Below are 72,089 nucleotides of genomic sequence, written 5' to 3'. Positions count from 1 at the left end.
TACAGTAATGTCATGACTGTTTTATTCCATAGCTTGTAACTGATGTAATATCAACAACAGACATGAAAACTGAATATATTAGTACATGAGAAATGACTTTGTTCATGATCATGGATAGATGATGTGGTTTTATCCTAACCAATGACCAATGCTGGAGTGGTGAGTTTTGTTTCAAACAAACTTAACCTTGACAGATACATGGAGGGCATGGATTGGATTACTGTCTTATACCATCTTATGGTTATGGATTTCCTATAACTGGACAGAACTTCACTGCCAACGTCACTATTCAGCATCACTTCCAACATTGACATCAATGATCATCACCTTCATCATTTTCTCTATTAATATCATTATTATCACCATCATCATCATCATCATCATCATCACCACCATCATCATCATCACTATCATTATCATCATCATCATCAAAATCATCACCATCATCATATTCATATTCATCATACACACATTTTTTTTTTTCCCCTGCATACCTGAGCACTGGTTAACTGCATTCTTCACATCATTATTGGTGATGTCAGTCACAGAAGCAATCTTGACAAATGTTTTCACTGCCACAGATTCTTCATATACCTCGTCCTGTTTAGAGAGAAGAAAAATAAAATGTCAGCCACTTTCAAATATACTGATCTTGATATATTAGGTGAAAATAGGTTTAGATATTAGGCAGACATTGCACAGCCAAGACCTGCCAAACATAAATGTATAAAAACAATGCATTTTGGAATGCAAGTATGGATACATGTAGCTCAACCACAGCTAAGTGAAAAGGCAACTTCATAATACTGGTATGCATTTTTGGTTTTAATTGTTCGAGGGAACTTTGCCAGAAATAAAGAGCATCTGTCACAATATTAGTGGATTTGACTGGAGATTTTTATCATTCGAGAATCGGCAGCTCATCTCACTTGGACGTGTTGTTTTGTCAAAAGAAATGACGCAGGAAAATCTTAAATTTCTCATCTTATGCACAATATGAACAAGTTTCCATCATTCTATTTGTTAGGTTTTACTGTGTCTATTCATGCTAATTCAAACATGGTGTTTCTTGGCACTTTTAACCATTTTGAAATGCTTTTGACGGTGACAGTTTTGTTTTGCATTGCATACTTACACCAAGCTCCCTCAGTATCTTGTCGGCTGGATTTGTCCCCATGGCCAGTAGCTTTGATGAGGTTGGAAATGTCAGGAAATCACCAGCAGTGACTGCAACCTTTTTTTTTGGGGGGGGGGGGGGAGGGGGTAATGGAGGCATAAAAAGGGAATATCATGTCATATTTGCCAGTACTGGCCACATTTGGAAATAAAAGATTTGATCTGATGATTAAGTTATCAGTTTAAGAAAGACAGTTCAGACAAGGCTTTAGTTTTTCACTGCATGAATATTTTTGAAATTATGATTTCTAGTAATCTGTGCATGCAGACATTCACTGAGTAGAGTTTGTTGTTTGTAGAGCACAAATATATTGATTCCTCATACTCGGTACAGACTAAACACAGAAAGGACATTTCATACAATTGTACTTCCAAAGGGGAAAAATGTAGATTGCATATATGATACATATGAGCATGGTCTTTGGAGTATTGTGAGCATGATTTTTGTAGTAACCCTGCCACTGCCCTTCAAATAGAGAAATTACATGCAATCCTCAGTGTTTCTTGGGCTTTATATATGTAAAATGACCACTGCTTCTGGTAGTGCCTCAAAATCTGCCTACTATAGGGGGCATAGTGTAGCAAAAAAAAACAACAACAAAAAACTGCTGTATGTATAGGGGGCACACACACAATTGACTGTCCATCTTTTCACAGCAATAAAAATGATGTGTGAATTGCCTAATATTACCCTTTGTTAATAGCAGAATAATAATAATGATGATGATAATAGCATAGTACTACTGCTGCTACTACTTATATTACATGTACTACTGTACTACTACAATTTCTGATGATATAATAATGAGGCTAAAAACAATGTTTATCTTCATCATTATTATCATTATCACCATCATCATGATCATCATTATATTTACTGCTTCAGGATTACTAATATTATCACCAATGTCATCATCATCATCATCATCATCATCCAATTCATTAATGTTTTTACATCAGGGCACATATGATACTGTAATGGTAGTGTATGTACATTGTATGTCCATACATCCTAGCCTTCTGAGAGGTGTACAACACACAACGTCTCTCACTACGAACTTCCTCTCCTGCTCTGTAAAAGTTCTTTCAGTGAGTACTTGTACCTGGTATTGATACCAAAACATTGCCAAGCAACCCTGGTGAACTGATTCTTTTCATATAAAAAAAAAATCATAATACAAAAAATTAAAAATAAAATTATTATACAAAAAAAAAAATTCAAAATGTCGACACAGCATCTCTACCATTACTGTATAGCAGTATTTGTTGAACATATCAACAGGTCTGTAATATCTCTACTTTTGTTTGTCTGCTTGCTTATTTTTGGTTATTTTGTTTTGTGTGTGTGTCTTTATGTCTGTGTGTCTGTCTGTCTGTCTGTCTGTCTGTCTTCCCCAATGAATTCTTTCTTCATTGTTTGCATGTTCCATGATAAAGAACATGAATACATCAGATGACATGGGGTTATCAAAGGTGATTGTTACCATGAAAACAGACTTAACAACAGTTGCACAAGGACTACATTCTGTAGTACTAAACACTTGTGTAGGAGAAAGAGAAGTATATAACAGTGCACTGGGCGACTGGGTAAAAAGATGAAAACTCAGCACAGGAAAACCTCACTTTAATGAGCTGCTTGGGACCACTGAAATTTCCTCTTTATATTGGGTACCTTGTTATATCAGGGATAAAAACAAAAGAATATTAGGGGAATGGGACCTGCAAAAATGACCTCATATTGTGTACATCTCACTAGCTGACCTCATCACGGTGAGGTTCGACTGTACATTCTCTTTTTGGCTACTGCAATAGCATGCAGAAGGCAAGACAATATTCACACAAGAGTATGAGAAACAGGATTTTATTATAAAACAGAATGATATTCATATGAATCAAGCCTCTACAGACAGGCAATAGGCAGAGTACAATGTATACAGTGTATCTACATTAATTTAGCGGTCACACAATTTTGCCATGAGAAGTCCCTGAAATCAGTTTACAGACAAATTATACCAGTTTTTGCTTTGTCGCTTGAGCTAAAAGCGCAAGATGCCCGCAGAATAAGTCATACTTTGGTACAAGAGGTAGCAGGAAAATATCAACATGCAGGTTGACACTATCATACGTATCCCTTGTCTTGTGTTGAATGTTTATCAAAGCACAATGCATCTTGAAACAGTCTGCAAAAGTAGGCTATATAACATTATACAACGTCCAAGTAGATCCTTGTAATTTGATTGGAGGATTGTTGGTGACGTGATATTAAATAAGTGCTCCATTCAACGCGCCGTGCAATTTTGGTTCTATTTTTGCGTGCAACTTGGTTCGATTTTTTCGTTCTATTCCATGGTTCGAGAAATTGTACGGTACTGCGTGTACTGTGTGTTGCATATTGAGGATCGCATAGCAGCTAGCGCAGGTACGTGTGCGGTGCGGTACATGCATGCGCGTACGTAGGCCTACGTAGTGCTAGTGTACGTGTATGAGCGTAGTATAGCTGTGACCTACCTGTATCTACACTGATTGCACAAGCCAGAAAGAGAATCGCAGTGGATCCACATGTAAGTATAGCTATATTTTTCATACATATAGACTTCTAGGCCTACTTAGACCAAAAAGATCTACTTGGACGTTGTATAAATCAAATAGTGTATGGTCTTTACTCGTGCAATGGAACGAGATTTCGCACTCGGTGAAAGATGAGGCGCACTATTCAACTCGGCTTCGCCTCGTTGAATAGAGCGCCTCTATCTTTCACCTCGTGCGAAATCTCGTACCATTGCACTCGTGACCATTCACTATTTGTATAATATCACACAGCATGAGGGCTAAAAATGTAGTTTTCACAGTCAACTGGATCAAATTCAAAGGGGCACCTGAGAAATCCTTTTGGGGTGGGGGTCAAATGAGGTCATTTCTTCTGTTTCACTTCTGACTAATTCTTGATGCATCGCTTAGCACAGATACGATTTCCCTTCCGAGTCAATAATGAACAATCTCATGTGTAGATTCATTGCTGAACGCTGTAACTACATCTTATGTGATTTGACAATGCGAAAGCAGAAAGTGACTGTAGGATACTACCAAATCAAAACACTCGATGACAAGACATCACATGCATGCTGCTGCAAGTGCAAGTGTATTGGGATAAAGATTCATATGTTGTATGTTTATCTGCAACTCCATGGCAGGATGAGATCTTAGCTAAGCTTCTGCACTGCACTAACAAAAGCATGCTCGAGAGAGAGGCCTGCATCTTGATGTGGCAAATTGGCAATAGTTCTCTATACGTCTCAACCAAGCAAGCAGACAGGGACAATTGTGACGTACAACTGTACATGTGTAACACATTACACACCACTAATAACCTGCTTGCCTGCTCGTCATCTATTGGTGAAAGCAAAGAGGTATGGGATCCCCTTTACCACACAGAGTCACTGTCTCATATCAGTTCTTCTGTCAACTCCCCCCCCCCCCCTCCCCATCATCCCAATTAAGTAGTGACAACTAACTAATAAACACACTACTCTGATAGGCTTTGTCATCTTGTCTGGAAATGCCAGCTATCAAATTTTTAGTCCATCAGAAATTTTTAGAAAAATGGAATGTAAGAAGTCTACTAAACATGACATATCATTATCAGATCTTTTAACATCCATCAGATTTTCAGGGTGAAAATTTTCAGAAATAATGACATGGCCTTTACAAAAACCACTTGAATCTACAACATTTCACAACTACTTGATTGCATCAGCATTATTTACAATGTTAAAGCAATACCAATGGTATTCTATCTTCTCGCGTGTTTGCACATTTTTCACGCAATATCCTGAAAGATGAGATATTCTAAAAAATATTTTTTATCACTTCATATTTCTTTCTTGATGAAGTCGTATCATCATCAGCATCATAATTTTGTTCAACAGTGCATAGCAAACACAACAATGAACTGAAAAATTTGATTGTAAATAATTTAAATATCATGAAAGCTTTCACACTAGAAGAGTACTTTTATCAAGCTTATTTACCATAACAACACATCCTGTCTGCTTCAAAGTAGTACCTGCTACAAAAATATTTCATTTATTGTATACATACAGAGTATAAGAAGACAAGCCTATATTCATCAAATCCACTACAAAATTCAAGCGGTAAATGCAGAAAATTCAGAAAGCCAGAAAAATGTCATTATTAAAAAAGTTTCTACAGCTCACTACTCATTATTCCAAGACAGTGGGTAGCAGTTTTAGCTTAAATTTGATAGGTACCCGTCACAGTGACACAAGGTGCTTTTGACTCAAATTCTACCCTGGCCTGCTAGGGTAATGGCCCTGACATATAACACAACATTACCACGACAACATCCTGACAACCCTGAACTGTTAAGATGCTCTCGCAGTAACATTCCGCTGAAACATTCACCACACATTTGCAACATCTGCATACGTATATAACTTGCCCTACAACAATGTACATTGAGGTTTACATGTAGTTCCTCTTGGCAATCTATGTGGGCTCTATCTTATCATATTCTCTGGTATTATGCACAACTTACATAGAAAGAAATGATTTTGATTTTTGAGAAAACACGAAAAAGGCTCGACCATGACTAGACAGGGAAGATTTTCATTCAGGCACAAAAGTTTTAGAATCATATGATGCTAGTCCTTTACATACATGTAGGGCAATAGAAGGTACAAACGACTGAGTTGAAGCCTTCAATCTGACGAAAAGAGCTAGACTAATTCCATGAATGAGAAGAATGCTCATTGGCACATTTCGAGTTTTATTTTCTTATCTTTTAAGGAAGTGAAATCTAACACAAAAGCACTAAAGCATTTTTATGTTACACTTGCACTCAGCAGTGAAGGGAAACACTTGTGTACATACAGGCGTATCTCAATGGTTACTATACAGTGTATGATTTTTAAATTGTTGAGATGACTACTAAATGCTCAATATTCAATATCAATCTCTTACAAGTTTGTTTGTTTCTCTTTCTTCATTATTCTTTGAAATTCATATCAGGCATCTTGTTTGCTTCATAGCATTCCACATAAAACCCCTGTTTTACTGCAATGCTCTTTTGCACGAATGTCTAAAAGAAGGCTATATTACACCTATCAGATTAAATGCTGCGGGGGAACTGAAAGAGCTGCATAGATTTTGAACGAACAAGGTGCTCTCAAGGGATGATCTGCCAATATTGCCTCCTTTCCCGATTTGCCACAGGGGGTGGGGGCTGGGAGTAATTTCCTGAGGTCCTAACAGTAGGGTGTGGGGCAGCGTTAGCTCACAGCTTCATTTTGTCCATGACTGATGCAAGATCTTCTCCAGCTTCAATATTCTGGATTTTAGCGAGAAATTGACACAAAAAAAGAAAGCCAAAAGAGAACTTGAGTTACTTCCAGACCTTTTTGTTTTGTTTTCTGGCACACAATGGTGAATGAAAGTAAAGTGGGCATTATTAATTTTAAACAGAATGGAAAGAGGAAGATTTGCATTTATTTGACTGAGAAAAATTAAAATGGCTGAAGACAAAATGATGTGTGAGCTATGGAATTATTAGAGAAAGGGAAAAGCCTTATTTTGTACACCTTATATATTCCTTTGATTTAATTTGCTATTTGAAAACGGTAAACTGAAATATACAATTTATCTTGAAATCATTTCAACAGTATGCAGTAGTTTGCAAATGAAGAGGGAAATTGTTATATGGATTAACAATTCTTTTTTCTTTCTTTTTTCTTTAACCCGTTGAGGACAGACTGATTTTGCTACAACACACATTTCCCATAGACACGTGCCCAAGTATACCTGGGACTCGTCCTGAACGGGTTAAGCTGCCTCTGAAAGCCAGGCAAAGTTTACTCCATGCTGCACATTAGGTATAGCCTTAGTATGACCTTTTCTGTTTCTCTTTTCTAATGAAATGTAACAAGCTAAGAAGCAGTCCCTTGGGTCACAACAAACCACATGAAACAGCAAAAATATTCCAAGACAAAAGGTACCTCCAATCCCAGTTATTGCTATGGATAATATGTGAGGGCAAAACTTAGGTAATGGAAACGCTGAATGGTATGACATCTCACACTATCTCCTTTAACACAGTATAGATCACATTATCACTATCTATCTCACTTATTCTCCAATGAGAAGCAAACAAATAAACAAACAAGTCACACAAAGTCAAGACGTCTTACCCCCCCCCCCCCCCCCCATTATACTGAGAATGCAGATTAGAGAGAAATTCACATGAGTGAGAGGAGGACACACAGGAATGCCTGGTCTAAACTCCAGAGAGGTCCACAAAGAAGGGATCTACAGTCAAAGCATTTAATGCTACCATGTCAAACACACACACACACACACACACACACACACACACACACACACACACACACACACAAACAGTCAACTATACAGGGCTCGACATCAGTGGTGGTCTGGTGGCTCGGGACCACTAAAAATTTATGTCGAGCCAAGAAATTTCCAAAAGGCCATCTTTCGGTGGGCCGATCAGGCATTTGCGACTGAAAATGCATTGCTTCCTTTTATTCTATCATACTTACATGTTAACATTAACCCTAAAAAGACTGGGGGGGGGGCCTAAAAGGCCCCCCCCTCAACATTTCGCGCAATTACTCTGCAACACGCAATGCTCTCGCCGCGATGCTCTATGACTTTTTTCTTTCGAGTTTCCCGCACATTTTGACACCAAATTTGTGACGCCCGGGGGTACGGTTCTGAAGTTACATAACTTTTTGTACATGCACGTGAGGCCGAAAATGGCTCAAAAATGTGATTTTGTGTACAAAGTCAATGCAAATTGAGTTTTTTCACATGGCTCATATAAATATGCTTATTTTTACTCTCAATGGCTAAAATTAATTTGTTTTAGGAGTATTATGCTTCAAAAAGTGTCTGCCACAAATTTTGTTAAAAAAAAACAACAAAAACAAAAGGTCGAAAAAACAAAGAAATACATAAGAAATTCATAAAACAATAGAATAGATAAGAAATTAATTTTGATACCGAATTTTTTTTCAAGTACATTTGCTAAGAATGCCACTAAGAATAATTAGACCAAAAATGAGCACTTTTGGAGCTTTATTTACTGATTTAGATCAAAGAGTCTGATTTCTCGCATAAATTAGCATATTTAATCAAAATAAAATAAAAGAAGACTATTTTATAAAATTTGAATATACGATCTTGTAGATTACATCGCACACTACCATTATGCAAATTTTCGCGGCGATCGCGCGATCCACGGCCGAGATCTTAAGGGGGGGCCCTTTAGGCCCCCCCCCCCCAGTCTTTCGAGCTACCAAAATAGCCCAGTCTTTTTAGGGTTAAGGGATTGTTGCAAAGATGTATCATGCACCAATCAGATGTTAAAACAGGGCTGCGCACTAACCCACTTTTTTCGACTGGTCCAACTTGTCTGTTGGACCAGAAGCTACCCAGTTTTTCCATGTTTTACCGGTTAATTCCTGAAAAAGTTGCTGGTCTGACAGTGATTTTTACTGGTCAGGGACCGTCGGACCAGTGCCAGCGTGCCGCCTTGGTTACACCTGTGAGATGAAGAAGGATAAGTGAAAAGAAATATAGATGACTTACTGCAGGTGCTGTGGGCTGCTTTGGCGAGATGGCGGTACCTCTGACCTGGAGATTTGGATCCTTGACTTCCGTCCCTTCCTCCGCATCCTCAACCTCCTCCTCCTCCTCCTCATCCTCATCATCATCGTCACTTTCGTCATCATCCGATCCCTCATCATCACTTTTAAGGAAGGCAAACATTGGGAAGAGGTTTGAATATCATAGGATAGAAGTGATGTACTTGAGACCACAGAAATGTTTAAAATTGCCTCATGTTTGATGGGATAATTGAAATTTCTATGGGGACAAAAATACAAATATATTTTGTGTCAACATCATTATCAATGCTCATTCGTGGTCTTCAAATTTTTTGGGGGGGATAATTTGTCAGGCTAGTAAGGAAACATCAACGTACACTATACCAGTTAGGTCAAATCCTGGTCACCTCATGAGATAAACATGATCGTGCTATATACTTTTGGAGGTGACCATTTGCTTTAAACATTTTACTCAGGGGCGGAACATTGTGGGATCTAATCCCATGAGAGAACATTTTCATGCCACAAAAGGCAACAATGCAAACCAACATAATGATGACATTTTCAGCACAATGGCTAAAATATAGGGTTTTTTTTTTAAAGAATAACAACAATTGGGTGACATGTATGTGCATGGAAATATGCTTTGCAACAATGCACGCACACCAAATTACGTGGTCTGCCCCACATGCACTGCATTAAAAAAAAAAAGAAAAAAAAAAGACTTACAATGGCCATCATTCTTTACAGGTGACTAGGGATAGTCAGCAAACAGGTCCAACCCTGAGCATTGTGGCTTATAAGAAGATAAAAAGTCCTTTTTACAGGAAAGGGTCCTTCTTACTGGTTACATCTGTGATACGTGAGTTGGGAATAGCTCACTATGGCAATATTGGCGTTACTCTAACATTGCAATGGTTGTGTATTGTACACTCACAAATGATTCAAATCTAAAAGTAATCCCACTCATTCACTAGAAACACAAACCCGCCAAGTCTCACCTCAGCGATCCCAGAGCATCGATGTGATTATTTGATTCCATGATGCTTTGGATGAGTTCGATTCCTTCCTCTCCAAAGCTATTCCCTGGAAGAAAAACATTGGTATTCATCAAACTCAGATATACATGAATGGGACCAAGAATGAACTTAGAATACATCTAGTTGATGCATTCAATCTGAATTAACTAATACCGTGGTCTTGTAGTATGCCCACTATTGATTGTACACAACATACATGTACATAATTGTTGAAAATACAAACAGGAACTTAGAATTCCTAGGAATTTATATTCAATGCACTATCTAAAGAAAGGAATCAAGTGATGGAATTATATTGTTTTGGACAAAGGTCACTTCAATCCAAAATTCCATTAGTTTCAAATTAATTGTACATGACATCATTTACATGTATAATAGGTATACATCCTCAATAGCATTTGATATCTCAGCCTCCTCAGAAAAAGATATCCAACTCAGAGAGGGACAAGCACATATCCTGCACTCTTTTCTGCATGTTGAGGCAAAAGAACCAGATTAGCTCACTGAAATAACGTTGTTTGCTACACATTACCAAGGAACGCATACATACCAAAATACATCTTCAAGCTTGAACATTATTACTCACCTATCCCTAAAGTGGATACAAGTACAGATTGAAGTATTCTTTTGTGGTGCAATATACACACAAGATGATGGATTTTGCATAAGAATGCACCATGAAGTTGCAGATTTGAGGTAATAGAATCTTGCATAATTTCATGCTTGACTACACTCAAAACATTACATTATATCTCAATGAAATATCATGCAAACACCCAAATTTTGTGGTCTGGACAAGCCCTGATACAACGGACAGCACTTTCTAGCAGTTTATAAGATTAAAAGTAAGTGTACTTTTAAACAATGTTTTGTTTGATAATTTTTAGCTGCATGGTCCAACATGCTGCTATTGTAGTCTTTCATTTTGTGTAATATAAAGCTCTGAAAAACACGGGGCTGAAAATAAATCCCAAATGCTTGAAAAACAAAAGGTTAAAATCTGTGACTGCCCTTATTTTACCACAGTCAGTCTTTCCCATAGACACCAGCATTCAAATAAGCCTTGAAGTAAAGGGTTTACTTGCATAAGCATGATAATTGGTCATGGATCTAGTGATCATAATGCTCAAACCTTTTGTATGCTGAGGTGTTCTTTATGCATTCACACAACGTCATACTGTTAAGTTTGGAGAGCATACCAATTTCTGAAACTGAGCCCAACAATGTGAGACAGTATCTTTCAAGTCTCACGTCACAGGATCTTTGCTCTCATTTTACACCGTATACATGTTGCTGAAAAGGTCAGCAAATAACAAAACAAGCTAAACATTAATTTAAACTAGAAATGTCGCTACAGCGACTGGTTATACCCCTGCCAAACAACATTTCATAAGCTTTGGTCAAAACAACATTTGATAAGCTTTTGTCAAAAAACTGAGGAAGTAGTTAAATCCGCAAGATCTTTCCTTGATCTTCTGCCATTAATATGCCGTTACCATGGCAACGTACTTTCGGGTACTGTCGAAAAATGCGTCTTGCACATCTACAACCAAAGGCACACATCTGTACCAAGTTTCATGGAAATTGGGCAAAAACTGAGGAAGTAGTTTGCAACACAAAATTTTCCATCATTTTGGCTCATAATATGTGAGCTGTTACCATGGCAACATACTTTTTGTCACTGTCAAGAAAAGTGTCATGCTGACCTATATCCTAAGACAAAAATTCAATATGAATTCCATGAGAATTGGAAGAACACTTATGAAGCAGTTTTGCCATGAAGCATTTTGCCCTATATTTTACCAATAACATGCCGTTACCATGGCAACGCACTTTTTGCCACTGCGGAAATAGGTGTCTTGCACATTAACATATTCAGATGAACATCTGTACCTAATTTCATAAAAATTGATCCAAAACTGTGGGAGGAGTTCGCGACGCAAGATTTGTACCCATTTTTGCCCATAATATGCCGTTACCATGGCAACGTACTTTTGGGTACTGTCAAAAAATACGTCTTGCACATCTACAACCCAAGGCACACATCTGTGCCAAGTTTTATGGGAATCGGTTGAAAACTGAGGAAGTAGTTCGCGACGCAAGATTTGTACCCATTTTTGCCCATAATATGCCGTTACCATGGCAACGTACTTTTGGGTACTGTCAAAAAATATGTCTTGCACATCTACAACCCAAGGCACACATCTGTGCCAAGTTTTATGGGAATCGGTTGAAAACTGAGGAAGTAGTTCGCGACGCAAGATTTGTACCCATTTTTGCCCATAATATGCCGTTACCATGGCAACGTACTTTTGGGTACTGTCAAAAAATACGTCTTGCACATCTACAACCCAAGGCACACATCTGTGCCAAGTTTTATGGGAATCGGTTGAAAACTGAGGAAGTAGTTCGCGACGCAAGATTTGTACCCATTTTTGCCCATAATATGCCGTTACCATGGCAACGTACTTTTGGGTACTGTCAAAAAATATGTCTTGCACATCTACAACCCAAGGCACACATCTGTGCCAAGTTTTATGGGAATCGGTTGAAAACTGAGGAAGTAGTTCGCGACGCAAGATTTGCAACGGACCGACCGCCCGCCCGACCGCCCGCCCGACCGACCCCTTCAAACTTCGTTTGGCGGGGGTATAAAAAAAAAAATGAAATGAAAGAAGGCAAACAGCAACACATAACCTATGCTTTCCAAAACAATGATCTGTTTGCTGAAACAAACAACCATGTAAGTTTATGCCCCATCTCTATTTCAACAAATATTTGGCAACCAGCAGATATTCAAATGAAATGAAAAATAGAATGCCAAATGCAATGACATTAACACTGAAAGTTGAGGTAACAGCAACAAGCACCTGCTCCCCGGAGCAGACAGGTGCCTTACCGTTGAGATCAAGGAGCTTGATGTGATGCTTGGTGTCCATGCTTTCAGCCACCTTGACTGCTGCCTCCCGTTTGATCTCCCCAAACGACAGGTTCAACTCCTGGTGTTGGACAAATAAGGTTATTAGCTGTTAACAGGTACCGACATACTGGCACCCATCTCCCACCTTTTAAAGCAAATTTTTCTTTTTACTTTTCCTCCCATGAAACTTGCAAGGTTATCTTTATCTTCTTGAGTGAGAGCTTTATTGTATATAAGAATGAATGAGGCTTGGGGTCTGTAAGAGAAAATTATAGGTTCAAAAAGTGTCTGGTCATTATATCCTTGGACAAGGTTGTCAATCTATTTTGTGACTGCGACCTCGGTGTATGATTTAGACAAAGGTGTGATAATGAGGAATTTGATAGGGGCCTCTAGGAAAACAGTGTTAGTATTGTTAACAATCTACCATGGGTACACAAGACAATAACAACAACAACAACAACAACAACAACAACAACAATAACAATAACAATAATAATAACAATAATAGCTAGGTTTTTTAGAGCGCATTTCACACTTGTTAAGAATTTCAATGCGCTTTACCGACTATTACCATACCTAATCAGTGTCATCATTTCAGTGCACACTTCTTTTCATTACAGCAAAAACGCTCTTTGTCAAACTCTTGAAATTCGTCTACTCCTTTCTATCCCGCTAGTTTAAATACTGTCTTCTGATCTGAATACACATCTTAATTACACCCAGGTATTCCCTGCCCTTTAATCCGTCAGCAACAGAGTGAAAATTGCAATACCACATATCATCTGAGGAAGTCCAGGGTGCAGATACCATCATTCCCCAAAAATTTACTCTACAAATGACTCTCTTCCATTAGATTTTACATTAAACAGCACCGTTTAGTCATATGTCAGCAATAAATGTCTACCTAATAAAGTTTCTAGTCATGCCCATGCCTCGGTCAGGACTCGAACACATCCAAAAGTGGTTTGGATGTTGCCCTTTAAGTAGTGACATATTACCTTGAGGTTAGGCACCCCCTCCATGAGGCTCTCTGCGATGGCGGAGGCACCTTCCGACCTCACGAGGCAGTCACCAAAGTTGATCACCTCCAGCTTGGAGAGGTTTCTTATAGCCTGGTGAGATTCAGAGCAAAGAAGGGTAAGGGAGGTAAGACAAGGTGGTAATAAAAGTTAAACTAATTTTTTTTCTGTATTTTATCTTATCAGTGGGACTATAGACACAGAATGGAAGACGTGACCACAATGAATGACATTGGTAAACATATATGTTGCCAGCATGTAAGAAAATTAAATGTTGACAGTCTATTCCAGTTACTTATCCATTTTTTTTTTTATGTATATATATAATTGGGGTGTTAATCGCATTGAGAAAACTATGATGATCATTAAGATACTTCAAAATGATTCTGATGTTCTGTACAAGTACACAATTATTACACTAAAACAAAACAACAATCAAAACAAAACAAAAAATTAAAATCCCTGATACACTCACAAAACTCTTGTGGAATAAAAACAGAGTAAGTGAATACAACACAACACCCAAATAAGAGAGCTTTGTCGGGCTGGACATTTGTACTCTATGTAAACATGTTAAAGAACATGTTGTCTTTTTGACCACACAAGGGTTTGGCTTCCCTTGCTGTATCTGTAACATTGTTTGTCCTGGCTCAATATATCTCTTAGTATTTTGAAGCATCATCGATTTCGTACAGCAAAGCAACTTGAGAGATATTTTTCTCCAGTATCTGCAGGGGTTGTTCGTGTGACCCATGATCAGCATTCATGCTCATCAGTATCTATAGCAGGTGTCATCATCATCATCATCATCACCTGCATTTTTTCCTCTTGTTTTCAGGATACTTGAAACAAATATCATCATTTGACATCAGCCTTTTATTACCTTTGCCATTGGCACTGCTCCTATAGCTGTGAAGGTGTTGTCATTCAGGTTCAATATCTGCAAAGTGAGGACAATTTTTGTTCATACATGATCAAACACCTAAAACATAGAAGTCACACCAAGTAGCACCAAGGAAATTTCCAGTCATGGGGCACTGGGAACCCCAACAATCATCTCTGGAGAAATACTGGAAACACTTTGTATTTTGCACATTGAGGCTTGTACAACAATTTCATGAGTGGTAAATATGTGATCGGGAACCTGGCACCACATTGATGGAATGAGAAAGAAGTGCTATCACTTTTCAAAAGAAAATTTAGCGACTTCACAACTTGTTATGGGAGGTGATATTTCATGTATATATCAGTCAACTTGTGAAACTTTACTGGATACACCAATCTTTTCTTAGAATTGCTGTCTTTGGCAGCCGCATGCACTCTGAATATCTATAACAAAATCACCAACACATCCAAAGACATATGCATGTCAAATTAAAAGTTGACAAGACAACAACAACAAAAATCCTTACAAGCATGCATTACTGCTCATTCTGGGTGCTACAAACCCAGATGCCTGTAGCCACCATTGAATAAATCGTACAAAAAGGACACATGTGCAGTATTGACCGATTCTGTGACGCGCTATGTGTATTTTTGGCATGGGCAGCGCCATTACGCGGTGTCTCAGCCGACCCCCCCTTCCCACTCCCCACCCCTCTCCCTACATCAGCACGCGCGCAGAATGAAAAACTGATGCTTGGTTGCTTTAGCCAATGGGCGTCTCGTACTGAGTGCGCGAATGCTTGCTTAGTGCGCGAACCTTTGTTACAAGTGCGCGATAAACATGTTGCCCGGGGGGTGGGGGAGAGCAGGGGGGGTCGGCTGAGACACCGCAATTTGAGCTCATGGCTGCGCCCAGTGCCATAAAATGTCTGCTGCCCTCAACGAACCCGAATCGGTCAATACAGCTTTAGCCAAGTTGTGAGGATGAGCAACTGAGATATAAATATCTTTTGAAATGCCAAAAGAATATAATTATGATCACTTTAACGGGCCGTTAATGATCGCCCCGTCACTGTACAGGCATGCTAACCAGAAAACATTAAACTGCACATTACTTGAATATGAGACCATTCTGAAGCAAACAATTTTCACACAACAATAGATATATAATGTACCCTTAAATGAATCCCACAAGGTTTGGAACAATCATCCCCCAGCATTCCCACTGATCAGTTACTAGCCATCCCCTCTAAACTTTTCCAAATGTCATCTTGTCTTTAATTGGGGCAGAGGGTGGAGGGAGGGTTGAGGTCAATCAAGTTCAGGTACATAAACCTAACAAGAATGGCTGGAATCTCTTTGTCCACTACTTGCCAGAGTATTCTAAAAGGTGCACCAAAGTGCTGTGGTTTGTATTTTCTGCCTTACCCTTAGGTTGTGACTGTGTTCCACTGCATTCGCCAGTGCTGTGATTCCTTCATGGTTGATTCCATTCTGCGGCATGGCTATCTCCTCCAGAGTTCCTATCGTCTGATGGGGTCAGAAGTCATAGGAAATACATCACAATGTATTCATACATTATACGCTGATTGGTGCAATGATACTACACATAAACACAAATATATACCAAAATACATACACAACTACACAACACACAAATACACACACATAGTAAATATTAACACTTAACCCTAACACAAACACCCACTCAACACCTATTCCAATGAAACACACAGCAAGTATCATCAGCACACACACACACACACACACACACACACACACACACACACACACACACACACATGCCAGCAATACACACATAAACATTCAGTACACCCACATAACCACACATGAACACAAACACATGCCAGCAATGGTACACATAAACATTCAGTACACCCACATAACCACACATATACAAACACAGCACAGAGACACCCACATCCACATGACCTCACCTTGAACGCCTCGGCAAGTGCAATGGCCCCCGGGTTCTCTAGCCTGTTCCTTCCTGCTACAAAGACTCTAAGAGAGAGAGGCTTTCCTGCCCTGGAGCTGTTCTTATGACAGGTAATCAGAGCTTCTGCCATAATCTTGAAAAGGGAAAAAGTGTAAGAGAAAAAGACAAAATACAGAGGTGTACAGTGTACTTCAATTAAAACCAACACCATTATATCGAAATTCCAGTTACAACAAAGCAAAAATACAAGCCCCATCTTCTCTTTGTCCTTTATTGTTCACTTGTTCTATTTCATTGTCTATTTGTTCTGTTATAATGAAATTTCAAAATAACGAAAGAAAACTGCCGATTCCAAGGACTTCATTATATTGGGAGTCCACTGTAACAGAAATTAGCACACAAGTTCAAAGAGGTTTACGATGGCACTTTCTTTTCTTTTTAGGACACATGCATGCGCATGCACACACACACTTGAGACACATGTATACACCTATGTTGATACATGTGCATAAACATTAGGGCCCGAATTTTCAAAGCTGGAATAACTATTCCCAGAATAACTATTCCGTGGAATAGTTATTCTGGGGAATAAGTTATTCCACCTTTGAGAATAGATTCCGGGGAATAAATCGCGTCATTTTACGTCAAGAGGGCCTGATTTGCATAAGAGGCGTAATGAATAGGCGGAATAAGCGGTGTAATAAAGTTATTCCACCTTTGAGAATTAGGGTCAAGGGATACAACCAGAAACAATTGTGGAGGGGGGGGGGGGGTGAGGAAAAAAACAACAATGGACACCCACAATCTATGTTCCCCTAGATGAAGATAAGATGTAGAAAATCACTAAAGATTGACTGGGCTAATCAAATTCCTCTAGTTACCTTTCCACCAATGCCCAGACCATTGTTGTTGAACCTCATCTCACGCAGCGTGTAGCAAGACGGGCTCTCCAGTAGTTCCTTCACAGCCTTGACGCCGTCAGGTCCAAAGGCGTTGTCACTCAGGTCCAGCTCCACCAGGTGAGCTCCGGCCTTCATGATTCCAGCCCCGAGGCTTCTCTGGGTAGGCATTCCAAGAGATTGGAAGGCGAACAGACATGATAACTTTTTTGCCACTTGTACAGCATTGTGGGAAATTACAGTAATAAAGTACGGTATTTTTAAACAGAGCTGTAAATAACATTGCACGCAAAACCAAAAGAAACAACATCAACAACAACAAAAAGAGTAGGTTCTGCCTATTCTACACATGACACAATTATACAAACAGGAAAACGACTTGTAGAATCAGTTTTATCAAATTTGACTTGACACATACACTTCCAATCCATTCAAACTAGTCTCGCCGCATCACCTGATAAAAGTGTACAACTGCAATCAATTTGTAAATGCTGCAAAAATTTGATTTAAATGCATAATATAATATGCACATTGTTTGTATTTGTACAGGAATTGATATCCTGTATCCTGTTGTTTTCCTCACTACCAAGTCCGAAATATGATAGCCGGGGCTGCTCCCTAACCCACTTTTTTTCTTCTACTGGTCTGACCTGTCTGTCATACCAGTATATACCCAGTTTTTCCCTTTTTCTTCTGGTCCATTCCTGAAAAGCTACTGGTCTGACAGTGATTTCTACTAGTCCTGGACCATCGGACCAGTGCCAGTGTGCAGCATTATAATATCATTTCAGTAGAAGTCCAGAAATCCCCAACTGTAGCAGTCTTTAAATCACGACTCAAAACACATCTTTTCATATAACTGTTCATTATCATCAAGCACATCAGAAGCTTTTGCAGCGCAGAAGAATATATGTCTATACATTTTGCGCTTTATGAATTGATATATTACTATTATTATATCATTTCCCACACCCCTGGACATGTAATGAAGTGTAACTTACCAAGGCTGGTGGTATTTCTGACCGTAATCTCCCAGTAAACATGTCACTCCATCTTGCTCTCTGACAAAGAGGAAGAATGAGAGAAAAAAAAAAAGGAGATTTATGATGTGCGCAATAAAAGGTGAAACAATAAATGGAAAAATACCTTGAAAAGCATCCACATGCTTGGAGTCAAAAGAGTAATCATATTTTCATGGATTAATGATGATTCAAATCCTATCCAGTCTCAATGACGAGCAATACAGAGTATCACATTCAGTAAAAAACAAAACAAACAAATATTTTATAAGAACTGCTAGAACACACAAGACAGTCACTCAAACAACACTGCACTTTCTTATGACAATGACATGTATTCAAACCACAGTATATTTCTTTCTTCTTCTTCTTCTTCTCCTTTTTTTTTCTGACAAAGATAAACAAATACATGTAGTCCCATTTACCGTCCAGTGTGTACCCTCTTCTTTTCTCATCCAAAAGGAAAGTATGGGAGTCAAAAGAAAATGTGGAGATACAATGTACCTGGTACACATTTCAGCATCTTCTGACAGCTATGGAAAGTCTCTGAAATCTCGTAATTTGACCATATTGACAGTACAATAAGAAATCAAGTAATTCTTAAAATATCATGTCACCAAAGAATGTTCCATGATAAACTTACCTCAAATTCTGGTTTCGTTTCCAAGGCTTTGGCAATGGCCTCTGCAGCTTTAACACCAACAGTATTGCCACTTAGGAGCAATGACTGCATTCCCTCACATGACTGGATTGCAGCGACAACATCTCGTGCTGTATTCAGTCAACAAAATAGAAATAAAGAGCTTCACACAGTAAACAAGGCAACATCACGTTCAAAGCTGGATGCACACATGAGCTACTTTTGTATAAAAAAATGTGTACTTTAACTTGCATTGAGTATGGGTATCTGCTGTGCAAATACTCTACACAGCATTGTCAAGTGCAGGAGAACCAATTTGCTAACTTGCATATTTTTTTTTTCTGCTGTTGTACTTGACTGCCATGATTTTGATGACTACACAGGAAAGAATTGTCTGTTCACAGACACCTCAAAGTGAAGCACCAATGAGGATGTAACTACAGTCAAACCTGTCTATTAGATGGTGGCCATCCAAGGGAGATGAAAAAATGGCTGTTATAGACACATGGCCACTATAGACAGGTTCTTTCACCCGCTGAAGACCAGTCTCGAGTAAACGCAAGCTGGGGTCTATTGGAAATGCATATTGTAGCAAAATTAGCTCGTCTTCAATGGGTTAACATGCTTTTCCTCTCATTGGGAATTGTTTTCAGTGGTCGTATATGGCAGGTGGCCATAATAGATAGGTGGTCTCTAAAGACAGATTTGACTGTACATGTATTTGTACTGCAAAATCTAGAAATTGATTTCTCTCCTTACAAATCAAACAAAAAACAAAAACTGTGAAAAGTGAAAATCTAACATGATAAATTAATCAATCATTCACAACACAATCTCATTCTAGACCACTCAAAATTTTGTACATCCACAAGAATCCACACTTCCTGACAAAGCAAAAATGCAGTGGTGTTGTAACTGTAGTTAGCATGTTTTTCTCATCTGATCAGAGCATGCCAAATTTACATTTAGACAAAAAATTACTACATTTTTTTTTAATCTGTTTGACCATACATTGTATATAGCACCAACTGGATGTAATTTGAGTAAACGGATGCAAAGATCTATGGCTTCTGCATATCATGAGCACTTGAATAAAGAGGGAATTATTACTGATCAATCAGAAAAATAAATAGATTAAAATTTGAACATGTTTCTGTCAAAACTCATGACAGAGCATGGCAATGAAAATACAACTGTACTGTAGTCTGTAAGAGTGGAAATTTTCAAGGTGTAAAACTTTTTCGTGTATTTCTCACTATAGTATAGGAAACTAGGGTGCAAATAAAATCACTCTACAGCATTATCTCTCCTTTTTCTCCTTTTTTTTTTTTTTTTTGCTTTTAATGTCCAGATGTATGCAACACTATTCTATGTTTTGATTCTGCAGAATTAAAAAAAAAAAAAAAAATTGCCAAATTCTTCTCTCCCCACCAAGCATGAAAACCACTCACTCAAAGATTTCCATTTCTACAGTTGTTCTCATTTAAAGATTATCAAATATAGCAAATATCAATATCACCATATCATTATATGGCACGGCATCTGCAAACAGTCTCACATTGCATCATTGCATTCGACAATCACATCATTTGATATCGGGTATATCATTCACAAATATAAATTAGGAAGTTACCAGGCGCGGGCCTAGAACACTTCCATGTGCGGTGATAGTGATCTGTGGAATTAGAACACCAGTAGATTCTACGCCTACAGACTGCCCTCGTCTACCTCCATCCATGAGGAAGCCTCACCACGGACAACGACCCTAAAAGTAGTGAAAGGCTTTTTTGCATCTTGGAAAATAGGTTTCTAAATTGGATGAGCCGAGTGCACAGTGCGAGTGCCGAGTACTGCGAGTAGACCTACTGCCTCCCAAACATCTCTTGTGGATTTTTAACTGGAGGTTAAACACTCATTTTTAGCATAATTGGATATAGTTTTAAGTAAACATTACAAGTGCTATAAAGAGGCTAGCTTAACGAGAGGGTCTAACATTTCTTATAGGCCTAACACTCTAAGTTACAACTGAACAAGATACACTTACACGAAACGAAGACACGGATCCACACAAGACAATGAATGCATGGGACTACGTAGTATAAATACCCACTCTCCTTTCATTCAAAAGACGTCAAGTTTAAACCTGTCAAAAATTTTCTCTTACCATCATCCTCTGAGTTCAGTTTCAAGCCTTTTCCAATGAAGGACACTTCGATCAGTTGGTCAACAGAGGCTTTAGCCAACTGTTCTGTCACGGCTGAAACGTCCGCCATTTCAGTTGTTTTTTGATGACACACAGTACAGTAGTCTATACAGTTGTTCAAGGCAGTCATTCATTCGCACAATGCTGGAATTTCAAGATTTTCCAACACTACAGATGTACACACAACCGGCGCGCACATGTACCGTGTGTGATTTCAACGGTGATCTTACGTTTCGTCGCACGGTATTACTGCGTTTGTATCAGGTTGGAATACTAGTAGGCCAAGGTTGGCAACGGACGAAGAACGTTGGTTTCGCGTTGGTCGAAAGTTTTGAGAGGACTGCTACACTTCTGTGCAACATCACCTTAGCATATAGGGGCCTAATTATATTCCAAAATTTATGTATGTATTATAGAAATTAATGATAACTTCAGTGAAGTCAGAATGATTATAAAGATCAACGTCACTAGGCATATACGGTATATATTTTATATATGTTCCAACATTGGGAGGTTTCGAGATCACAGATCACCTCAGTATGTTCAGTGATAGAAATTTAATGGACCCTTCAATCCAAGGAAGGTTTTAAGTATGAAATATGTTCTTATATACACAGTTACATAACTTTTCAGCGAAAACAAAGAGGTTGAAGAACCTACAACAACGCATGGGCAAATATATGAAAACTATACAATGAAAGTGGTAAAGGCTTGCCGAAACTAATCCCTCCCCCCCCCCCCCCCAAAAAAAAAAAAACTCTGATGCTCTCTTGGCTTTGGGATCTTTAACCCTAATCACACATGGCTATGCTGAAACCGGAGGGGCGGGATCCCCCCCCCCCCCCCCATCTCGGCCACTATATACACAGTGGCATTTGGGCATAAACCAGTATACGTGGGCACCCACACAAGATTAATTGTGCCTTCAGATTTTGTTGAACATCAATTTCCATTTTAATTGGTGAAACACAGATATGCAAATTAGGCCCAAGATCTTATTTTGGCCTAATCAAAAACATTGAGAGTCTTCTTGTTTGGTGTGTATAATATCTGTTTCAACATATTCAACAATTCACGTCATAAAAACTTCCAAAAGTCATTTCAATTCTTATGTGTTTTATTGTTTTGGGATTTCTTCTGCATTTTTTCGTTTTTCGACTTTTGCTTTTCTTTGTTTATTTTTTTCATTGAAAAATGTCACTGACCACTTATTAATTAGCATAAAATTAATCAAAGTGATTAATACTAAAATGATCCGGTTTTTAATGAGTTTGAACAGAGCTCTGTTTTCCAACTAGGAAAAAAGCACACAAGACCACAAAATTGTGCCTGTTTTGGGGTGACATGCAGTTACAAAAACGGTCGTGGCTTCGTAAAAGTTCGCACTAACGTTGAAAATTTGGTCTAAGAAGTTGCTCGAGACTTGAACATAGAATTTCAAGAAAGTCTCAATGGCAAGGCCTTCTCGCGTTTATGCGCGAAACGTCGGGGGGATTAACCGCCCTGGCCCATACAGGCCGATACTTCCTTGGGTCACTACCCGAAATGTTTCCGTTCCTTCGCGTACCGCACACTGCTACACGATTGTTGAAAATTATGGCAAAATGGATATCTTAGACATTAACAAATTAGAAAAAAAAATTACAATTTGATGCTAATAATATTATCTTCACGGGCTATCATCACCTGGGTCCCATTTCATAAAAAGTTGATACGATAGCAACTTCTGCTGGATTAGCAAATTTTCATGAGTGGTATGATAACAACGAGAATCCAGCTTCCTAACTGGCTGTTGCTATATGGGAAGTTGCCATTCCAGCAAGAGTTGCTGTCCTAACTTCTTTTATAAAATGGGATCCATATTACGTTTAAAGAACCCATAATGGTTCAAACCTTTTCAACAACATTATCTTTGAAAAATCAGTTGGAAAGAAAATGAAATCACTTTTAAAAGATTTATGATTACCGGCGGTATTCATAGATCGTTATCTCTTCTTCTTTCTTTCTTTTTTTTTAAGCCTCCAGTAACGATGCTCTGAAGAGTATAGATCTGATCTATATCAAAATTAGTTGTATTATAGTAGCGACATCTAGTGATTACGCATGTTCTTTACTATATGATATCATCAAACAACAATACCGAACAAACCGCAATTACAGAAGCATATTATTATCGGACATTGTCAATTTTAAATCTCCGTTTATACATTTGGCGATATCATAATTACAGGGTTTCTACAAGAAATGTTTTATCTATATATTCGTACCTTTATTCATTACTTGCCCGTTTTGTTCTTTTCCTTATACGTTCATTTTTTTTCCATCAAGTTTTAAACCAGCCCAATTTGTTCATCACAAAATTATCTTTTCGTAGAAGAGGACAAAAAGCTAAAATTGAGATGAGTTTTCACATATCTTATGAGCACCGCCAAACGCCAAATACGTAACAAACCTCTCGAATATTCTGATAATGTTTACAACTTGTGATGATAATATGCTTGCTTTTATTCTGACTGAATTTGACTATGATGGTCTCCTATGTACAATGATTGCCGGAGAGGATGCTTTGAGGAGCTAACACGTTTCCTCAAACAGCCAAGAAAGTTTTCAAGTAGAAATTAAAACTTGAGCAATGCAGTAACGAACTTCAAAGATATGAGGACCTTTAAAAATAACAACAGCCTACAAGGGTTTCTATACGATATCCTATTTTAATTTCGAAAAGCAAAATGTTGATTCCGTTGTTATCTCTCTCTCTCTGTTCTGCCATGGACGTCACTGCCCGTTGGCGATCACTGATGCAGTAAGCCTCCTCCAGCTCCCTCTATCGTCGCACGAATGCAGCAAGGTATGCTCTCTCACCAGCTATCCCAGCCATTGTAGAAAGGAAAGTAAGTCGTTGTCGTCCACGTGATCTCTTTCCGTTTATAAATCCAGTCAGGACTAGATGTTCCGTTTGCCTCTTCCTCACGGCATGACCCAAAAACTGCATCTGGCGTTTCCTGATGGTCGAGAGCAGCTCACGTTCAGCCGACACCATTTCTAGAACTTCTGTGTTTGATTTTCTCTCTGTCCATGATATTCTCAACATTCTCCTGTAGCACCACATCTCTGTGTCTCATTGCTTTGTTAACTGTCCATGTCTCTGTTTTATAGCACACATAATATGGGTATTTTCCACCAAATACAGACATGGAATGGGAAAGGTACTTATACGTCTAAAACTATATTTATATGAATTTCGTTCGATCAGCTTCATTTCATTTCATTTCATTTATTTCATTCCTTCTTTCTTTTTCGTCAAACATAACACGAAATGAATCAGAAGATATAACATAGGCATGTATTCGACTTTACATGGTAGATAATGGTTAACAAATACGAAATTATACATGCATACCGGAAAAATACAAAGTTATGTTTGGAGGGAAAAAAAAGAAAGAACTGAGAGGTTCACTGAAAAGCATGCTTGTAAATTGTGAACCACTCAAAGGATTCTTGTGAATACATTAAACTTTTTTTTTATTTATTTTTTTTTTTTTTACAAAGACAGGAGAGAACAAGACAGTAGAAACACAACGACATTACATGACTTTACAGTAGGGTATACCATGACAGTAATACAACACAAAAGAATAATGGAAAGAAAGGAGAGAAAGAAAAAGGAAATGAAAGGAAAAGCCAACACGCTGAACATCGGGATCAGAAGAGGGAATTAAGGTGCTGAATATCGGTATCAGAAGAGGGAATTGAGGTGTTTCAGCTCGATCAGCCGAGCAAAGTTTATACAAATAAGATAATGTAAAAAATACACAATGATGAAATCAATGATTGACGATGAACCCTTAGGCTGTAAAGACCAGCTAAGTAATGAATCGTATATATCTTAATATGAGTTCAACAAAATAAAATTAACTTACTCTTAAACGAATTCAAAGATAAAGAATTTTTTATATCACAACTTAAAGAATTCCAAAATCTAGGACCAGTGTATATAAATGTATTTTGAGCCAACAACGTTCTCAGAAGGGGTAAATGAAACTCATTTGATCGCCTGGTGGGATAATTATGAAAAGATTGATTTAGTGGAAACATTGAATAAAAAATGCTGGGAAGTGCATTCGTGTTATAATTAAACATAAACTGACCCAGCTGAAAGAAAAACAAATCTTTGATTTTTAAAATCTTATATCTAACAAATAATGGATCTGCATGGGAACATGGAGAAACGCCACAATTAATAATACGAAGTGCCTTTTTTGTAATAACAATAATCTATCTAATAAAGTTTGATGGACACTACCCCATGCTAAGATTCCATAATTTAAATAAGGTAATACTAATGAAAAATACAACGTCAGCAAAGAAGACAACGGATATGAGATTTAAGTCTATTAATAATACCAATATTACGCGAAATTATTTTACTGATATTAATAATATGAGGCTTCCACGAAAGTTTATCGTCCACTGTAATACCGAGAAACTTTGTATGAGATACACGCTCTAAGTGAACGTCATCAAAGACGATATCTGTGCGTAAAACTTCTATAGACTTACTGAATAACATATAGTTAGTTTTCTGAAGATTCAGTGATAACTTATTGGCTCTTATCCATTGAGTCACTTTTTTAATTCAGAATTAACAGTATCGACAAGAGTGATTGGATTTTGGTGGGAGAAGAAAATATTTGAATCATCGGCAAAAAGTATAAAAGAAAGTATATCAGATGATCTACAAAAATCATTTATGTAAATCGATCATTATGTAGATTAAAAAAAATCAAATCAAATCAAATCATGAATGATGCATGTAAAAGGTAGGCCGATTTACATTTTCTCGCAGTATCGGTTTGTATTAATATTTTTCTTTGTATGTATATATTTTATGCATTTTGTGCATGCAATCAAGCAGCATTAAAGAGATATCAAGTTGATAACGGTGAATCACTTACATTGTATGGCAGAGCAAGAGATTTATATCTATTATTCACATGTTCCATGCATGAGCAAGTCATTGCAATCAAGGCTGTGGCTCATACCCTCGTATAAATGAGAAGAAATATAATATTGTTTTCAAGTTTTGTTTAAACTTAGGTGATTCAAAGTTCCTTGAAATATCATGTACTCATGTAAGCGTTATGTTTATTGATTTGTATTATTGTATCATGAAATGGAAATAAAATCATTTGAATTGAACTGAAAAGAAACGACAGCACACACACACACACACACACACACACACACACACACACACAAAAGGCCTCCTCACCGTCTTGTATTATGTTGTGCATGGCCGTATACGTTATTAGACGGAATGAAATATTTCCATGCTTAACATTTGCATTTAAGTTAAACGGGCTAACAATTTCGTCTATATACAGAATTGCAATGTGTGTCATAATGACATATCCCAAGTCAGTAAAAGAATACATCGGTTGGACCATCGACTATCAAGGTTTCGTGTGCATGTGTGTGTGTGTGTGTGTGTGTGTTTTTTTTTTTTTTTGCGTTATCTTATGTTAGAATTTATGATAAACAGATGTTCGTTGTAATCATGATTATAATCCACAGAAGATGCAGGTACCCTGTTGGATATTATGTTTGCCTCTTTTATCCAATCATTAATGTGACTTATAACTATGCAAATAGGTAAAGAAAAAATATCAGCATCACACAGAATATGGTCATGATTGTGTACTATTATGTCAAGACTTTGCCCTTCTAAGTCATTATGAGTTCGTTCACTTGAAGAATTTGTATTGAGAATTTTTAACACTTGCCATTTTCTTAAAATTAATTTAACTGATTGTATCCTATTTAATCGACGATGAAGATACGATGTTAGTATACTACTGCAAAAAGATTTGTCCTGAGAAAACTCGGATTAATTGAACAAGACATGATAAATCACGAAGATAGCAAAGCTAAAGAAAACGACAGGAAGTGTGTGTGTGTGTGTGTGTGTCAAACTTTTGCTGCAGTTAGCGCGTGTTTAGCGCATACAAACATGTCAAAATCTCATTAAAGTTTCAGAGAACCAATAAGAGGTCCTGGAAAAAAGTAGACGAAAACATGAAATAAAAGCTATACATAAACGGTTTTTGTGACTATGAATGCAATGCATTCACCTATAGCGAATAAAGCTCCCTGACTTTTCAAGGGATGTTAAACATTGGAGATGAGCGAAAGTCCTCAAACGTTCTAGAAAGGACCATGCGGAAGAATCACCATTACATCTTTGTCACGCCAATCTGAACATTTCGTTTTATGTACAGTCAGTGATAGCAGACGACAATGGGATATTCGAGGATGACTGCATCTAAAATGTCGTGACTCGCGTCAGTGGTCTAAGAACCCCCATCCCCACTTGACCAGTTACAGGATTTCTGACATATATATCCCAGAGCTCCAAAGAAATTTAGGAGTCCGAGCTCATTCTTTTCTCAAGTCGGTTCTTCTTCATCTTGAGAAAGCAGAGTGACCATCGTCGCACCATGCTGAAAACATCCCTTATCGTTTTGGCCGCCTGTGTGGTCCTTGTTGCGAGCTTTCCCGTTCAGAAGAAGGCGGTGAGTTGGAATTAAAGTGATAGTTGCGAAAGGTATTGCTGAAGTCATGTTTCACAGTGTAACTTTTACTTATCTGCATTTTTTTCACGGTGCTCGTCATGAAAGGGTAAATTATCATCATATTAGTTACTGTGCATCTGTGCGCGTAATTGCTGGATTCCAGCATACCTTAACGTGTCACGTGATAATTCACTCTTTTATTTTTGAACTAAGTTGTATGATTGTTGTACCTATCCTGCAGCAATGTATGAATGTGAATGCAGACTTTATTTTTCAGCTTGTGAGATAAAAGGGAAGTTCAGACAGATCCTGGTTTTTTTTTAAAGTGTTTCAAAAAAAAATAATACCGTGATTAATGTGTAATATACTCATACATAATTTACGGAGTCATCTTGAACTGTGTGTCATCTCCGCTCTCATTAATAATATCATTAATGTCGTACGTACCATATTCATACTTATAAGTCATTTTCGATTAGGTGTTACGAGTTACATTTTCTTCCTTGAAAGGGATTTTATAGTTTTGGTCGAGGTGTAAATCTCAGTTTCCACCTGTTTTTGTGAGATCATGTGAAACATCTTATGAAATGTGAATGAGCATAAGGAGGAATTCAATTCTTATTTGACGAAAATTGGTTTTAAAATGGCTGAGATATTGAAAACAAAGCGATTTAATAAAAGTGGGACCCACTTTTCCTTAGATCGCTTTGTTTTACTCTGTTTCTTTTTTTTAATATATCAGCCATTTCGAAATCTATTTTCATCAAATAAACTTTGAATTCCTCTCAAAATTGTGTGCTCCTTAACATTATTTTCATAAAGTAGAACATTATCTCGCACAAGTTAAAAGCTTAAGCTGGATCTTCATCTAAACCTATCAATACTTATACCACCCTTTCTAATAGCGGGTCATACTGGGGAGTTTATATGCATCAGAGGCAGGTCTCTACACCATTGATGCTTTCCAGAATTGATGAGATTATTTAAATGTACAATTTGAAAATATCAGTGACGATCCTTGAATAGCTCTGCTTTAGTCGATCATAGAATAGATGTAGCTCCATACATCAGCTCTGACTTCCATAGATTTTAACCAAGAAAAGTTTCTGATATTCAAACATGTACAAAATTTCCCCTCGGTCTATCCCCGATAGAACGAAGATGAGGCCCTTCAAAAGGTAGTTCTCCTGGTCAAGGAGCTCGTCGCCAAAAAACAGAGTGATCTCGACCGTCCCCAGATGACAAGCGAGCACAAGCGAATCATAGATTGGCTTTTCGGTGGTTCTAGCGAGACCACGGCAGCACCGGAGATCACGACGGCAGCACCGGAGATCACGACGGCAGCACCGGAGATGACGCCGGCAGTCGGACCCACCGAGGGGCAGGGTCAGTTTTCGTCGGATTTCATGCAGTTCTGCCATATCTTCCTGAACAACCATTCTCCCACACCTGCCTCGGATGAATCGACCCTATCAAAGCGCGATGTCATCATCAACTTAATCCTGCACACTTGTCTACCTCACTCTCCCGTCGAGTCGGGGAAATGGTCCGTCTACGTCGACACGACGACCGATGAGGAGACTGAAACCGGCGCCGGTGACGAAGGAAACGAGGCAGCCGAGGGTGACAGCAGTGAAAACGTGGTGCGATCTGCAATGGGAGGAATGAACGAAGCGGCCGCCAAAAAGCAGGCTGTTGAGAAACGCCTGAAAGCCATCCTGCACCAGCTGAAGGAGTTCCGAGCTAGCACCAAGTAAATTTAACGGTCCTCACAGAATAATTATACTATAGATGAGTTGAGAAAATAATAATGTAGGTCCTATCTATAGATACCTGATCAGGAGATGTTTGATAGATCCATGACGCTAGATCAAAATTAACATTATTAACACTTATGAATAGATGCTGCATAAGCATTTTCATCTTGCGCATTTCATGTATGGTCTTGTTCGTGACATTATACGCCTAATATTTCTTTACATCTTAATTATAGCCATTGCAGATTGAGTGAGATACACTCTAGCTAGTTGCAGTCAGACTGGCAAAATATCGAGAAGTTTAAAGATCGCGAAGTCTTTGCGATCTTATGTCGTCCGGTCACACTACAATGGAAAAAGATCGAGAAATTTGGAGGGGTGGCATCGGGGAAAATGTCCCTTATAGTTGGAGTGGGGAATTTCGCGAGAAGTTTCCCGGGAAGTTTTGCGGGAAATCTGAGGTTACACTGACAAAACTTCGAGATCTATGGATAGTCAATCTTTTGCCAGTTTGACCGTGATTTGTATCGCGTGCGTCATGGGATGCCAACCCATATAAATAAATAAATAAATGTTTCTTATACATTTGGCATTAATTATGATGTCTTCTCACTGAAGGAAGCAGTGTTTTCCCGAGTCTAAACAAACAAATTGAATGTGTTTATGGAGATCGACTAGAGTATTTCTGGGGTAAATACACGGGGTAACTTGAGCTAGGGATGGAAACGTACACATTCGCAGACGGTTTAGCCATTTGTGTGTGTGTGTGTGTGGGGGGGGGGTATAGGGTGATGGGGAGTTTAGGTCACGAGCTAATAGGTTAACTACTTCTTATTATCCGTTTAGTCATAGATTGTACAACATTGCACGCACTTTGGATTTATCTGACAAATGTGATGAAATATCTTTGCACCCTTGACGAGAGAAGATGCTGACTTACTTTTGCAAAAAGCAACAAGTTACAAAATTGTCACTTGCTTCCTTCTGACATCATTTGCTGTTTATTCTTTGCTTGGTAATTAGCCACAAATCTATTCATATAAATAAAATTATAATATAAGCATTGTCTCAAGGTGATAATTCATATAAAATAGTACATGTATCATAGTTATATACTATGATATGTTACTGTATAGTATCGTGATTGAATATGACATTATGATAACTATAATTAGGCCTATCATATAGGCTACATAATATAGACTATGATGATATGGTACAATAATATTAGAATGATGATATTTTGTGAACAGTGAAAACATGTAACTTTTAAAAACCAAAACTAAAACTTGTGAGATGTTGCGCTGAGCTCAGTGAGTCAAGTTTTGGTCAAGCAACCCGCCTATAAGCATTTTGCAGAAACACGGATGGGAATTTTAATCCGGTTACCCTTGTGACAACTTTGTTTTTTCTTAAGGGGAACTGGTAGATTCTTACGTCACCGACCCGTTATGATAATGGTGAAAGGCTCGTTGATCTAAGCCACTGCTAAGCTCATGACTGTAACCTCATGTGACTATAGAGCATTCAATAAAAATGTATAATGCAGTAACGACGCCAGTTCTTCAGTTTTATGTATTTTTTTGTGACTTCTCCAAAAAGCGTGCGAATGTGCTTTCAACGCAGGAGGTTGACCTCTTCGATGTGTGTGTGTGTGTGTGTGTGTGTGTTTTCACATTCGATTCGTCATTATGGCAACACTAGTGTACTGCATGAAAACTATACAGTAATAAGAGTGGGATTTCACGGAGCACGCGAACGATTTGCGAAGGACGCGAAGGACAAAATCCAACATTCGGAAAAGTTTTTCTCCGAATGTTTTCCGACAATGAAGCCGAAAACTATTCTTGCGCAATTTGTGCGAAGTTTCCACGACGTATGTGCGACTGTCGTGTGTATCATTGCTTAAGTACAGCATGTTACGTACATGAAGAACACGCGACGGAAATGCGAACAACGAAAAATTTTCAGTAATCATGGGAGAGAATGTACCCAAGGAGAGATGGAAGCTGTCTTGAGTTGAATTTTTTTCTTTCCTCTATTTCTCCTTTCTTTTTCTCTCATTTTACTATTGTGTGCCTGCCTACATTTTTTTCCTAGGACGTATCTCCACTAGTAAAGCATATGATTTTTTTTTTTTTTTGCAGTTCCTCCAACACATAATCTCTGTACTTCAAATGAAATTTTACATACTTTAGATTAATTCTAACTGTATTCTGCGATTTTTTTTTTTTTGGTATATCAAACATTTCTTTCTCTTTGCTAGTCTTTAATATCTTTTGTTACTATAGTTGTTAATAATTGTTTGATGTTTAGGTGTATGCTACGATTTTTATTTGTAGAAAACGTATAGGTCATACATTCCCAAACGTGCGCTAAACGTTCGCGAGAATGTCTCAAAAGGTACGCGAACAGTTTGCGATTACGTCGTAAAATGATCGGAAAAACTTCGCAGATTTCGCGCAGCATACGCGAAACATACGCGAGACATTCTCCAAAGTTTCGCAGTCTGTTTGGGGTTTCACGAACATTTTGCGAACATCGCGCGTGTCTTGCGAAGGTCTTGCGCATTTGACGAGGCTTTAAAGACACTTTCGAGAACAATTCACGAGCAAATCACGACCAAGTGTGCGGAAAAGGTTCGCAGAAAATTTCAAACTTTTTTGAAATTCTCGCCGAAGTAAAAACGACATTCGCGAACAATTGACGACGCTTCCGAATCCTCACGTTCGTTTGGCGATCTTTTGCAGACCAAAATGCGAATGCTGGATTTTGCCATTCGCGACCTTCGCAAATCGTTCGCGTGCTCCGTGAAATCCCACCCTAAGTAACATGAAACGGAAGAGAGCGTCTGAACATAGGTAAAGTAAAATTATAAACGGAATTAATGGGGGAAAATACCGTATTTATGCAAGTACATTATTTTCACATCTCTAGTATGTTATAGGTTTTCCCGGCCAATTTGGTAAAATTGTCATTTATTTTCATTTTTATGTGCATTCAAATTCGTATGTTTAAAGCAGTGCAGTGACTTTGGTCAAAGAATTTCACGTTTAATGCTTTTAAATTCGTATACGGTACGCACCCAAATTTCAAATTCAGATACAATAAGCATTCGTGTTTGGGCATAAAATTTTAAGTGTGTGCATTCAAACTATAGTGCAAATAGGCTCGATAAGCAGTTTCAATTTCGTTTTTGAGCAAGCGATTTTTCACAAGCATCCAATTTCGTAATGCACAGAGAATGATGCGGTATAGACTCCATTGTATTGAACGTCTTCGGTGTGTCGCTTGTCCTTGTGGGTAGTGAGAATGGATTGATAAGCTTAGTTGAGGGGCTGCTGTGATGAACCTATATTTCATGCATGGTTTCGCCCATGCTGGAATAAATTCAAATTATGGATTTCATGTAAACTATGCATGTGTCTTTGTAAATGCGGGGGCACTAGTGTGCATTTGGCTGTTGTGAATGATGCATGTTGGCAGGTGAGGGCCACATCGGAGCAGAGGATATCCAGCAAGGACCAACTATATTATAACTTAGACATTTTCAGGGGGAACTATATATATACTCCACTTTTACATTAAAAAAAATGCAAAATGAGCTAAGCGTCATTTTTAAACATCTCAAAGTAAGTCCATCATCGTCTAGATCAAAATTATACCTTTCCAGTAATATCTCACTTCTGACACAACAAGGCATATTCTAGAAGTTATCATTTTAAAAAATCCTGCATTTTGTTATTATTTTCTTTGTTCTTTGCAGCTTTAATCACAAATATCTGAACTTCACAAGAATGAAGTTAGCTCGTTTTGCAACTCTTCATATGTTACATGCAACAATAGATAGAATTTATCATGAAATCAATATCGCCAAGATAAATCACGCTCAAGAAAATAAAACATGAAACTGCAGAAACGATGGGCATTCATGGTTTTGTGATAGATATTATTTGTCACCCAAAACACGGAAAAAAGCATTCGCCTTTTCTCTGATAAAAAAAAAAAATAGCCAAACTGGGGCCCGTTTCATAAAACTTGTTATCAGTGACAAATTGTCATAGATGTGACAAGCTAAAGATTAATGAAATCCTTGCATCTGATTGGCTGAGAGCAAATTTGTCATACTAATGTAGCAATTGTCACTGATGACAAGTTTTATGAAACGGGTCCCTGGTGCCTTTAATTCGTTCTACAAGTTTGCTTTATCTGTTAAATGTAGGACTTCATCCACTCTCACTCTTTTGAAATGTTTGCATCAACTTTATTTGTATTGTATCAAATCATTTATTTTGTCTGGCTTTCGTGCCCATAATAGTAATAGGCTATATACCTGAAAAGAAATTAATGCCAATCACAGCGGTTTTGTTGTAAGTTACCCACAAGATCATCTGATTTCAAACAGTACGATCCTAACAGTTAAGGAGTAAGGTCTATACGTCTGTATATTGAACAATTCCGTCCTTTCATCACAATTAAGTGCTTGAATATAAATAAAAGTCTTAATGGTATAATTTCTCTGTTGGTGAACCAGTTCATTTTTTGTTTTATTATAGATGCAGTTCAATGGGGGTCAGATAATAAGGCCGTTTATACCGCTGAAGTTTACGACGGATCTCAGTATTTTGTCTGCAACTTGAATTTTCATGTCTGATTTCAACGAGTTCGTTTAACAACCTTTACAGCGTTAGGTGATTGCAATTCTGTGTTTGGGTTACGCGTGACTCCACGCGGGCGTGTGCGTTGCATTCATCCGTTCACGTCCAATCACCACATACAGTGCATGGGTGGGGGTTTATATGCACACTAACCGTATACATCGATTATAGCGTTGCGGTGGCGCCACTGTCTCGCACGATTTCTGATCACATGATATTTAGGTGAATGCTCTTCCACACTTTCATACCATTATCTTTACGTTTCCCTTCTCCCTGTAAGCCGCTTCTTGATCGTTTTAATCTCGTTTTATGGAGGATGCACGCCTACTGGTTTTACATGTAATCCCGTCTGTTCATCTCGCTTCCTTCCTCGGCCTTTTGTATTTTCTATAAATTTTGTTTTCTTTTGTAGCCTACACTTTGAATTCAAAGTTGACACGAGGAATGTTTTGGAGAAATAGTATATACCTTCTTTGATTTACTTTGCAAGTCAACTCTTTTAGTCCTATATGCAACATTATTTGTTTGCTATAGTAAATAAGATTTTATTGTAGTGAGCTTTTGGGCGGGTTGAAATTTAATGTCCAATAATAATTGAACTCTCCCACAGTCACTTCTTACATTTCATCCTGTTACATATTCAGGGTATAAGTAAACTCTATTCAAGCATTGGTTGTGAGCCCATGTCCAAATTATTTGTTCTAATTTTGTTTTCATGCCTCCAAGTACATGAATACGACAATGAGTACCACTATCTCAAGTTTACTGGCATTCTTACAATGTACATGACGTTGTACATTAGTAAGATTATTACGAGCTGCCAATTAAGATAAAAGTGCACTCCAAATTTCAAAATATTACATAAAAATCTTGGAAGATGAAATAAAGTGCTGACAGAAAAACAAATCAAATGGTGTTTCATACATTGTCTCAGAAAGGTCTGCAGTAAAGATGGTGATAATAACAATGATAATAATAGCAATAACAATCACTATTATCATTGTTATCACATAAAGGTATATGACAATAAATATTGGTGGTACATGTGTACACATAAACAGCACATACATACATACATACATACATACATACATACATACATGCATACATACATACATACATGCATACAAATGTGTGTAATTATATACACAGGGCTGGGGTGGGTCTAGCTTTTTACTAACGGACAACAAACAACAACAAACAAAAACAAAAACAAAAAAGCAAACCTGTCTTAAAAGTCCTATTTATCTTTGGGAACAGTGATTTAAAAAATGTTAAAGATATCACATTAAATGCATTTATGTGTAGGTCTGTTGTATCACAAAACATCTTACCATATACAATTGTAATATTTTTGCAATAAAGCCTAAAATATAATGGCATATCAGTAATTTTCTCATTAAACCATAACTGTACACGGTTTAGTCTGGAAACATTTTTATCGTAACTCTCGTTCACATTTTAAAGGGATGGTACAGTACTGGTGGAGATGAGAATTGGGCTTTTAACTTTTTGCGAGATACCAAGAAAACACTTATGATGTAGCACAGAGCATTTCAAAGTTTATTTGATGAAAATTGGGTTTGGAATGACTGAAACAACCAAAAACAAAGTAAAACAAAGCAATTGTAATAAAGTGTGGGTCCCACACTTTATTACAATCACTCTTTTTTGGATATCTCAGCCATTTCAAAATGAATTTTCATCAAATAAAAGTTGACCTCATAGAATTACATGCTCTTTCATATTTCATAAAAGGTTTCTCATTTTCTCACCAAAAAATGTTAGAAACGTGAAATTAGGTCTCGACCATAACTATACGATCCCTTTAATACTAAACATTGATTAAACCGATTCAAATTTTTACAGTGGTTGTTTCTATCCCAAACTCACATCTTTTAAACTATTCTAAAAGCACTAATGCTGGGTTTTTGTTTCATCTGCAAATGGTAAATTATGCTAAGAACATGTGTGGGTCTGGACACATGACTGCATTTGTTGTTGTTGTTTTTTTTTTTATATAATTTGTTGTTAAATGCACATGACTTTAATTGGCAGCCGGGGGGGGGGGGGGGGGGGTAGTTCTGCCATTGTCACATACAGTCACACTGACACACATACATAATACACATAATGCAAATGACTTTCTAAGCCAATGAAGGCAAGCAAAATACAACAAAGTATTCTTCACAGGTTTATTCATTCAGCAAATCCAGCTTAATATAAAATGCATGTATGATGATTATTACAATACATGAACATGTATAAGACAATGCATATATTCTAAAACCGATGCAATACAGTGGACTCCCATTATAACAAAGTCTTCGGGACTGGCAGTTTCCTTCCGTTTCCGGTATATTGAAATTTCATTATAACCGGACAAATAAACAATACAAATTAAAAATACAGAGTGGATAATGTTGCGGTCTGAATTTTGACTTCATTTTAACAAGAATTTTGTTACAACTGCGTTTGTTATAATGGGAGTGCACTGTATTTGGAAAAAAGTTTCCTGTAGACTGTGGATACACTGCTCAGAACTTCACACTGCTTTTTAAAACGATTGTACCTTGGCATAAACACACAGAGGTAAAATGAACATAGAGATGCATGGAAGTAACCGGTCTTGCCACTATAGGGGTGGCACCACATTTAATTTGCTCCAGCGACAAATGCTCTGATCTGACTGTTTTTTCTCCTCGGACTTGGGGGGTTAGGGATGTGATAGGGTTTTAGCTTTAGTTTGAAGTGAGGATAAGGATTAGGGTTAGAGTTATGTTTCTGGGTAGAATCTATGTTTGGTTTAGAGTGCATATATGTCATGCGAGCAGTTGTTGCAGGAGCAAACATGGAACCTGTTACAGGTAAAGAGTATACTGCAGAAAGGAAGTAGCAAAGTTTGGTATAGGTTACAACCCATCATTCAGACCAGTCTCACGCACACACACACACACACACACACACACACAAAAACAAACAAACACACAAACAAACAACAGTAGTTTTCCTCTTCAAGCATACCAGTACATGTACATAAACTTTCCAGGTATGTCCTGAAAGAATACCATGACACAAGGAACAATAGAGCTAAGGTAACACATTATCCACTTTACAAACTTGAAAAACACCACTGAAATATAATGTATTTTGCATTGTCACAAAATAAAATATGAGTTGTTTTTGCATAGACTCGATATCATCCACAACAGCATAAAATCAATACATACATGTGTAACATACTGGCTCAGATTTATTTTGTATCAGAAAAAAAAAAAGATTTTTTTTTCCACAATGATACAAGATACCAATATGATACTTAATGGAAAGAATTTGACAGAAAATGTCATGGTGAACAGTAGCCTGCAATTAAAAATTTCAAATTCAGAATCCTTATGACAAAGTCTTATATAGTGAGATACCTGATAAAACAAGGTATTGTGAAAGTGGAAATTTTCATGCATTTTTGAGACCAGAAACTAGAACAAAAATAAAAGCACACTAAGTTTCTTGCTTGTTAAATGTAGCACTATTTAATACTTTGATTATGCAAAATTAAAAATATGCAAAATTCATCATGAAAAAAAGACCCTCTTTTATAGTTGTTTTGCAGTTTCAATTCCTTTTACATTCTTTCATTTAATTCCCTGATATAATGATACCTGATATAGGATGGAGACTTCAATGGTCCTTTACTATCTGGTCAGGGCACAAAGAGATACCAACATACATGTATATATATATATATATTTTTTTTTTTTCCCCACAGAGCCCATGCAGTATCACAAAGTCTTGGCAGCTTTGCTAGTGTAAATGTAACATTTATGTTTTTCAATTTGGCCAATTTACATTAAAAAGTGAGAAATTCCACGATCAGCCATTCAGACAAACTTCAGTCAGTTTCTCTCAGAGTGCGAGGGTCAAATCCAGACACTGGCCAAAGGAGACGAAAAAAAGAAAAAAAGAAAGAAAACAAAAAACAAACCAAACCAAACCAAACCAAACCAATATCTAAGGTCTGCAAGCTCTCATAGCCACATATGAAAGAAACACAATGATAAAAACTTTTATAAAGAAGAAGAAAACCCAACACTATTAACAGATTGTGCAAATATGTAATTTCACATAGAAACTGCAAATTCACCATCAGCTCAAGTTCATATTCTTGAAATGAAAAGATAGATGCAGAGAATATGAGAGTCATCCTTCCAAAGCTGTATATTGACACATTGGCATGAATGCTTCAATATTTAGTAGGAAAGATGCCACAGAATTAATCCTACAGAAAGTAGAAGAAATTAGCACAAAAGGTGAATAAATAAGAAGTATATAAACCACACACAAACGCAAAATAACACCAATATCTACCTTCATGGTAGTATTTACTAATATCACATCCTCAGGCCTCTACAAGTGAAGTCAGCAAAGACATGTACAGTTGTATGTAATCATTATTTCAGAAGATTTTCAATATTGATTACTGGCATTTGTGTAGTAGTACATAATAGTCTCTTTTATTTTTTCAACATCTGCACATAACATCAAAGCAACTCTCTATGCCAACACACACACACACACAAGCCCATTGTGAAAAAGCATATAGAAATTGCATTACTATATTTGCACATGACCCAATGGATACATTTCAACTCACAAATTGGATAGAAGATAGATCTATGGTACACAGTATCCTGAGAGCTTTACAAAAGGCAGCGGCTGTCAATAGATCCAAGTACCCAGTATGTCACCTTCAGTTGACCATCCATCAACAATGTTGGAGAAACAGAATGAAGCACCTTCACCACAATGCAGAACTGATTACTGTAAAAGTGGATATTTTCGCGTGACTAATTTTTCGCACTTGGCTGGGTCGGAAGAGTTTCGCGTGTTTTTAATTCCGCGGAATCAAGACATCACGCACAGGCACATATGGCAAGCAAAAATATTCGCATGCTTTTATTTTCGCGTTAGTTTCTGTTTGCGCGAAATGCGCGAAAATTTGAACACCGCGAAAATTTCCACTTTTACAGTACTACCCCAAAGCACCATCTATCTAATGAGCAAGTTACCTTGGATAACAGCTGTAAAATGAAGGTGAAACATCACTGAATGTTTGCGCAGAAGCTCAAGGGAAGAAACAAAAAATGTGACAATTTGAAAGAGACTAAATCTATAAACATGAATGAGTTGTATCATTGGATCCTTGGGACCAGGAAGACCTGTTCAGGTATTTGGCTGAGCCAAAAGGCAAACACAAGTAAACCAAAGATGTTGGCTCCATTTGGAAAAAATGAAAGATTGTCATATATCAGGTATTTGCTGTACTAGATTTGTATGTATATATACATATATATATATATATATATATATATATATATATATATATATATATATATATATATATATATATACAATGTATCATTGGATCCTTGGGATCTTTCTAAACAACTGTATACGCCGAATATTTGGCGAGGTTTTTATTTTTGCAAATTTCGCGAGTCGGGTGCTATTTGTGATATTAAAGACACATAAAAATAATGACTCTGATCCCGATATGAATGTGACGCACACGTATACATTTCTCCATTCAGTACAGTACTCCACAATCGCGAGTTTTATCACTTGCAAAATTGTTGGGAAGGCCTGATTTGCGAAAATTTAGACTCGCTAAATATATGGCATATACAGTATCGCCCCAAGATCCCGGTTCAGTTGGAGTTTACTGTAAAAGTTCATCCTCCTCGAGCAATTCCCTTTTACTGTGAGATAGCAGGGTTCTCATGGAGTCATCATCTCACTGAGGCAAGCCACTGGCAGCACTTCTCGTAGGAAGCGAATGTCAGGCCGGCGCTACAGAATGCCTTCAGCAGACTCGGAGAGAGGCCCTTATAGAGACCCTGCACCCCCTCCTGCCTGGCTATGGTCCTGGCGCAGTGCAGGAGGCCGTTGTAGCGGCTGACGTGGCCGAACTTCCGGCGCGCCTCCTCGAACCCCTGGATCTGGAGGCGCTTCTTGAAGACGTCCAGTGGGTAGACAACAGACTTGGAGCACACCCCTGCCATGCCTCCACACACCAAGGACTGCATACCTAGGATGAAAGATGGGTAAAGGAGATCACTCACAGAAATAGGACACACAAAAAATTAATCCTCTACCATATACCTAAGAGCATGAAAGAAATATACATTTACGGGCATTGCCAATAATCCCATGGTCCATCAAGAACTATGTCATACACCTGATTACATAACACCAAACAACACAATTACATATTAGAAATGGTCTTGGTTTTTCTATGTGTTTTGATGAGAGAACCTTTACTGAAAGTTGCATCAATATTTTTTTGATAACTTTTTGAGTTACACTGATAACAGACAAACGGATAAAAAATTGCCAACAAAAACATAAACTCATAACCTCTTCGGCAGAGCTTACACCACTAGAGGGTCTAGTTCAGAGTTGACATGGCCACGCAAGGGAGCTGCCATTTTGGGCTGTGAGCGCTGCCATCACTCGGATCCTGTGCATTTATTGAACAGTAAATGGCAGCACACTATACGAAATGCATTTGACTCAGTCAGCCTTGTGTCATTTTATTGTTATGTCACAATGTTCATGTAATCATAATGCCAAAATATTGTAATGTTGTTGATATCTGATTTTATGGCATCTTCATTCAAAGTGGGTATGTATGCAAAACTAACATCATAATGCTCAAACTATCTTCTAGTCTACATCCAAGTTCCCATTGTTTGTTTTGTGAATAAAAAAAAGTTCTGGACTCTAGGAAATAGTCTAAATGATATGATATTATCACAGAAACTTATATCTAAACCATTTAACATACTACATTTCTGAAAATAAAATTTGTTATAAAAAAAAATGCACTCTTGATATGATATACTACCAGATATGACTTGCATGTAGACTGTGATCAATCCCCAGATCAGTGCGTGCCCTCCCACTTCAGTTTTGGATGTCTCATTTGTATGCACACGTACGGCGAGAGCTTACTCTTGTACCCCTTTTAACCTGCTGAGGACGAGCCCCGAGTATACTCAGACAATTGTCTACGGGAAATGCGTGTTGTAGCAAAATTAGCCCGTCCTCAACAGGTTAAATCTCTTTGAGAGCAACTCACTCCCATGTATGAGAAAGAGAGAAACTTACTACTGGCAGGGGTGTATTCGGTCCTCTCCGTGGCAGAGCTCCATATTTTCGTAAACAGTGCATAGAAGCCGAACTGGAGACCAGTCTGGGGGAAAAGTTGCATCAAAGTCGGGGTCAGCCCCCTGTAGAAAGTCCTCACCCCAGCCTCCTTGTACATGGACCGTACAGCATGAGGTATAGATTTGTACACCTAGAAGCAAATTGAGTACATGACAGGACATGTTTGACTTACAGCAATACTTTTCCTTCATACTTTGGGTTCTACCTTAGAATGGGGTAGCCCGCAACAACATGATCCTATGGGATATAGATATGTTACAAGTACAGTTACAAGTACAGTATGATTTATACAAAGTTGTACTTGCATTTGAGCAACCCTTTGTTATGCAACAAGCAAAGAACTCCATAATAACTCTTCATATACCAGTGACAAGGAAAATCTTGAGGCAGAGAAACCCACACCATACAAAATAGCAAATAAGAGAAACTTTACATTGTGTGTTGTTTGTAGGCTAGTTCATGCATCTTGAGATATGATGGTGAATACCATGTTGTCAGTTCTCTATTTGCGAGTCTTGATAGGGACTGTTTGCTATTTTTCTCAAATTGTGTCACAAACCCCCCCCCCCCCCCAAAACCAACAAATATACATGCAACTGTTGTGAGATTTTTCATGTTTGATTTAAAAAGAAAAATTCATCCATTCTTTATATGTCTTCTCCTTCTTTTCTTTTTTTTTTTTTTTTTGGGGGGGGGGGGCAGTACACTGACAAAAGATCACCTTTGGTTCACCCTGTGACACCAGCCTGGTGCGGAGGACATCAACTGGGAGAGAAGCGACTGTAGCAACACATCCTGCCACACCCCCACATACAAAGTAGTACACTGGCTTGAAGATTCCTGTGGTAATGTTGCTAGGCAGCAATGGATAGGCTGTATAGGTCAGTGCTTCAAACGTCACAAACTGTTGGGATATCAAAAGAAGAACATGATTTTATTGGATGATAATAGTGTATCAATAAAGCTCCTCCTGCTTTATCATAGAAAAAACTAGAAATGTCTCTATGGCGACTGGTATGCCTCCACCATAATGTATGATTCTCCTAATGGCCTGAATTCACGAAGGTGGTACAAACGAAACCATGGTTTAAACCATGGACAAAAACCATGGAGCGCCAAGTGTCGCACGGAATATTTCGTTACAAAATTGGTCATTTCGTCGATGAAATGATTTGTTTGTAACGAAATGACAACATTTTATAACTAAATAAACATTTCGTCCACGAAATGTTCGTGCGTTAACGAAAAGGTCATTTTGTCGACGAAATGAACAATTTCGTAGCGAAATATTCCGTGCGACACTTGGCGCTCCATGGTTTTTGTCCATGGTTTAAACCATGGTTTCATTTGTACCACCTTTGTGAATTCGGGCCAATGGGTCTATAGTACGTCTTGACAATGTGTGATGACAGTTTCATCTAAATGGCAAATTATTGATTTGACATGTTATAATGTGTTGAATGTTCACTTTCCTTGAACTGGGCTTAATTGGATGAATGGCTACATTTTCTATGAGAGCACGTATTTGGGGGATTCAGGGATTTTACTTGACTTTTGACCCTTTTATAAGTCTATGCATTGAGTAATTTTCAAGGTACAGAGAAAAAGTGTAATTTCTGTGTTAAATAGTAAATTGTTAGCATCTTGACCTGGCCTTTGACCCCTGACCTTTGGAACTTGACCTTTGACCCTATGACCTTAAAATTCCAAAGAGACTCACTGTCAGGCACAACATACAATGTATATTAGTTTCAAGATGATACCTTGAGCCACTTTCGAAATATGGAGGAAGAAGTGAAATTTAGCACTTTCACTTGACCTTTGACCTTTTGACCTTTGATTTTGGGCCAAAAACATCCCAGAGAATCTTTATTAGGTACATGTATACACCAAGTTTCAAGAAAAATCCAGCAGGCATTGCATAAATATAATCGAAAAAGTGAAATTTAATGAGTTGACCTTGACCTTTGACCTCTGACCTCATGACCCCAAAATTCCCTAAATAATCACTGCCAGTCAGTACATGCATATGTACTATGTTCCATGAAGATACCTTGAACCATTTCCAAGATATGGAGAAAAAAGTGACATTTCAACATTTTCACTTGACCTTTGACCTTTGACCTCATGACCCCAAACTCTCACTAGAGAATCTTCATTGGGTGATACATGTATACACTAAGTTTCAGGAAAATAGGACAACCCGAAAACATAATGCTTCCGGCGACACTTCGGTGGCCGAGGCATAAAAATTCATATCACTTGTTTTATTTTTTGTTTTTCTTCTGAACTTGTACATGTAGATACATTCTTCTTGTAGATGTCTGAAAAATAATGTTGTTAGATGATCCTAGCACCAGGCACAGGACTAAACATATGTTTTCTATGTTTCAAATTTCCCTACTTGCATATTTCTATGGCACTGACATTTATTTGATTTACTGCAAAAGTTGATATTTTTGCGTGACTAATTTTTCGCGCTTGGCCATGTAAGAAGAGTTTTGCCTGTTTTTAAATCCGCGGAATCAAGACATCATGCACAGGAACATATGGCAAGCAAAAATTCTCGTGTGCTTTTATTTTCGCGCTAGTTTCTGGTTGCGCGAAATGTGCGAAAACTTCCACTTTTACAGTACTCTGTTTGACTGACTTCACATGTTAGACAAGGCTCTCATTTTCCAAAATCAGACAGAGGACTCTGTATGATACAAACAGAATAATTAAGGTGAGTCAGAGAAAAAAAAAAAAAAATTGTGATGATTTTTTGGTAAAAATGACAACACATTGATGTATCAATGTCCAATTTGACCCTTTAAAGATGAAATCTCAGTGGATGGTAATCACCACAATCCTATCAAATGTTGATGATATACACAGCAACACTAGATTCAGCTTCTTGTCTGCCAGTAACAATGAAATACATGTACCAAATGAAAGTAGCAAGATATCAAATATGGTTTATATGTCAGCAAAGGTCAACTGTACTATTGGAGAAAGAGAGGGAAAGAAATACAAACATCCATTGTCCTACTGCTGCCCTTTTATGACACTGCTATACATACAATAGATTAAAAAAACAATAACAAATGCCCTGGGTCATGGTGATTGCACGGTATTTTAGGACATCTAATATACTTTTCTGTCAGTTGGAATTATGTGTCCAGAAAGATCCATGTTTCAGGACACAATGCAGTGTATTTTCTTTGTCAATATAAAAGATGGTCTGAAAGGTCACTCTCCTGTGATGCACTTTTCAGAGTCACTTCTTTTCTGGACTTCTATACTGTTGTGTGCACTTTTAGAGAGCAACTCAGTGTAGAAGTCGGTTACAGTTCGTTATTCCGAAAGATCGTTAACCCGAAAATGAAAAAGGGTTCACTATTTCGAAGGCTCATTTATCCGAAAATGAAATAGGGTTCGTTATTCCGAAAATGAAACAAAGCTCGTTACTCTGAAGGTTCCTTCCGGACCCTATTTCATTTCAGATCAACGAACCTTCGGAATAACGAACCCTATTTCATTTTTGGATAAACGAGCCTTCGGAATAGGGAACCTTATTTCATTTTCTGATTAACGATCCTTCGGAATAACAAACCTTCGGAATAATGCCAAAAATGTTCCGAGTAACGAACCCTTTTTCATTTTCGGATTAACGAACCTCTAGGTATAGGGAATTTGTGTGTTTCGGTTTAACAAACCTTCGGAATAACGAACCTTCAGAATAACGAACAGCACCCACAGAAGTCAAAGGCTTGATATTTTGTTGTCTGCAAACATTGCTTGATGCTTTGTTATGATACATTTAAATTCATGCTAGAAAACTTGTATGTTCCATTAATATTGTTCTTAAAGACCATATAAACACAGACTTGTATATTTATACATGTTATATCACTGTATACTGGAACATAAATGGTTTGATAGGGAATTACTAAAAAGACTCCATACAATCAGAGCACATATGACACCGAGTACAACGAAAACTGATGTTTTGAAGATATATTCTACAGGTAATCCATGTGTGTGTGTGTGTGTGTGTATGTGTGTGTGTGTGTGTGCGTGTTTTGTCCGATGCTGTCTTTCCTTATTTATCTATTCATTCAACAATACACTACAATATCATGTACATAATTAAATCAATAAGTGTGGTGTATGTGATGGACAATCTGCAACAAAGCTAGTACAGGATTACAAAATTAAACTGCTTGAACTGCCTTCACCAAATAATGCAAGATGAGATTAAAATAAAAGAAAGAAAATGATCTCAACAAACGCTCACACAAAAAACAATAACAAGAAGATAGCAGCCATAAAAAGAGAGAAAAAAACAACAACAAAAAAACAATGACAACACCTGTGCAATTCCATAGATGACAGAGAGTGCTTGGGCAGGAACATGTCCCTTCCATAAAGCACTTGGCCCTTCCTCCCTCAAAATGGAACCTGCTGCTTGGATGATGGAGGTGTACTTGGAAGATGGCAAGCCTCTCTTCAATGGTTCCTCTTGTAGCTTGGGATGGGAAAAAATATGACACAAACAAATTAACTTGATATAAGAAAACACAGTGAAAGAAAATCTTTGTCCTTGGAACTGATTAATTGACAAATTGCCCTATACCTAGAATTGATCAGTGTTTTAGTAGTAGCCATGATATAAGCAATCATGGGCGTACGTACTCGAGCAGGATTCGAACCTACGACCTCCTGATCTAAGGACAGGCGTCATCTCCACTAGACCACCGAGCTCCCGCCCGACAGCAAGTGTTGGTTCTAATCCTTGTAGCATGCAGCAGGCAGGCCTTCTGTTTTGTCAATCAGTTGCAATGAAAACATCTCGACTGTAGAATTTCATGAATTTGAATAATCTCTGTCCCTGTCTACACATTCCCACATCAGATTGAAAGACCTAATTCCAATGTCAAAGCAAACTTATGGTAAAATAAATAATATCAAAGAAAGATTTACTTACATTACAGACAACACACAGTACTTTTTCTTCATGATTATGCATCTAGATACGAGTTCTCAAAGTATTGACAAATGAGCACTATGTCACTGTGGTTAGCTGACTTGTAAGAATTTAAATAGTGCTCTAGGGTCTTGTACAGGGCCGGTGGAGCGTTTTCAATAGTGGGGGGGGGGGGGGGGGCACTTCTGGCCGGGTTTCATGAGCTACAGAGCAAAAACAAAAACAAAAACAAAAAACAAAAAAACCAAAAAAACACCCAAAAAACAAAAAGGCTCTCAGCTCATCTCTCCCCTTCCATTTCTGGGTTTCTTCAGGTGACAAGCAAAAAAAAAAAAAAAGGTCTTGAGCTCATCTTTCTCATCAACACACAGTACTTTTTCTTCATGATTATGCATCTAGATACGAGTTCTCAAAGTATTGACAAATGAGCACTATGTCACTGTGGTTAGCTGACTTGTAAGAATTTAAATAGTGCTCTAGATAGGGTCTTGTACAGGGCCGGTGGAGCGTTTTCAATAGTGGGGGGGGGGGGGGCACTTCTGGCCGGGTTTCATGAGCTACAGAGCCCCAAAAAAAACAAACAAACAAACAAAACAAAAAAACAAAAAAAAAAACAAACAAACAAAAAAACACCCAAAAAACAAAAAGGCTCTCAGCTCATCTCTCCCCTTCCACTTCTGGGTTTCTTCATCTCACAAGCAAAAAAAAAAAAAAAAAAAAAAAAAAAAAAAAAGGTCTCAGCGGAAAAACATAACCTTACCGCACTCACACTTCAAAATCTCCATTTCTTTTTAGTCCCACTTACAATGTACGTACTTCCAGGTTAAACAAGGGGGGGGGGGGGGCCCAAAGTGATGACACCTTATGTTACCCCCGTTATGTATTTTTTTGTATGGTGCAAAAAAGTGGGGGGGTGACCCCGAGCCCCCCCCCCCCCCGTTCCGCCGCTAAAGTATGTTAGTAATCTTTTGCATTTGGCATGATCGCGCGAGGGTCATGGGGCGGATCCAGAAATTCCATAAAGGGGAGGCACCTTTACAATTTAATACAAAATTATTAAAGGATTAAAGGGGTGAGGGCGCACATGCCCCCCATTTTTTTTCTGTTGCTTTATGTTAACGAAAAATAGCTAATGTAAAAGTGGAAATTTTCGCGGTGTTGTCATTGACATTTTCGCGCATTTCGCGCAACCAGAAGTTAATGCAATAATAAAAGCATGCGAATATTTTTGTGTGCCATATGTTCCTCCTTTTCCAGTACTTGACAAATGAATACATGTCTTGATTCCACGGAATTAAAAACACACGAAAGTCTTCTTACATGGCCAAGCGCGAAAAATTAGTCGCGCGAAAAATTAGTCGCGCGAAAATATCCACTTTTACCATATTTACAGTAGATCTAAAGAGGGGGGCGCACGGAGCGCACGCCCCCCTCTCTGGTCGTCTGGATCCGCCACTGCACTGAGAGTTGCATTGCCCAAACTGTTGGTTCACTCAGGTGTGTTTGGGCAACGACAACGTCCTCTCTGCTCTGTGTTGTGTGGCAGTGTGCAATTGCACAAATAGACACTAGAATTCTATAGAAATCTAGGCCTACACAATGAAATGCACATGATGATTTAACGTTACATATCTACTGTTTAATTACTATGAACTGGTATGGTCTCTAACATTATATAGAACTAGGTCTAGTTTTAATGCAATGGTGTCTGCATTCACCTGGAACCGGATTTTGAGCACATCAAGCGGCTGTAGAACTGCGCGAGTGAAAGCTCCGCTCGCGGCCCCAGCTAGTCCGTACTCAAATTTTGTTAGCTGCCTGCGCGTCTCGGCAGGTGAATAACCCACCATTCTTTTCGTCGATATACCGGAGGGCAATAACAATCATTCTTTCCTCTGGGCAGTATCTTGACCTGTTGACTGGGGTTCGTCCACGTGTTCCAGCCAATCAAAGTCTTCACTGACCGGAGGGGGGAACTCTGGTTATGTGCTGCAACTGCTCTGAGTACATTGGTAGATCTATTCCGTCACTGCGCTGCCTGCCTGCCCGCTCCTCGCCCGATCCCATTAGCTGGCTGAAACTACATTCATTTCACAATTAAATTGGTAGTGAAAGCTACCATAGTGCAGCGCGCGAGCGAGGGAGCGCCACTGCAATGATCCTGTATGATAGCATCAGCGGCTGAAGGTATAATACAGGGTACGTCGTGCATGCTGGCGCAGTGCACATGTAATTGCCGCTTGCCGCGCGATAATCGTGGACGCGCGCGCCGCCGCCCGTTTTTTTAACACACACGTGCTCCACACAAAACATGGCGGAAGGCAGCGAGAGGGAAAGAGCAGGAGGCAGAAACAAAATGGATCGTTCTCATGATAATGAGCCAAATGAAGGAGAAGAAAATGGCTATGAAGAAGAGCCAGATTTCAATGATCCTGAAGGTTACGTGGACACCATTACTGATGAGGGTATGTTCGTGAATGTGTCGTTTAATTAATAACATATGAACAGAGATTGCCGGGTGTGCTGGTTATCCCTCATTCATTCGCAACATGAGCGCATGTCCGATGTGTGTGTGCGTGGGTGGAGATCCACCGCGGCCGCGGTGGGTGCATTCCACTACGATACTGAACGGGGTGCACATTACTGTAGTATTCATATTGGAGTAGCACACACACATGCACAGTGCAGTGAGTGAGTGGTGTGTGTGGTGAACCCCGACATAACATATGGATGTTGCCGTCTTCCAAAGCTTCACTTAATAGGCCTATACTGGCTATAGCTAATGTGCCAGCTTACATATGGCCTGATAGCAGCCATATATGTCAGTATATTGTAAAACTTTAGAACTTAAATAGAAACTAAGTGTCTAAGTAGAGTCTAAATCTACGTACCGCCTGTCTACTGTAAAAGTTAAAACATTTTTGCGGCATCAAATGAGAGATGAATCAAAACTGGATGAAAGCAAAGATAAATAGGAACTTTAAGGAAGGAAAGAAATTATAGAAAAGGATACATCAGAACGAAACATAAAAGATATTTGAGAGGAAAGGAGGAAAGGTAGATGGAAGGAAAAATAATCCAAAGGAAATAAAGAACAAGTAAGGCAGAAAGTAAGATTGAATAGGAAATTGAAAAAGACAAGAGGAAACCAACAAAAAATGATTAATAATAGGTAAGTTAGATAAGTTAAAGTTAGGAATACCTGAAAATGATAGAAAAGAAGGAGAATGGTATAAAGGACATTACACACGCGCATGGGCTCAATGGCTGTGTATGGAAGCTACAACTGCTACCACAAGACTTGGCCAGCTAGGGAAAAACAAATTTTAGCTTTTCAAAGACACCATAGAAAAAGCCGCTGTGATCGCTACATTTAGATCAAACAGTCAACCGTACTGGTTGTGCTGAACGTATAGGTGCTGTGCTGGTTGCTTGTGTACTGAGCAGCATTTCAAGTGATCAGGATTTTCTGACACTTGTAGAAGTGTTAAAACTCAACTTCTATTCGACTGTGGAGACTCGGATGCAATAACTGAAGGTTACTGAATAACTAGGATGGGTTTGTGCATGTTTGGAAATCATTTGATGAGGAAGTGCAAAAGTACACTAGCGCCAGACTTCCTTATGATTGTAACTATGTCCCCTCTTTCAACTCATATACCCCACCACTTGGCAATGTGTGTGGGTCTGTGAGAGTGACTGGGCCGGTGCAAAGGGGGGTGGGGGGGGGGGGTAGTTACATGAGGAGTAACTCCTGCAAAAGCTTAGATTTTTCTGTGGTGGACTGAGAGCGACATTGATTTTAGCAAGAAAAAAACAATGTGTCACTTTCATAGGTGTATCCTTTGATGTTTACCTTCTCAATGAGTAGTTGAGATGAGATATATGCCAATTATTCAATCTTCCTCATGGTGAACTTCATGGTGTTTTGTACAGAACTTCTGGGTGACCTCCTGAGAACGAAACCCAAGGAGGCCCTTGGCATCGACTCAGTCATCGTCATCGACAACGTACCTCAGGTCGGACCGGAGAGGCTCCCAAAGCTGAAGAACGTCATCCGGAAAGTCTGTAGCAAATACGGTGACATCATCACAGAGCACTATCCAGAAGGAGAGGACAACAAAACAAAGGGGTAGGCCAAAGTTTAGTCGTCATTGTTGTTTTATGTTCATTAAATTAGTTCAGTAAGATTGACATTTGCAGTTTATTGAAGATGTCTGCTGAAACTGCATCAAGATAGTCATAGCTATACTATCAACATTACACCCTCAACAGATCAAATCTCTTTAGCAGCCACTAAATTTCATTTGTGCACATATAGGCATGTTTTAAGAAGTCCTTCCATGTTTCTCAACATTTTTTACATGAGGCCCACTTTGGCTCTGACAATTTTTTTTTTTTTTTTTGATGATCAGTTGGATCAAATAAGAATCTTTTCAGTTTATTTCTGGCAAACGTCATGACTCGCCTGTGAGAGCTTCACAGCCCACTTGTTGAGAAGCACTACTTTACATGCTTTATATGAGATTATGTTTTCTGTTGTGTCATTCATTTGAAAAAATGTGCTGCATAACGAAAGATCTAATCACTTGGGAATGTCTTGTATATATATGTGATTTTTCAGGTACATTTTTATAGAATATTCGTCACCTGAGAATGCCATTGAAGCTGCCAAACAACTGAATGGATACAAGTTGGACAAGCAGCACATGTTTGCTGTCAACCTCTTTGGAGATTTTGACAAGTAAGTGGAAGGAAAACTTACATGACATGTAGTCACTTTAATATACCAATGATATGGGTGCATACCCTGCTGAAGTGGTCCTGAATCACATCCAGCTGGATCGTTTGGAAGACAGCTCATGCAGCTAAATATTTGCTATCCAGCCATCTTCTCAGATGGAAAATGAATCAAATGAAGAAGCAAAGCATTCTGTTGGTTTGTGTAGCTGTACTGTGAAAATGGAAAGTTTAGCACATTTCACGCAACATAAATCTAGCAGGAAAATAAAAACATGCCGGACCTTTTGTTTGCTATATGTAATTCTTCTTTACAGTTTTGATCCCATGAAATAAAAAAAAAAACAAAAACAACAACTTCGTTTTACCAGGCCTGGGGCAAAAAATTATTCACACAAAAATTTCCACTTTTACAGCGTGCCTTTGATGTAAACCTCAAAGATGATTTCTGTAGAAACTCATGGCTAGCTTATTAGCTGTTTATTTTGTCGTGGGTGCTTAGAAATAATATAGGACAAGGAAATACTGTTTGAAGACTCAAAATATGGAAAGTTTTTTGTTACCTTAGTAAAAAAAAACGAACAAAAAACATGTATTTCTGTTGTTGTTATTGGTCAACATACTTCAAAACATCGTATGTGTTTCTCCTGTGCTCTGCAGATATGTAACCATGCCTGAGAAATGGACGCCTCCTGAAAAACAACCATACAAGGATCATGTAAGTGAACATGTATTTTGACATTTTTGCTATATTTTAGATTCAGTCATATGATGAGTACACATGTAACTCCTGCAATTGATGTGCTCTTTCAATTGAACTTCTTCCATATTTTGGTAAAAATAAATAAATAATGATGATGATGATGATGATGATGATGATGATGATAATAACAATAAATAACACTAATATTAATATGCTTAATACTGACGTTTCTAAGCACATTAATACGGAAAAAAGTATCAAGTTAAACAAAATTTCTCTTGGACATTGATTATGTTACCTCACGTACTAATCAAGTACTTAATGTTTATTTCTGTTTTTGTACCGTTTTTTTCCCCTAGGGTAACATGAGGCACTGGCTGCTGGATAAAGATTGCAATGATCAGTACAGTGTCATCTCAGATGCAGGTGAAACCACCGCTATTCTGCTCAACAGCAAGACTGAAGCAACTGTCGTTGAGGAGAGGAAAGTGAGTGCACTGTTAAGCTATGCAATGAGAAAATGAACTGAACCTTAAGCATGCTCATGTCTCCCGTGTACTAATATTGTCTGCGAGCCATGTTAACTGCCACATCGTACAATCTCTCAGTGGTTGTATGGAGTCCAAACAATGGCTGAGAGAAAATCTGCTGGTCCTTGAAGCAAGACTACTCCTGCTGTCTGACAGCTGTGTGGTTTTTGTGCCGACAGATCAGTAACAAAGCATCCAATTGGATATGACTAAAGCATGATTGTGTTTGTGTGTGAATGATTTTCTTGGATGTTTACCAATATCTAGACCACTTAATTGCACCCCCCCCCCCATTTTTTACCCCTATGTGCACTCCCCCTCCCCACCATTTTCCAGTCTCCTTAACCTATGCACTATTCCCACATAAAATTGAGCAGTTCTCAGCAGAAATTTTGAAATATATTTTGTCTAGCTAAATGCATGTACGTGTATCTGTTTCCCCCCTTTTAACAGGCATGATATTCTGTAGATTTAGATCTGAGTTCAGGTTTTTTTTTTTTTTTTTCTCACGTCTATAACACATTTTGCTTTTTCCATGTATCAAAATCATCTGGAAATTTTGATTTCTGATTCAACAAACCTCAATATTATCCCTGTTTTAATTCTTTCATTCATTTATTAATGTTTGTTGTAAAAGATCAAGAGCAACAGCAGCCTGGTGTCTGAATGACTAATCCTGTTGGAGAATATAAACTTTAGGATTCGTTTAAACATGAAAAGTGTTCCAATGCCCTGTTGACAAAAAGCAGTCATAAAATTGGTGTCTAATCAAGTTGAGCAGGCAAAATTGCAAGAAATATGGTGTTTTTGAAATTTTATGATATTTCAGAGATGGACAGAAACATATGTGAGGTGGTCTCCACTCGGCACCTACCTAGTGACCTTCCATCAAAAGGGTATTGCACTTTGGGGAGGAGAAAAGTTTCAGCAGATACGACGTTTTGCCCATCCTGGGGTTCAGCTCATCGATGTCTCACCTTGTGAAAGGTATGAACAGACCTTCAGAAGATTTGTTTGAAGTGATGTGTGCAAAAAAAAGTTTTACACAGAGCTTGACGGCTTGCAATGTCAAATTTTCTTTACCAAGCACTTTTCCAGTTTATTTTACACTGTTTATTTTTCGCTGTTAGTGAAGATATTGTAACTTCATTACCTCTTTCTTTTACCTTGTGTGTGCGCGTGGGGGATTGTGTAAGAATTAAATCTGGAATATGACTTCTTCAGGTCTATCAACAATATATCTCTAAAATTTCACCTTTCTTTTAGTGAGGGTTAAAAGGGACACTGAATCAATAATCCCTCTCCTATGTACATGTGCCATCAGCCACTCCCATTCTTTCAAAAGCGCATATATTTGATAGGTATTCTTCAATAATAATGACTGCTATCAACTTACTGATTATTCTGCCACTTTCTTGGAAGTCCAAGTTGCATATATTATTTCAAGTGTTCTAATACTTGCAGAAAAAAAAAAATCATCTAAATGATCCAATAAATTGACAAATGGATGAATAATGAAAACATGTAAAAAGTGTATGTTTTTTAAAATTGTTGCAGCAATTCCTACATGTAGCAGGGATATGAATAGTTGATAATCACATTTTCAACAATTATTTGCAGGTACATAGTGACGTTTAGTCCGTTGATAGACCCTCGGGAGGACAACCAGGCCATCATAATCTGGGACATCAAGACAGGGACGAAGAAGAGAGGCTTCCTCTGCGAGAATGCCGACAACTGGCCCGTTTTCAAGTAAGTGTGAATAGGGATAGTATTCAAATACGTAAGGCACATTACAGAGGACGTTAGCAAGAATTATCACCGGATAGTAATTAAAAATTTTGAAATGGTCAGAAACACTCGGCAAAGCCAAGCATGGTTTGGACTTTTTCAAAAGCTAGGAAGGGTGGATATTTTCATTTTGTCTGACCAAGTAATGTGCATTATTTCCATGTTATATGATGGTGACATGTTTTAAATTGGGCGGCAGCCCTTTTCGCAAGATTCCCAGGCTTGCACCAGCTCCAAACTATTTGAAGCACACACATGAACAATTGCAATGCATTAGTAATACACTTTATGCAATGCAGCTAAGCACAGAATCACTCGTTAGTACTGGTCATTAGTATATTTTATTTCGTGAGTTTATGCAAGAACTCAGCAGTGAGAGCCCGCTACAAGCTTCGAGTAATCTTCGACAGACATCGAGAATTATTAAATACATTGTTACTGAAAGCATGCTGTAGTCAATTGATTTTGTTTCGTTTTCTTTTGTGTTTTAAAGTAGAAAGGAAGTGGGGGTCAGAAATGATATGCCTGCTGAAATCTAAACTCAGACAGTCTGGGGTGTCTTCCTGAACCCTGAAAGTGTGATACATGTGGGAGAACGACTCCAAGGAAGTGATACAGGAAGTGCCTTTCTGGGGGTCCTAAAGATTGTGTATTAATATTCACCATGAGTACAGGAGGACACACAAAGATATAGAGAGGGAGTGTAAATAGATCATCGTTGAAATCATTTAAGATGTGAAATCACTGAAGCAAAATCAGTAGGTGGATTTATTTGCTCATGTTCAGTCATCTATGGTGAATAATTCCATTTTTCTTTCAGTCAAGAGCTTTGAAGAGGGAATATTGATTATATGTGCCATAAAACTTAGAAGTATTACATTTGTGTAACAGATGAGAATGATGGTCAACCCACACAATCCTCATTGAACCATTTACACATGTGAATGATGCAGAAGAAAGGCATGACTTAAATATAATGGAAAGCAGAACTTGCTCAACACTGAGTCATATTTTATTCTTTTAATAATCTGTAATAGATTCCTTCTGCTTAACCAATTTATATATTCTTCTGCTTAACCAATTTGCAAGTGTTTCTTACCACTTTGTTGTAGTTCTTCACTGCAGCCATGTTACTGCCACATCGTACAGCCTGTTCAGTGGCTGTGTGGAGTCCAAACAATGGCTGAGAGAAAATGTGCTGGTCCTTGAAGCAAGACTACTCCTGCTGTCTGACAGCTGTGTAGTTGTTGTGCCGACAGATCAGTTACATAATTTTGTTTTTCTTAGACTTTTTTTTTTTATTTCTTGCTCTTCCTTTTCTCTGCAGTAATATTTGATTGATAATTTATCAACTTTATCTATTCTTCATGAAGAGTCGAGGACTTTATGTGCTAATACGGCAGCTTTTGTCATTGGGCATTGTCAGATTCAGTTCTCAGATTCCATTGAATCTTTTCTCTTTGTGTCGCCTAGATGGAGTATGGATGGCAAGTTCTTTGCCAGGATGTCAGAAGACACGCTCAGCATCTATGAGACACCCTCATTTGGCCTGCTTGACAAGAAGAGTCTGAAAATTCCAGGCATCAGGTAAATTTGGTCATCATGAGATTATTTTGATCACTAGCTCCTCCCGTAACTGATACAGTTTTATAGTCAGGTGAAATAGCAGTGTTGAAATTATTTTCATCAGTTGTTCATGCCAGCACTTATGCTTATTTGTTGCTTGCTTGCAACTCCCATCATTCTGTATATTCTTCTTAACCAAGTTGCAAATGGTTCTTACTACTGTGTTGTAGTTCTTCACTGCAGCCATGTTACTGCCACATCGTACAGCCTGTTCAGTGGCTGTGTGGAGTCCAAACAATGGCTGAGAGAAAATGCACTGGTCCTTGAAGCAAGACTACTCCTGCTGTCTGACAGCTGTGTAGTTGTTGTGCCGACAGATCAGTTACATGAGTTTGTTTTTCTTAGGCTTTTTATGTATTGCTATGTCTTTTCTTTGCAGTAGTATGTGATTGATATAATTTATGAACTTTATGTATGCAGAATAAGAATTGTGCCATTTTGGATCATGGTCTTACAGTCTACAATGCCTCATAGTCAAAAGGATATGATGCTGATAGACAAATCAATGAAGGTTGAGAAGGCACTTCACTCCTTGTATCTTGAGGAAGGTCAAAGGTCTGTCCAAATTCAAAGCAAGGAATTTCACAGAATGGCATACAACAGAAGAATGTTGCTTTTGTAGTATGCTTTGCTTATACATTTTTATGCCTCCGCCAACGAAGTGGCCGGAGGCATTGTTTTCGGGTCGTCCGTCCGTCCCGTTTTGTTTTTGTCGATATCTCAAGAACCGTGTGGTGGTTTTACATCAATCTTGGTATGAGGGTATATCTGGGGGATAATACTTTGTTTGGATTTTAGGGTCATGTGGTCAAAGGTCAAAGGTCACAGGTTATTTTGTGAAAAAAAAGGTTGAAAATTCATGTTTTTCTCCATATCTCGCAAATGGTTCAAGGTATCTTCATGGAACTTAGTATATATGCTTGTTCCAATGGGCAGTGATTATCTAGGGAAGTTGGGGTCATGGTTCAAAGGTCAGGGGGTCAAAGGTCAAGGTCAACTCCTCAAAATATCACTACTTTCCTTATATTTATGCAATGCCTGAAGGTTTTTTTATTTAACTTGATGTATACATGTATTACCCAATATATATTATGTGGGAAGTTTCTTGCCAAAAGGTCAAAGGTCAAAAGGTCAAAGGTCAAGTGAAAGTGCTGAATTACACTTTTTCCTCCATATCTCAAAAGTAACTCAAGGTATCATCGTGAAACTTACATATTTATGCATGTTCAGCCTAACAGTGATTCTCTTTGGAACTGTGAGGTCAAAGGTCAAAGGCCAGGTTTAGATAATGCTATTTTCCCATTTGATACTGAAATTATACTTTTTCTCAATACCTTGAAAATTACTCAATGCATAAACTTATAAAAGGGTCAAAAGTCAAGTAAAAATCATCAGTTCCCCAAATACCTGCACTCTGACATTTTAATCATTCATCCAATTGAACCTAGTTCTAGGAAAGTGAACATTCAGCACATTTGTGTCAAACCTGTCATTTTAATATTTTGCCAATTGTGTGAAACTGTCATCACACATTGTCAAGACATTGTACTATAGACCTATTAGGAGAACCATGCATTATGGCAGAGGCATATCAGTTGCCGTAGCGATATATCTTATTTTTTTAGTTGCTGAAAATTGTAGATGCTTAGTAAGTTGGGATGCCCCAATTCAAGACATTGCTACAGTCCTACCTTTTTTGTACATAAAGGAAAGAAAAAGGAAACTTTGCTGAATGGAATTAAAATTTGTGGTTTTAGAGGGTTAATGTCGTGTGTATTCTGTCTGTCTGTCCCCCAGGGAGTTCTGCTGGTCACCGGCCAGCAACGTCCTGAGCTACTGGACGCCCGAGGAGAAGGAGAATCCGGCCAGGGTGACCCTCATCGCCGTCCCGTCCAGGAGAGAGCTGCGGGTCAAGAACCTCTTCAATGTGGCCGACTGCAAGCTGCACTGGCAGAAACAGGGCCACTACCTCTGCGTGAAGGTGGACAGACTTTCAAAGAGCAAAAAGGTAGGCAGTGTGGTGGTCATTTGGCTGAACTGGTAATTCTGTAGAGCTCAAAGCATTGTTTTAGCAGTATGTTGGTCGTTTTGTCGTTCTCACTACTGATAACTTTGTTGGGTAGGAGGCTTAATTGTGCACCATGTACTAAGTATTTTTTCTTGGATATGTATGTGGCCCTGAAAAGGGCCTACCCACTCTCGATGTTTCGGCAGGCATGTTATTGCCGTTTTGAAGAGAAAGAGTAAATTAGAGGAAAATCCAGTTTATATACCCTCAGGAAGGATCAAAGGGGCTTTTGGTTCCCAGGGAGAAAGTCTCTGATTGGCTGAACAGGTCACAGTAGGTAGGCAGATCATAGGCAATTTGATAACTTTATCACTGTATGCCTGGTTTGATAAAACTTCATTCTCTGTGATTTGATTCTAGTTACTAAAGTCATGAAGTGGCATTTCACTTCAACCTTTCAAACTTGCAGTTCCTTTCGGTGTGAAAGACAAAAATTTCACAGAGACTGTAGGCACTTTCTCTCAGTCATTATGATGGAGCAAGTAGCTGGTTAGAATTTCACCTGCATTAATATTTGAGGTAGAATTCACATAGACTGTGCCCTTTCTCTTCCTTACTGATCACAGAACCAGTTCACCAACTTTGAGATCTTCCGCATCCAAGAAAAGCAGATCCCGGTGGACTCCATCGAGGTGAAGGAGACCATCATCGCCTTCGCCTGGGAGCCGACGGGGAACAAGTTCGTCATCCTCCACGGGGAGAGCCCCAGGATATCGGCCAGCTTCTACAACATCCGCCCCAAGGGCAAGGTGGACCTCATCAGTGAGTGGGATGAAATATTATTTTCACATCTTAACCCATTGAGGATGGACTGATTTTGCTACAACACTCATTTCCCATAGACACCTGCCCGAGTATACTCGGGACTTGTCCTCAATGGGTTAAAGGAGGTACTCTTCAGATGATTTTTAGACTTATGCATTTGAACATCTATAAACTGGTTATACTGGGTACAGAGTGTCAGAATTTGTAGTGATTGGGATGAGGAAGGAGAATGTTTTCAGAACTGATAACAAATAACAATGAACAAGGATGAGGACATAGAAGTTTCGCATAAGAATGCGTTATTGGCTGTAGGAGGCAAAACAAAAGATTACAGCATGCATAAATTCTACACAGGTTAACTTGTCAAGCAGGTGGTATTGTAATGGAATCACATTGCTGTATTACTGGGATGTGTGAACCTTCTATGTCATCATCCTTGTTCAGTGTGTTATGTTTGGGGTTTTTCAGAGTGTTGGTCTGTCTACCGTCTGTCCCTTTAAAAATCTACCTGATACGTGTATTATTCTAGCTTATTGAGTTGCACTTAAAGGTGCATGGTCCCGGTGTTTTAGTCAAATGCGTACGCGGGCGCACGGCGCAAGTTTCCTATAGAGACCTACGCCATCGACTCCTCTTTAGCGCTTACGCTTTGGCCCACTTCCCCGAGTTTGAAGAAGTCCGATTCATTGTAGTCAGTGGTCGGATCACAGTTCGGCTCAAGATTCGGCTGAGGGGGATGACAGCTTTAGCAAACTTCTTTTGTGATGTCATAATAACAAGCACATATGCACGCACCCTGGCATTACTACAGACTGCGCGCGGATGCGCAGAGAAGACAATGAAGGCAACGTTACTTAGCAACACCTACGCACTTTACTCTTGATGACAGCTCAACTTCGGTAATCTTCGTATCAGCTAACGGTGATCGGCAGTATCATCAACAGCGCCCTCTACACTACCGGGACTATGCACCTTTAATACCCAAGTATCTCCCTGATGTTGGCAGCCCTCCCCTTGGTGCAAAATCTTAAAAAGATGGGAAAGAAGGAGTGGGGGTTGGTCGGGTCTTGGAGTATCAAACAGAAATGCATTTTTAGAGGCACAGTATGGTATCCCTTCTGATGTAAAGTCTTTATGCAAATGTTAACAGAAGCCACAAGTTTTCATTGTTGATCTAATCAAAAAGCCGAGTTCATATTTATGAAGGTTTCTTCTAGAGAATGGAGAATCTACACTGTGAGAGAGTCCTTTCAAAATGTAATGTGGTTGTTCTTGCAAAATACTTTGAAGCGCTATCTCTGCATTCGTGAAATGGGTCTGTCTCATTATTCCAGTTTTGATTCTTGATGCAATATTGCCAATAGATTATATGATCATGTGCCATAACAGCCTTGTTTCTGCCACATCATGCAATCTGTTCTGTGATTGTATGGAGTCCAAACAAATGGCTGATAGAAAACCGAGCTGGTCATTGAAGCAAGGCTACTATGGTTGTCTGACAGCTGTGTAGTCTTGTGCCGACAGGCCAGTTACAATTTAGAGACTTCATAGCTAGAGTTACCATATATATATCCAGCTTTAAAAGAAATGTGTGTTTGCATCTCCAAGGAGAGATTTAAAATTAATTATTACTATTTCTTACAGTGAACTTGTGCTCAAATCTGAATGATTGTTGGGTATGAAAATTTACTTATTCAGCTACATGAGAATGCGGATATGCTGCGCTTGCTATAAGCATGTATGATAAAGGATGAAATTACATCTCTTGCATGCTTGATCATTTTTTATCACCAGAAACCTTGGACAAGCGAACAGCAAACCACCTCTTCTGGGCTCCTACTGGACAGTTTGTCGTTCTCGCCGGTCTGAGAAAGTGAGTATATGTCGTAAAATGATTTCATCAGAGGACTTCCAGCTTTCCATAGCAGACTTACTGTGATGGCAACTCAAAGTATGAGTGACAACCTTGACAACCAAAACAAATGCCAAATGCTGATAGGGCTGTATGTATGTTTTTACCATTCATCGCTTGGAACATAACAATTTTAGTTGTCAATGCAGTAGGACCCACTAGACCCTGGTGGTATGCTTGGAATATTTCCATGAGCCCTTCCAGGGTTTATTGTTCCTGCACATGAATCAACCTGTTAAGTTGTCACCAATGTGTTGTCAGTGGGAGCTGCTTCTGCTGCTGCTTATAAATACATCCAATTAATTGTAGAAATACATGTTTTGATTTGTAGATTACGATTCATTTTTTATGGCTGTTGTCTCATCTTTGCAGAGTGTGGTCATTAGTATGTTGAATTTTCCTGAGGTGTTTCTTGGTTTGTTTTAAATCATGCCTGTGTCTTTGTATGAGGATTATCTACAGTGAGATTTGACTTAAACATTTGAAACAAAAAGGGATGGGTGAAAGGATGCAGCCTTTGAGAATCCTCGCACAAAATTGAGCTTGCTATTTCTTCTCTGCAGCATGAATGGCGTCTTTGAGTTCATCGACACGGGTGGTGACACCATCACCGTGATGAACTCAACGGAGCACTTCATGGCGACTGATGTGGAGTGGGATCCCACTGGCCGCTACGTTATCACTGGGGTCAGCTGGTGGAGTCACAAGGTCAGTAGGGTCAAAGGTTACCTCCAGACCCTGGATAGCTCTCCTTTCTGATCTGTCTTTCTGTATGTCTTGTCTGTCTGTCTGTCTGTCTGTGTTTGTCCGTTTGTGAAACCAGTACATGTTGATTTGCTGTGTTCAGAATGCCACCTTACACTCGTTGATCCTCGCTGCAAAGGGTAGGTGGGGGAGGTAATAACTTGATTTCTCTTGCAATATTTTTGCTGATTGGTTTGCAAGTTATTTTGTTCTTTAGGTCAAATAAGTTCTAGATATTTCAAATTGCAAGGTGAAGAATGGACAATCATTCTAAGGCTGTATACTTGTCAAACTGCTACAACAGGAATGTAGGGGAATTTTGATAATTTCTCTGAATTTTTAGCACAATATTTGAATATGAGTCACTTGCTCCAATCTGTTTCAACTTTGTTGCTGGGATTAACTTGCCAAACTGACTTTCTGGCAATTTGTTAGTCTCCTTTCCCGATCCCTTTCATCATTCACATCCTTGATTTTCTTCTCTCAGAGCCCTATGTATATGAAATGTGTCTGTATCATTCTTCCAACTTTAATTCCTGAGGCTAGATTATCAATTACTAATAGCATCATGCCTCTTTCACAGCCTTGTTTCTGCCACATCGTGCAATCTGTTCTGTGATTGTATGGAGTCCAAACAAATGGCTGATAGAAAACCAAGCTGGTCATTGAAGCAAGGCTACTATGGTTGTCTGACAACTGTGTAGTCTTGTGCCGACAGGCCAGTTACAATTTGCTGATTGGTTTGCTTATGACTATGTATTTCCCATAATATAAGTTTAAGAAATTTTGCATTCAATCATAAAATTAGGGTAATAATTTGAAGGATTTACACTCCTCGAGCCGTTGTAACAGTGAAGTAGGGTTTTGATATATTCTCTGAATTGATTTTGTAACACAAAGTTGAGCAGCTTACTTCAATTTACTAAGACCTCCATGTTTTGATTATCTTGCCATGCTAATTCTCCTGCAATTTGGTCCCATCTATCCAGTATCCCTACCCTGTTCCCACCCAACTCCAGTGAATTAAGATTAAATACTTCAAAAATGGATTTGATAGAGTGATAATACAATTTATAAAAGGACCAAAATATGAATTAAGTAAACCCATCATCCTGTAACAATTTTACAATCCCCAACATACGTTACTATGAGACAAAAGGGAGGGATTGGAAAAGACAAATGTTTCTACTGGATTGTGGATTTGAGGACATTTTTGCTGAATGGTGAAGGAAACATGCTACTGGATGCAGGGTGCCACAAATTCCCTTACCTGCTGGCTTGGGCTAACTAAGATTCACTGTTGGGCAAGTTATATGAGTAGGTGTTTGTTTGTGTGTATTTTGTACGGCACCCTTGCCGCAAATGCCCATTTGAGCGTGTGGGTGAAATACTGTGTGTGATGAAATTTTCATGGTGGTGTTATTTTTGTGTATTTGGTGAATCGTCTTTGAACTGCAAATGTAACAACAGACGAAAATATCATTTCTGAGAAAAAAAAAAAATCAAGCCATGTCAATGTTGGATCATGCACCACTAGTAACTAACGTAGATTAGCAAACTATGGCCATAACATAGCGATACTGGGGCATAACAACCTCCGAGTACTCAGAACACTCTATTTGATTATGTACCAGGAATCACTAAGTAAAAAACATTCAGCACTCACATTGTAGCTTGTTGCTCATTCTCATTTATTCTGTGAAAGAAGAAGTGATGATTACTGAACCCTTGCAACTGCAAAATTAACAACACGTGAAAATGTGTGACATGTAGTAATTTGTGTTACTATCTGTAGGCAAAAATTTCAGCTCATACAGTGTTTTGTACAGTGCCCTAAAGTGTGCTGACGGGTGAACAAAGAACAGTGATTTAATACTGCTTATCTGTCTGTATTCACTCTGTAGGTTGACAACGCCTACTGGGTGTGGAACTTCCAGGGCAAGCTGCTGCAAAAGTGTGACAGGGAGCGCTTCTGTCAGGCTCTCTGGCGCCCTCGCCCACCGACCCTCCTCTCCGAAGACAAGCTCAAGGTGAGTGCTTGCAATTTTTAATTCCATTTGAAATTTCCTTCGACTGTGAGGCAAAAGTTGCAAAAACTCCATCTCAATATGGATACACTTCAGATATTCCCTTATATCAAGCAAAATGTAATTGTAATATACAGATGCTTTATTTCACTTAATGGATGGTTTTTTAGATGGAACTTTTTCACATTTTAGACATAGATGCTGATTGCAGCATCTGTTTATTTCTGCCCAATATCTGATTTGCAAGACTCAAACTGGCGATTGCAAGGGAAGTAAACTACATGTAATTGTCATAGTTAGATTTCAAATTCCCTCAGTAACTATCACAATAACCAGCTCCTTACCTGTGTCTTTTTTTTTTTTTTTAATAAATAATATACGATGAGGAACCTGTTAACTGTCAGTGCTCACAATGTTTGACCCTGAAAAGGGTTAAAGCCTCATCACTGCCACATCGTGCAATCCTAACCAGTGGTTGTATGGAGTCCAGATGTAAGGCTGATAGAAACAAAGAGCCGGTCCTTGAAGCAAGGCTACTCAGGCTGTCTGACAGCCGTGTAGTCATTGTGCCGACAGACCAGCCACACTCCGATGCTCTGTAGTCTGTGAATGAAAGCTTGGATTTCCTGATGTGTTTGGTTATTTCATTGAAGTAGATGTGTTTGTTTGTTTTGTTGATTTTTTTTTGTTTTTTGTGTGTAGCTGTCTGTCTGTCTAGATATATCTGATCAGTTATGCCTATTTTCCATTGCTTTTCTTCTAAAGAAAATGAAGATAAAAGTGTGGGTCTGTATATATCTGATCTGAAATGCCTTATTTTTTCTTCTGCAGGAAATCAAGAAGAACATGAAGATGTACAGCAAGACCTTTGAGATCCAGGATGCCAAGAAGAAATCCAAGGCGTCCAAGGTAAGAGAGAAAGAACAAATGGTTGTTAGCATGGGACGTGGATCCTTTGAATATGCATTCAAAAGACCTGTTCAAATTCAGTTCGAAAGTTATGACTTGATCAAATCTCTTATTTATTGTGGTCAATGCCAATATTTTTATTCTTGTTTCTTCGTTAGACATTGTTGTTGTTTTCATGATTAGATGATGTGATTCCTTAACCGTAGTTGTCAGTTTTCCAAATTTTGTATTCATAGCTCTCATGTTGACAGCACTGTTTGAATTTGAAGCTCCACAATTTACAGCTTGATCTTGTGGTTTGTTCATCATGTTTCAGAGTGATTAGAAACAGTTTGTATTGATCACGATGTAAATGCCATGCATTGTTAGTATTGCTAAATGGGTTCTTTCTTTCTCTCTCACCCCTATGATCTGCATTCCATTGTAAATTGCCATTTAGCCTTGTTTTTGCCACATCACACAACTTATTCACAGTGGTTATGTGGAGTCCAAACAATTGGTGGCTGATATTAAACTGTCTTCTCCTTGAAGTAAGGCCACTTCTGCTGATTAGAAGTGTAAATATTCTTAGGGAAATGATAAATGCCAAATAATAAATTCAAATAATAACAACAACAAGCTGTGTAGTCTTGTGCCGACAGGCAAGGTACATGACAGAAGTGACAGGTACTTTAAACTTCAGTTTCTGTCTCCAGCTGCTTGTTGTATCATTTGTATAAACAGATTTAGATTCATGGCTAATAAGGCAGTATCACTCTCATATATCTCTCCAGCTGCTGTTGCCTTAATTGTCTTGTCATTTGAATCGGCAGAATGCTTTAATTGCATACACTGACAGGGTTAACAGCCTTTTTGTTCTTAACTGATTAATGCAATGAGAAAAGTCCTTCCGTAGGGAGAACATTGATATAGGAGATATATTAGGCTGCGTTCATGCGAAACTAGAATTGCGTTTCTAAACACGTTTAGTCGCTCAACGTGTTTAGTTGCGTTGCGTTCATGCGATTTTTCCATTTAAACGCGTTTCAAAACGCCGATCTGAAACGCGGAAAAAAGGGTGTTTTGAATCATGATTCTGCCAGAATCACGATCGCAGAAACCGCATGAACGCAACCGTGATTTCAATCATGATTCTATGACGTCATTGTGCGCTGTGCGCCTGCGTGTCTCATGGGGTATCCCACATACAGCTTCTAGTTCTGTTCGCGTGCTTGTGTACGTATTATGAATCGTGTGTTTTGGTACCATACTTGCACTTGTTTGTTTACATCAACGCCATACACCGATTCTATGCTAGTATCTAACGTTACCTGTTTGATATAATAATACATGTAATTACTCTCTGATTGAGTTGATAAAAGTAATGGCTGCAGCGCTGTGTCTACCAAGGGAAACAATTGGAGAGACGAAGACTTAGGATTATTCCTCGATCTGTTCCTCGATCTGTGGGCAGAGCCTGAATGCCACAGCTTATCGGAAAGTATTCACCAAAATAAAAACGTAAAGGCCTGTACAGTTGGAATAAGGGGGTCTGGCTCGAGTTGCAGAGACGTGGTAGACAAGGTCAAACTGCGCAGTGCGCTGCCCAATGGCAAAGGATGAGCTGAGCCAGATTCAGCGTTGCGAAAGCCCGCATGAACGTTTTTCCGCTGAGACCGTGATTTGAAACGCCGTTTTGAATCATGATACATGTTTGTGATTCTGGCTACGAAATTCGCATGAACGCGGCCTAAGACTAAGGATTTATGAACAGACGTTCTGGGGTCACCTGGTGTGTTGATCCTTAGACAAGATGTTTAGCTCACAATATTCCTCTTGACCTAGGCAGAAAAATGGGTCCTGTAAAACCAGAAACATTCACAGCATGAAACTTTGATGAATTTATACAGCCTTTTTTGCGAGTCACCATCGGCTTTCAATGCATTGTGTAGAACACCCTCTGGTAGAATATTGTAAACACGAAAGCAGCTACCCTGGATTTTTTTTTTCGAATCGCCACTGGCTTTCGATGCATTGTGTAGACAAACACCTTCACATGCATTTTACTTTTATGAATCTTAGCCCCTTGCGAAATTTGTGAAAGTAAAATGCAAGTGGAACTTCTGGTTTGGAGTAACACAATGTTGGGGTATTAAATATATTGACAGGGCCCTCTGGTAGAATATTGTAAACACGAAAGCAGCTACCCTGGATTTTTTTTTTCGAATCGCCACTGGCTTTCGATGCATTGTGTAGACAAACACCTTCACATGCATTTTACTTTTATGAATCTTAGCTCCTTGCGAAATTTGTGAAAGTAAAATTCAAGCGAAACTTCTGGTTTGGAGTACCACAATGTTGGGGTATTAAATATATTGACAGGGCCCTCTGGTAGAATATTGTAAACACGAAAGCAGCTACCCTGGATTTGAATAACACCATATCATTATCATTATTTCACTCTTTTCTCTTTCCAGGAAATGATTGAGAGGCGGCAGCAGCAAATGAGGGAGTTCCGGGATATCCTGGAGCGAATGGAGAGGATGTACGAGAGGGAGCGGGAAACGAGGAGGGACCTGCGTGGAGGTGGGTGTCCTGCAGTGTGCAGTCACACATGGTGACGGGAAGGCCAGCAGAGATTAAAAACATGTTTCTCTGCCATTAACCTGTTGAGGACCAACTGATTTTGCTATGACACTCATTTCCTATAGACACCTGCCCATGTATATTGGGACTTGTCCTCAATGGATTAAGGGGAATAGAAAAGAACCAATATGCGTGTGAATATATGTTTTTATGCACAGGTGTGTGTTTGTGTGTGTGGATGAGCTTATGTGTGTGTATATACAATGTGATCAGTATCATAATGATGGTACTGTGCACTCCCATTGTAACAAAGTTCTCTGTATTGTGTGGTTTTCTTTCGTTACATCGAAATTTTGTCATAGCCAAACAGTTAAGTATTTAAAGATATATAGATAGTAATTTGGGGGTCTGAATTTTTACTTATACATCATAACAAATTTTGTTATAACCATTTACATTGTAGCAGGAGCTGATTGTAGTGCCTAAATACAAACAATTTTGCAATGTGAGAATTTTCATGGCATGGAAATTATGCAAAACTGGTATTCATGTGTTGATGACGTATGCAAGAAGTGACAAAAATCGACTTTGAAAGCTGTTATACTGCATTGCATAGAGTTAAGAATGCAAAAATGTGCATTCTGTTATCAAAAGAGGGTGGTGAAGAAAAGCGTATCCGCGCAATTACCCCCAGAGGGCAATTACCCCCCGGCTGAATACTGGTTAGTGGTAAGGTTAGAGTGAATATTAGGGTTAGGGTTAGGTTTAGGTTTAGGATTAGGTTCGGGTTCAGGATTAGGATTAGGATTAGGATTAGGATTAGGGCCAGGGGAAGGGTCAGGGGTAATTGCCCAGGGGGTAATTGCCCTAGACCCAAAGAAAAGAGATGTTCAATAGGAATTCATTACAATAAATATGTTAACTTCTTAATCTGATCATTGTCTCATTTGTTTGTTTTTTACATTCAATAATAAAGGTGTGGACACGGATGAGCTGGAGAACGACACAGACAACTTTGAAGAGGAAACGGTCGAGTTCTTTATTGGCGAGGAAACTGTTGAAGTCGACGAATTCGAGCACGAGTGATTCTCCGCTGCCACGCCGCCGATCGTTTTCCCCCGGGGAGTTAGATGTACATCTGCCCCCTGGGTGCTGCTGTCGCGTCCCACGTTTTGTGTGAAAGCTGATATTCAAAGCTCTCTGGAAGTGTTTGGGGAGTAAAGAAGTGAATCTTGGTGATAGAGAGAGTGAGAGAGAGTGAGAAGTTGAACAGCCTCAAACAACATTTGAGTCTGTTTTCTTACTCTCCCGTATTTAGCTAGTGTAGTGAATTTGTGAATTATCACTTATTTTCTTTTTTTTTTTCTTGCAAGTGTACTCCTATTACATATTACATTATTATAAAGGAAGGTAAAGTCTTGGAATTTTACCACTTTCTTTGTTAGTGCATCGTAGGGCAAGGCATAGATTTGACGCCTTGTCTCCAGAACAGAATTTGAGAGACAGTCAGCAAACTATATTTAATTGTACTTATCGAAGTGGGTCTTAATAGTTAACTAATTATTAACTGTATTAATAAGTGTAGGTACGCTTCACTGTCAGGATCTATTGTACTTCTATCACCTCAACATTGTCTATTCTCTATAGTATCTTGAATTTGAAATTGGTGCACCTCTGGCACCTGATATCTATACCTTATTTGAGTATTAATTCTCCGACTGTGCCTGCAGTTCACGATCATACAAGTCTTCAAATTGCTTATTTTTCAAAGTGTGGTGTTAGACCAATCTCTGCATTGCTGACTATTTATTCGTGTCTGATTGCCTGCACTGTAACTGAATCATTCCAACCCCTTGAGAGCAGAAGCGAGAAAGGTTGATAGAATATACAACTTGTGTTAATAGTGCTCTAGTGTTATCATGCAGTTGTGGGAAGAGGGCCAAAAGTTGCCCGATCCCTGTACAATGGTTAGCGCATCATACAGAAACGTAGCATGCCAGACGTCCTCGACTGTAGTGGATGTCTGTGTTGGTTTTTCATGGGGGCATACATGGAGAGAGACACCGTGTGAGAGAGTGTCGTCAGATCGTAAAATTTGTGACAACACCCTGCCATCAAAGCATGATGTAATCAATCCCAAGAGTGCTATGAACTCGGCTACCGTTAGAATGAATGTACACCTATGTAACAGGACACACCGTGACGATTCTATGCATCATTGCAGATCTTGTCAATCCCTGCAAGAGGACCTTGTACACTGCAGGCAGTCTGCCATCAATGCTTGTGGGTCTCAGAATCGTTTCGCCCATCTCTCGCAGGGGATGCACCTCCCATTTTTTCCAAAACTTGAAGTTGTGTCCTCGCCACCTGACAAAAGTTTGAACGTCCATTGTCATCCACCGATTACCTCACGTAGTAGCTGTTTCCATAAATACGACTGCATGCCTCAAGGTGAATGCATGCATGTTAATGCTAGCCGTGACTGTGACATGCCGACCGCGCACCGGCAGGGTCCGAGAGAGGGGAGATGGCGACACCATTCTGTGACCCTGAAGTGTGCCGTTCTGGCTATCGTGCTTTTGTTTGTCGGAGCCTTCCGAATGACCTTGTTGGGAGGTCTGCTCGTTGGGCGCGACTCCCTTGCTCACTGTTCCTTGCTACCCCTACACTGGAAGTGTGCCACCCCCTACGGCATGTACCCCGACCCATTTAGGTTATGACGATTAATAAAATAGACCTGCTTTTCAGACATATCAAAACAAATGGAAGTGTCTCTGCTGTCTTCTTTTTTGTCTCTTTTTTTAAAAGCTTTCCTGGATGATTAAGAATTGTTTTTGAATCTTTTTGAATGATCATGGCACAGCAAACATGTCTATCACAGTTAACACAAGAATATAGAGGGAAACCTTGTTATAACGGGCCACTGGACTGCCGATTTTAGCTTGTTATAACCAGTATCTCATAAACGTACTCAAAAGAGACCAGACAGATACAGAAATGGAAAATGGGGACTGCCATATTCACCTCATTAAAAGTACAGTGCACTCCTGTTATAACAAACACGTTTATAACAAAATCCCAGTTATAACGAAGTAAAAATTCAGGCCGCAACGTTATCCACTTCATGTAATTTTTTGTTTATTTGTTCGGTTAAAACGAAATGTTGATATAACGAAAGAAAACTGCCGGTCCCGAGGACTTCGTTATTATGGGAGTCCACTGTAGTTCATTCTCATAAGTGAGCTCTATATAATGGGTGTCCGTGTGCCAATACTAGACCTACATAAACAAACGAGTACGGCTCAAAAAAACCTCTAAAAGAGAAAATGCTCATACCTCTATCTTTGTGTAAAGCTTGTATGATGGCTGCTTTTGTTTATCTGTGTGTGTGTGTGTGTAAGTGTGTCTATATATGTGTGTGTGTGTGTGTGTGTGTGTGTGTGTGTGTGTGTGGTTGATCTTCTGATCAGTGTCTCCTTTTTATTCCAAACTGCTGCAGTACACCTTCATTATCTAGTACAAATATGGCAGTGTTCAAAAGATCATATTTGAGGGCGCTGCTCAGTGGCGACCAAGTCACACATTTTTTAGTCCTGTGCTTTTGTCTACAATTTATCCATTTTTACTTTTTCTTGTGAAATTTTCGCCAACTGTTCCTTGTCATCATGTTAGTGCAAACGTTCAGTATGCCCTGGATATGGATTTTAACCTTCTGTGTTCTGCTTTCACCGGGTTTCTTATGTCTGGAGAGCCACACCCCAAACATTTCATATGAACGCAACTTCATATTCGAACTAGCTACAGCTGAGGCCTCGAAACTCAAACCGGTCGGCTTGCCGGAATGGGTGCCACTACGCGAGGATGGTGAGACAAACGATAGAGTGAAATTACGCCGCAGAGGTAGGAAGGGAGGAATAAGACAAAAGGTACGTCTACGAAAGTTCAAACCTGCCCTGCCTACTATAACAATGAGTAACGTTCGTTCAATTGGAAACAAGATTGACGAAATTCGTGGAAAAGTGAGATATGACAATGAATTCAGAAATTCTGGAATTTTATGCTTTACGGAAACTTGGTTAAACCCAGATACACCTAGTGAGGCGTTTGACATTCACGGTTTCGACATGATTCGAAGTGACAGAGATTTTGCAGAAACGAACAAAACTAGAGGAGGGGGGCTTGCAATATATGTGAATGAGAAATGGTGTCGCAATTTCAAAGTACATTACGAGATCTGTCACCAAAATTTGGAACTTCTCTGTGTTTCGTTCCGACCATTTTATCTGCCAAGAGAATTCAACAAAGTAGACATATTTCTTGTTTACATACCACCCGACGCTAACGCGGATGCAGCTGTTCGAGATATCATGGATACCGTGAATGCCATGGAAACGGCGTCACCTGATTCACCGAAGATTATACTTGGTGATTTCAACCATTGCTCATTAGAGGACGCACTGCCCAACTATGTGCAGTGTGTGCAGATTCCAACTCGCGGACATCGGGTTCTTGACAAATGCTACTGCTCAGTGAAAGATCCTTATAAAGTAAACATCCGTTCCCCCATTGGTAACTCAGATCATTCCACTGTTCATTTGATGTCTAAGTATAAAAGTAAATTGAAAACAGATAAAGTAACCGCAAAACAAGTTAAAGTATGGAATGAGCATTCTATGGAAATGCTACAAACCTGTTTTGAGTTGTCTGACTGGGATATGCTTATAGGAAGTGCTGATGATCTAGAGGAAGCAGCTGATATTGTCAGCAGTTACGTTCTTTTTTGTGAAGAGCTTCATGTCTCCAACAAGACGGTCAAATGTTATCCAAATGATAAACCATGGGTGACGAAAGAATTGAAGGCGCTGTTTCATGCAAAGAAAATCGCATTTCAAAACAGAGATTTCGATAAAGTGAAAGAAATCAGCAAACAAGTGACGAAAGAAATCGCAAGCTCGAAAATGAAATACAAAGTGAAACTTCAAAAGTGTTTTCGATCAAATAACACGAGGGAAGCATGGAAATGTTTACATACATTAACAGGATCTAATCAGAAGAAGAAACAGGCTTCTGCATTTGTGTCAAACAGTGCCCTTATTACAGCGAATGAACTTAACAAATT

General features: G+C 38.7%; 3 protein-coding genes across 3 annotated transcripts; 1 reads left to right on the top strand and 2 right to left on the bottom strand.

The window, feature by feature from the left end:
- Nucleotides 1-6,176: 6,176 nt before the first annotated feature.
- On the bottom strand, nt 6,177-21,495 carry LOC140231400 (ran GTPase-activating protein 1-like). The gene is made up of 12 exons (XM_072311525.1): nt 21,366-21,495; nt 19,205-19,332; nt 18,544-18,603; nt 17,525-17,701; nt 16,642-16,776; nt 16,112-16,213; nt 14,682-14,738; nt 13,778-13,891; nt 12,756-12,855; nt 9,818-9,902; nt 8,800-8,959; nt 6,177-6,523 (listed from the first exon to the last, which is right to left on the bottom strand). Exons 1-12 carry the CDS (start codon nt 21,472-21,474, stop codon nt 6,470-6,472), a joined length of 1,281 nt encoding a protein of 426 aa, XP_072167626.1. The 5' UTR covers nt 21,475-21,495; the 3' UTR covers nt 6,177-6,469.
- Nucleotides 21,496-40,180: 18,685 nt separating this feature from the next.
- On the bottom strand, nt 40,181-48,537 carry LOC140231798 (mitochondrial thiamine pyrophosphate carrier-like). Its single transcript, XM_072311952.1, has 5 exons — nt 48,309-48,537; nt 45,976-46,131; nt 42,343-42,525; nt 41,562-41,751; nt 40,181-40,479 (listed from the first exon to the last, which is right to left on the bottom strand). The coding sequence occupies exons 1-5, from the start codon at nt 48,438-48,440 to the stop codon at nt 40,181-40,183; spliced, it is 960 nt and encodes a 319-aa protein (XP_072168053.1). The 5' UTR covers nt 48,441-48,537.
- Nucleotides 48,538-48,892: 355 nt separating this feature from the next.
- LOC140232382 (eukaryotic translation initiation factor 3 subunit B-like) lies at nt 48,893-69,733 on the top strand. Its single transcript, XM_072312509.1, has 16 exons — nt 48,893-49,055; nt 50,527-50,722; nt 51,215-51,334; nt 51,991-52,048; nt 52,393-52,521; nt 53,393-53,550; nt 54,184-54,315; nt 55,828-55,941; nt 57,778-57,988; nt 58,615-58,810; nt 60,608-60,686; nt 61,289-61,433; nt 63,374-63,499; nt 64,328-64,405; nt 66,862-66,970; nt 67,947-69,733. Exons 1-16 carry the CDS (start codon nt 48,902-48,904, stop codon nt 68,054-68,056), a joined length of 2,115 nt encoding a protein of 704 aa, XP_072168610.1. The 5' UTR covers nt 48,893-48,901; the 3' UTR covers nt 68,057-69,733.
- Nucleotides 69,734-72,089: the final 2,356 nt, after the last annotated feature.

This window comes from Diadema setosum, chromosome 8 (genome assembly GCF_964275005.1).
Source record: "Diadema setosum chromosome 8, eeDiaSeto1, whole genome shotgun sequence".
Lineage (NCBI taxonomy): Eukaryota > Metazoa > Echinodermata > Echinoidea > Diadematoida > Diadematidae > Diadema > Diadema setosum.
This window is presented reverse-complemented; position numbering and strand designations above follow the sequence as displayed.

Excerpts from the sequence above, each read along its gene's own strand:
- LOC140231400 (XM_072311525.1), bottom strand. The coding sequence starts at position 21,474 with ATGGCGGACGTTTCAGCCGTGACAGAACAGTTGGCTAAAGCCTCTGTT. Across the intron at positions 18,604-19,204 it reads AAACGAAACCAGAATTTGAG|AGAGCAAGATGGAGTGACAT; the intron begins GTAAGTTTATCA and ends CCTCTTTGTCAG. Across the intron at positions 16,214-16,641 it reads CACTTGCCGAGGCGTTCAAG|ACGATAGGAACTCTGGAGGA; the intron begins GTGAGGTCATGT and ends TGACCCCATCAG.
- LOC140231798 (XM_072311952.1), bottom strand. The coding sequence starts at position 48,440 with ATGGTGGGTTATTCACCTGCCGAGACGCGCAGGCAGCTAACAAAATTT. Across the intron at positions 42,526-45,975 it reads TCATCTATGGAATTGCACAG|TTTGTGACGTTTGAAGCACT; the intron begins GTGTTGTCATTG and ends ATATCCCAACAG. Across the intron at positions 40,480-41,561 it reads CGAATACACCCCTGCCAGTA|GTATGCAGTCCTTGGTGTGT; the intron begins GTAAGTTTCTCT and ends CTTTCATCCTAG.
- LOC140232382 (XM_072312509.1), top strand. The coding sequence starts at position 48,902 with ATGGCGGAAGGCAGCGAGAGGGAAAGAGCAGGAGGCAGAAACAAAATG. Across the intron at positions 52,522-53,392 it reads CTGTCGTTGAGGAGAGGAAA|AGATGGACAGAAACATATGT; the intron begins GTGAGTGCACTG and ends ATGATATTTCAG. Across the intron at positions 66,971-67,946 it reads GAGGAGGGACCTGCGTGGAG|GTGTGGACACGGATGAGCTG; the intron begins GTGGGTGTCCTG and ends TCAATAATAAAG.